Source organism: Cricetulus griseus, chromosome 5, assembly GCF_003668045.3.
Source record: "Cricetulus griseus strain 17A/GY chromosome 5, alternate assembly CriGri-PICRH-1.0, whole genome shotgun sequence".
Classification (NCBI taxonomy): Eukaryota; Metazoa; Chordata; class Mammalia; order Rodentia; family Cricetidae; genus Cricetulus; species Cricetulus griseus.
Genome location: NC_048598.1, coordinates 1,881,851 through 1,952,516, shown reverse-complemented (window position 1 = coordinate 1,952,516; position 70,666 = coordinate 1,881,851). Strand labels below are relative to the sequence as shown.

Sequence of the window (70,666 nt, the reverse complement as noted above, 5' to 3'; positions counted from 1 at the left end):
GTAGTCAATGATCAGTCAAGAGCAGTAGGCAAGAGTAGCTACAGCACAGAGGGGGTTTTGGAAATTCCAGGAAGCGAGGTAGAAGTCATGGGCAGTAACCAAATAAAGAACAAGTCATGGACAGAGTTACCTGTGTGTGTCGTGTGTCATACACAGGAAATGTGGGTGTCGTGTTTTATCCTAGAAACACCGTCTCCTTGGCTTCTGTGCTGCACATCCTCCCAGCTCTTCTCCAAGCCAGCAGCTTGCGATTCCTTTCCATCCATTGATGGTATCATTGTCCCAAATTTTCAAGACTCGGCCTGGATCCTCTCTTGATGATTTATTTATTTGTTTTTATTTTATGTGTATGGTTATTTTGTCTGCATTTGTTCCTGTGTACCACCATGTATGTACAGTGTCCACAGAGGCCAGAAGGAGTCAGCCCCCTGGAACTTGAGTCACAGATGAGCTGCCAAGTGATACTGGGAACCCAACCTGGGTTCTCTGTAAGAGCGGTGAGTGCTCCTAACGACTGAGACATCTCTCAAAATCCTTACATGACACAACCAGTTTCAGGAAAAGGAAGTCACCCGGAAGGATCAGATTTGTCAGCTGTGTCCCTAGGTGACACATGTCCTTTCTGAAGAAGAGAATCAAAGGTCAAAAAGGGTCCCAAGTGACATGGCTTCTTCCCTCTGACTCTGGAGATGGAGAGGTGGTGTGGTCTCAGATAGCAGCAAATTGGTTGTCTGTCTGTAGCCACATGAGCACAACAGAAGACGATTCGTCCCAGAGGAGACTGGGCACAGTACCTGGTATCATCTCTGCGAGACCTGGGATGCTGTGGCCAGACTTCTGTCCCCAGGAGTGGGAGCCTGAAACTGCTGAATCTGTGGCCATTTGCTGTGTGTGAGCATCTAGCTTTGGGATGCTGTGTGTGAGCATTTGGTTTTGGGATGCTCTGTGAATTCTCAGGGTCACTGTTTCTGGGACAGTAAAAGATAGAGACTCTTGGACAGCAGAGGAAGTTACCAGTTACAAAATTAAACTATCTGGAGACACAATTTTGCAGCAAACTCCCTATTCCTCTGACACCTACCATTTTTCTGCCCCTTCTTCCACCATGGTCCCCAAGCCTTAGCCGGAGGGAAATGTGTGTGTGTGTGTGTGTGTGTGTGTGTGTGTGTGTGTGTTTTAGTAATGGGAGTTCTCAGTGGGACATGGTGGGTATGCAAATTCATGCAGTAAAGTAAATATTATTATTTTCACTTAAGAATCTGTAGTAATTTTGTTTGTTTGAACAGAATCCAAGCAGCAAGATGGAGGAAAAATCAATTCAAAGCCTGAGGAGGACTGATGAGGAAAATGATCCGATGGGAGAACCTGGTTGAGACCAGTCCACCTTCACTGTAAACACTCCTTCACTTGCCGTAGATCCGCCCTGGGGATGTAGACACAGCTGGAATTCCATACACAATCTGTGCAAACTTGTACCTGAGCAGTTCATACCCACCTACCCCCAACCAGGTTGCCTACGTGTTAAATTTAAAATTTTTCTTTTAAGATGTGTCTCTTGTAGTTCAGACTGGTCTTGAACTCTATACACAGCTGAGGATGGTGATAAACTCCATCCTTTGGCTTCCACCTCCTAAATGCTGGGATTATGCCTTATATTATAGTGTATGTATGTGTGTTGCTTTAGGTTCTCTTGTCCCGCCAGGCCCCACTGCCCTTCTCAGCCCCAAATAAACACACTGTTGGCTGATGGGTGGGACCTCTTATTGGCTAGCTCTCTTTAAATTGTTAACTCATACCTGCTAGTCTATGAATCGTCACGAGGCTGTGGCTTACCGGTAATCTAGCATGTTACTCCTTCGGCAGCATGGCAGCTCTACTGTCTCTCTCCGACTACCTTTCCCAGAATTCTCCTCGTCTCCTAGTCCCACCTGTCTTCCTGCCTGGCCAATCGATGTTTTATTCATCAACCAATAAGAGAAACATATACACAGAAGGACGTCCCCATCATGTGTGTGGAATTAAAAAAATGTGTAGGGAGAGACCTAAAACATCCTAATTTTTTGAAAAAGATACAAGCTACTATCTGTTTAAAAATGATGAAAAGAAAATTTCAAGTGGGATGTTGGTCTCTCTCTCTCTCTCTCTCTCTCTCTCTCTCTCTCTCTCTCTCTGTACCTAAATAAAATACATATTTTGTTGCTGGCCCAGAGAATCCAGCCCCAAGGCTTGCCCCTCCCATCCCTATCTTCCTGAGAACCCTACCTGTCTTATGATACCATTTTTTTTGTTTGTTTTTTTTTTTTTTGTTGTTTTTTTAATTCCCCCAGTGTGTCATAGTATTGAAACCTGCAATGGTTAGATTTAGTTTCCAGTTTACTATCCATTATTTGCATTCTTCAGAATAAATTCTCATTTATTTTGTTGGATGCCGGGTTCTCTCTGTCTAGGTAATGCCTGGGTCAGTGTAAGGGCTGAAGAAGTATTACTAGGAGAGTAAGTGATGAATGCAGGCTCTTGCCAAATGGTGGTAGCAAGCAGATTTACCTCTAGGCTCATTGGCCAGTTTGGATCATATGGCTGCTCTTCACTGTCAACTTGGCTGGCCTTGGTGCTGGGGGGCCGGCATTTCTGGGTGTGTCTGTAAGGATATGGCCAGAGAAGATTAACTAAAGAGGCAAGAACCACCTTGAATAAAGGCATTGTCCTCCTGTGAGCTGGGGAATAAGGCAGTGTGAGCTGGGGAATAAGGCAGTGTGAGCTGGGGAATAAGGCAGTGTGAGCTGGGGAATAAGGCAGTGTGAGCTGGGGAATAAGGCAGTGTCCTCCTGTGAGCTGGGGAATAAGGCAGTGTGATCTGGAGAATAAGACAGTGTCCTCCTGTGAGCTGGGGAATAAGGCAGTGTCCTCCTGTGAGCTGGGGAATAAGGCAGTGTGATCTGGGGAATAAGGCAGTGTCCTCCTGTGAGCTGGGGAATAAGGCAGTGTCCTCCTGTGAGCTGGGTCCCCACACTGAATAAAGAGGAGAAAGTGAGCTGAGCACCAGCGTTCATTTCCCCTTTCCTGCTCTCCCCAGACACATCCTTGCCATCATTGACTCTATCCCCTGAACTAGGAGCCAAGACAAACCCCCTTCAAGAAATTCCTTTTGTCAGGGAATTTTTGCCAATGGTGCTAAGAAAAGTAACTCCCAAGAGATTACTCTGCAAGAGGCTGTCCCCTTGTGCTGGGAAGGAAGAAGGAAGTCCCCAGATGCCAAGAAGGAAGGTGGCAGGGAGCTAATATTGGATGTAGTCTGGGGGCCACAGAAGCTAATGTTCATCTTTGGGTTGCTGTGTGTGAGCATCTAGCTTTGGGAAGCTGTGTGAGCATCTAGCTTTGGGTTGCTGTGTGTGAGCATCTAGCATTGGGTTGCTGTGTGTGAGCATCTAGCTTTGGGATGCTGTGTGAGCATCTAGCTTTGGGATGCTGTGTGGGCATCTAGCTTTGGGATGCTGTGTGAGCATCTAGCTTTGGGTTTCTGTGTGTGAGCATCTAGCTTTGGGTTTCTGTGTGTGAGCATCTAGCTTTGGGTTTCTGTGTGTGAGCATCTAGCTTTGGGTTTCTGTGTGTGAGCATCTAGCTTTGGGTTTCTGTGTGTGAGCATCTAGCTTTGAGATGCTGTGTGAGCATCTAGCTTTGGGATGCTGGGTATGAGCATTTGGTTTTGGGATGCTCTGTGAATTCTCAGGGTCACTGTTTCTGGGACAGTAAAAGATAGAGGCTCTTGGACAGCAGAGGAAGTTAGTCACACCAGTTACAAAATTAAACTATCTGGAGACACAATTTTGCAGCAAACTCCCTATTCCTCTGACACCTACCATTTTTCTGCCCCTTCTTCCACCATGGTCCCCAAGCCTTAGTCTGAGGGAAATGTGATTTTTTTTTCTTCAGTAATGGGAGTTCTGAGTGGGACATGGTGGGTATGCAAATTCATGCAGTAAAGTAAAGTTTTATTATTTTCACTTAAGAATCTGTAGTAATTTTGTTTGTTTGAACACCTGCTAATGGAAACATTAAGCTGGCTACCTGGGGACACACTGACCTTGAAAGGAAGGTGTAACCTGTCACTCTTGAGGATGACTTAGGAAAACTAAAGGGTGAGTGACTGTAAGCATATGAATTTGAGATGTTTACAAAAAGACTTACACACAGGACATAACCGGCTTCTGAGCTAACTGTATAGGAAATTCCGCTGCAGAAGTGAGGAGAACTGACAGAAAATATCAGGAAAAGCCATCACAGATCCAGAAATCAGAGCTGAGTCTTGGGTTAGGATTTTTGTCAAGCTCAAAGGAGGTAGAGAGACGGTCGTGTAGGATGAATCCAGCCTAAATGTGGTCTCAGATGGCAGGGTCAGAGGGCTTGTGTGAAGAGCTTATGTGGTGATGTATTATTTGTGATTTATTAAAGCTTGCCTGAGGATTCAGAAAGCAAAGCCAGCCTTAAGCCACAGAGATCAGGCTGTGGTGGTACGTACACGCCTTTAATCCCAGGACTCAGGATTAAGAGACAGACAGATCTATGAGTCCAAGACCACCCTGGGCTACAGGAGAATGAATCAGAGCTCATGCCTTTAATCCCAGGATTTGAGAGACGTAACAGGTAGAGGCATCCAGTCTGAGAGTGAGTCTCTAGCCACACTGAGGAGAGCATAGCAGTCTGAGTGAATCTGAAGAGCAGTGAAGTCGGGAGCAGTCTGAGGATCACCCCTTTGGTCTGAGCTGAGGAAGAAGAAAGAGCTAGTGGCTGGCTGTTTTGCTTCTCTGATCTTCAGCTTGAAGTTTGAACCCCAATGTCAGTCTCTGGGTCTTTTATTTATCATGCTACAAAGGGCTGTGTGGTGTAGGCACTGACAGGTGACTTTCAGATGGATCTGGAGTAACTGGCTGGGAACTTTGTGGACTTGAACCTGGAGATGATGGAGTGTATTCAGGACAAAGTCTAACCTCAAATCCAACTCACTAATGGAGTGCTAGCCAAAACCAACAAGATGCAACAGGGATGAGACAAAGGTCTGTGTTTGCGCATGCATCTGTGCTCACATGGTGTAAAGAACAGCATACACTCAAGATGGTAAACCTGCCTTGATGGCGTGTGACTTGAAACAGACAGAGTTGTTCATGTGTCTGTAAGTGCACCATCAGTGCTATGACTGCAGTGAGAGGAACCTCTTGTAGCTGCAACACTAGGCTGGGCTCTAGGACAAAGCCAGGTCATCAACTCTCTTCTGCCACCAATCCACAAGAGGACGGCTTTACTCAGCAAGGCCCCCTTCATCCAGGAGCCTGAGCCCCTTCCCCCCCCCTCTCTCTCTGTATGTGTGTGTGTGAGTGTGAGTGTGGTTATTCCTTGGGCTATTTGTGGACTATTTCTTTTCTTTTTCCTTCCTTCCTTCCTTCCTTCCTTCCTTCCTTCCTTCCTTCTTATCCTCCATCCCTCCCACCTTCCCTCCCTTTATTTCTTTGGACATAGTCTTACTCTGTAGCTTAGTAGCCTCAAAAATCACTCTGTAGCTGGCCTCAAACTCATCGCTCCTGCCACCTGCCACCTTCTAAATGCTGACATGACAGGCATTTGCCGCCACACCCTACTTCCCATGGGCTGTTTCCATCTAGACTATTCTTGGACTCAGGCTTAGTCTCCTCCTACAGCCAGTGCATATCTTCATGGAGAGTTTACTGAACAAACCATCTAAGGTGAAATTTCAGCTGTCCGAGGGAAGAGTTTCCATGTACACTAGAGTCGTGAGCTTCCCCCAAACTGAGGGCTTTCTGGGCTATGGGACGTTCAAAATGGCCCTCACACTAGAAGCAGCAGAATCCTGAAAATTCTCCCTTCACCAGGGTTTTCCTCTGGAGAGATCTCATGGGTGATTCCCTCTGACTATAGTTCGCTGGGGTCTCATTGTCCGTGTTGCTTGGGTCTCCTGATGGGTAAATGTAATGTAGGTCCAGAGAATTGAGCCCAGTCCCCACAGCCACTTCTCTTCCCTGCTTCTCTGAGCTATTGCCATCTACAACTTATCCTTTGTGACATTTTCTTTTAGGTGGTGCTATCCCTGGGCATGTGGTCCTGGGCTATAGGAGAAGGCCGGCTGAGCAAGCTGTGAAGAGCAAGCCAGTAAGCAGCACTGTTACTGGATTTTCTTTTCCAGTCAGGTTCCACCACCCTTCTCAGCCCCAAAGAAACACGCAGACGCTATATTAATTATAAAGCTATTGGCTGATGACTAGGGATTCTTATTGGCTAACTCTGTCTTAATTATTAACCTATTTCTATCAATCTATGTATTGCCACGAGGCTGTGGCTTAACTGGTAATGGCCAGCATGTTGTTACTCCTTCAGCAGCATCGCGACTCTTTGTGGTGGGCTCACTCTGCCTACCTTTCCAAGAATTCTCCTCCCCTTAGTTCTGCCTATCTCTCTGCCTCATTGGCTGAAGAGTGTTTTATTCATCAACCAATAAGAGAAGCATATATACAGAAGGACATCCCCATCACAGCACTTCTCTTCCTGATTCAGCTCCTGCTTCAGCTCCTGCCTCCAGGTTCCTCCCTTAAACTCCTGTCCTGACTCCCCCCTAACCCTGAAGATGGACTGTGTTCTGAAAGTGTGAGATGGGCTAAGTCCTTCATCCTTCAGTTGCTTTTGGTGTTTACCGCAACACCAGAAACCATACTAGGACACCACCTGTCCTGGTTGGTGCAGCCACAAGACTGTGAAAGTCCCCAGGTAACCATATGGAGCAAAGGGCCCCTACCTACTACCATCTTGCCTGTTACTTTGTGTGAACTGCAAATACACAGTTTTTCAGGTTAAGATGCTGAGACCCTATGGGTAATTTAACTGCCTTAGAGTGTTTTAGTCTAGCTTCTTGACTTTGGGCAAGCTAAAAGAGGATGACAGTGGCTCCCTCAGGATCTAGCTTAGGGGAATGTGGCAATGACCACAGGAGGCGCTGGGCCTACAACAGCCTGATACATGGCTTGAACCCAGGACCTTCATTGCCACCAAGTCACACCCTCAGCCATGTTCTCTTTGGTTACCCCAGGGGGATTGTATGGCCAGTTCTTCTTGAAGTCTTTAATTGAAGGAATAGATAGAATTTATAATGCCAGGAAGCATACATGTGCACCCCAGAGGTTGGTAGGATGGGCTTCTCCCTACCTCTGGCTCAGCTCTTGGTCTTGCACCTGGCATGGCTCATGATAGAAGGGTCCAGCCCAGAGGATGCCACCATTATGTTGAGGTATTGGGTCCTCTGGTATTTGTAAGCATTCTACTTTGGCAGATGGGACACATTCCACAAGAAGGTGACCAGGTCAGGAATGGCCTGAAAGTTGGGACTGGGTGAAGGACTCTAATACATGTGAGGTTGCTGAATTCTGCAAATAAAAAGTCAGGAAGCTCAGAATTCCAGAGAAGCAGGGAACACTGTAGTATAAACATGTCACATATGGTGTTTGGAGCTTACTATATACGGCTAACACATTATTTAGTGGAGATCCAGACTTCTGGGTTTCCCATGTTTGTTGGCTGTGTGAGTTACAGAGGACCTGTGGTCTCTCACTGGAGACATCACCCACACAAAAGACAGCTGGGACACCATGGTCATGAACATAAATACACACAGACAACAGAGCAACACCCGCTGAAAGGGAAAAGGTTTTCTGAATAATCAGGTGGAAGGATTTCTGGAGAGAGTCAGCTTTGGGTGAAGGCAGTGCTTTTGGTTCCCTCAATTTCTTTCTTTCTTTCTGCAAACCCATCAGAAGGAGGGCTGGCTCCTATTGCAGTCTTCGTCTCCACAGCAGGTCCTATGACTCTTGTTTTCAGCATTCCCCTCCTCCTTGTTTCTTTACTGCTCACTCTCATTGGTTCCTGTGTTTACCCAGGAACTGTGTCAAGAGCTCCGCTGACATAATGAGTATTTCTCAGCCTCCAGAAACATGGGGAGCCCAGATCTTACAAAATTCACAACCTTCTGGAAAACCCACAGCACCGACTGTGAGCCTGGGGGGCTCAGTGGAAGGGGCCCATGTAAAGCAGCAAGTGAGGAGAGAAAGGGGCACAGCAGGGGGGAACTTGTGGTGCTGGACACAAACCACTCTCCTTCCATGGATCTGTTTTCTCCAGTGGTTGATAATGCCACTGAAGTAGGAGAACACAGAGAAACAGAGATGGAGTCTTAACGTTGATTTCTCGATTTTCTCTGAGTAGTTCTCCTTTGGCTTGAGTTGAGTTGGTTTTGTGTGCATTTGTCCCTGCCTCAGCAGTTAACGGGACCTCACAAGCAGTCCCTAAAGTTATTAAAACAAACAAACAAACAAACAAACAAACAACAAATAAACCTAGAGAATAAAATCAGGCAGGCAGGGCCTCAGCAGCCCTGGGAATATGGAAGCCCCGGGAAAAGAGGTCTCCTCTGCTGCCTCAGACATGCTGACAGGAGGGAGTTCACCTTCAGACCTCACTACACCAGCTTCCATTCAGTCTTTCTCTTTTGACTCTGTCTGTATGGTCCCTGGAAAACCACAAAGCCAAACGTCTGTCATGCTCACATTTGGTTCCTCTGCCTTCCCTGTTTGTAAATATTCTCACCCCTGGCTCTACCCTTTGCCTAGTCCCGTCCTGGAATGCCAGAAGCTAAGGCTCTCTCCTCAACCCTACTCTCAGGATGCCCTTCATAGTGGCCTCTCTGCGCTCTGGTTCAGGGAAGTCTGGACGGAATCTTGGGTCACGCAGAGCAATTCTGGGGTGAGGGGGAGCACACCACACACAAACTAAACAAAAAATTAATACAGCTAGCTTTCCCAGGACTTGACCAATACCCCAGTTTTCTCAGGGTCTCATAAAGATGCCAGTGCCCCCACACAACAGGAAGCAATCTAGAGAACACAATACCCACATTCCCCAGAGGCACGGTGGATGGTACTTGGTCATTTGGTGGGTTATGAATATCTGTCATCATTCAGGGGGATTGGTTACAAGTTATTGTTGGTCATGATCAGGGAAAAAAGCTGAGCAAAAGAAATTAGATTTAGGGATCTCTTTCTGAAAGAACAAAGAAGGAATATAGTATAGAAATGATTGGATAAAAGGGTGGATTGTTGAGTCTACTTTTGAACTAAAAAGGACTACTAGTCTCAAATAATTTACATTGGTATGGATTTTTATATATAGATAAAAATTAATTGTTGTTTTTGTTATACTATATATACATATACATACATACATACATATTTCTACTCTAGTTTAAGGTATTGTACCTATGCAGCTCATTTAACAATGTAATGTAAATTTCTAGTCCTTGAAAGCTATTATTATAAACTATTTAAGATAATTAAGAAAAGCAGGTTAGTAGTTAATAATCTATAACAAAAAAATCATGATAGATATGTTTTCAAGGTCAAACAGAGATATATTTTAAATACATAGATGGTTTTCAAACACTCCAAAGGCCTACAGGATATGGTATTTGAAATGTTTTAATAGCATAAAACTTTTCATGACAGTGAGACACATCTGCTTCTGGCAACACCAATTTACTTCAAAAAGGGATGGTGGGCATCAAAGAACTTCTTTATGGAGTTTGGTTTATATGCGGCAAAGTTAGTCATCTTGGGCAAGAAACTGCTCTTGGTTTAATTGCTAACATTATGTTGTCCAAATTGGACAAGGGGGATACAAAAGAAGGCAACTGCCAAACTTTGCCAAGACAAGGTAGGACAGACCTTCAAATTCCTGCTTCACAAAAAAGTCTGTCAGATATTCTAGGCCTGTAGATTGAAGATGGATGCCCCAACATTGCAGAGGAAACTTGTGTGACTGTCCAGGCAGCCAGGTGTCTCTGTCATTTCTATAGTTTTGAAAGTTGTTTGCTCTGCATTTCCTGTTCACTCAGATAATATTATATTTTTCTTGGGTCTTTGATGGGGTCAAAGACTAGATAGTTATAGTTACAGTTTTCCTTGTTAGCAGATTAAGAAAAGAAACTCACAAAAGAGGTGTAAAACATTGTTTGTTTAAGAAAAGGTTTTGAAGTCTAAAAAGATAGTTTTGGGTTGGTAATACAAGTTAGGATAAAAAATAAATTAGGCACAAAACTTTTGACTCACAAAGGTAAGCTAGATAATGGAATATTTACTCTGAATTTGCCAAATGCAGATAGACTGGACACCATAGATATAAATCTTCCCTGATAACTGTTATTGTTGTATATAGTTTTATTGTGATAGAGTTAAAATCTTCTGTTTTTATTTAGACAAAATGGGGGAAGTGTGGAATATTTGTACACTGTGTGAAGATGTATTGCTGTGATTGCTGTAATAAAAAGCTGAATGGTCAATAGATAGGCAGGAGAGATGGGTGGGACTTCAGGGCAAAGAGAGATTTCTGGGAAGAAAAAAGGCAAGGTCACTAGCCAAACTCGAAAGAAGCAGGATGAATAATAGTACAGAGTAAAAGCAACAAAGCTACATAAAAGAATGTAGATTAAAAGATAGGGGTTAGTTTAAGTTATAAGAACTAGTTAGGAACAAGCTTAAGCTATGGCCAACCTTTCACTATTTGTGAGCTGGTGGCCCAAAGAAAAATATGTCTACTCTGCCCTACAGTCTAGCTCCAAGCTTTCCCATGTTTGAGTAGCAGGGCAGGAGCGAGGTCAAGTCTACAGAGACCTGTGTGTGGTGCAGGCACTGCAGGAGATGCTGATTAAGTGCTAGGTGGTGCTGGTCCAGACAGGCCGGGCACACCCTGCCCCTTCCTCCCCAGACTCAGGGTGCTTATTTCTCCATACTCAACCCTCACTGCCAGGAGCTTAAGATGGTCTCTAGTAGACTTTTGCAGATCATACTTAGCCTTAAAGTCCTGTGGGCAGTCTTCTATAGCATGGGGAGTAGATCACCATGACCTATCATATGCCACACCAAACTGTCCAAGGGGCTATGGGCTGCCCTTTCAGAAAGGTACCCGGCTCTCCGTTGGTGGGGCCGGGCCAAGGACAGACACATCCAGCTCTATGTGCCGAGTCCATGACCAGAGTTCACGGAGAAGGACTTAATTCCCAAGGACCTAATTGCCAGAGGTCAACTGGGGGTGTGACAATGGGGGTCAGCTATCAGCTGCAGGACATTGGGGATATTGGAGCGGATGGACATGACAGGAGCATACAGCTAGCTAGGGACCAGCATGTGTTGCCTTGGACTGAACCTATCACAGTAGTGAGCCATTTGGGGAATACTTACACACACACACACACACACACACACACACACACACACACACACACACACACACACACACACACACACACACACACACACACACACAGTGTAACAAGGCTCAAGACTGGCCCAGGAGCCTGATATCAAGGCAACCATCCCCATCCTCTGCCCTTTGGGGTGGGGGTGGGTAGCCTGTCTGCATGCCCAGGTGGGCCTTGTCAGCTTGATGCCTGCCTAGTCACCTGGTTTGTCTTCATTTCCTTCTTTGCATGCTCCTGACCTCGTAAGTCCCAGCTGGTGCAGGGGACCACAAGGCAGGTATGTGCTGGTCCTCCCGGAAGAGCTTCTGAGGATGGTACTGGTGAGAAGCTAACAGGCAGGAAACCTGATGGTGTCTGTTTTGATGTGTCCACAGCAGCATCACTCAGGGGCCACAACCAACATGAGTGTTCCAAGGTTGGAACATGGCAGAAAAGGAGGTGTGTGTGTGTGTGTGTGTGTGTGTGTGTGTGTGTGTGTGTGTGTGTGTTACAGAGGACAAACTTGGATGCCACTCTCTTTGTTGTTGTTGATGTTTTTTTTTTTTTGAGATATATTTCCCTGTGTAGCTCTGGCTGTCCTGGAACTCACTCTGTAGACCAGGCTGGCCTCAAACTCACAAAGATCCACCTACCTTTGCCTCTAGAGTGCTGGGATTAAAGGTGTGCACCATCATCCATCCATCAAACATCCTTGGTGTTTGAGATAGGATCTTTCACTGAACCTGGAACTCTCTGATTCAGCTGGCCTGGCCAAAGCCCCAAGGTTTCACCACTCCATCTTTTCAGAGATGGGATTACCAGTGCGTGCTACTGTACCTTGCTCTTTTTTTTTTTTAACTTTAAGCATGGGTTCTTGGAATCCACCCCAGGCCTCCATCTTTGCATAGCAAGCACTTTTCTGACTGAGCCATCTCCAAAGAGCTTCAGTAGGTGTGTAATGGGTTAATGCATGGAAAGGGCTTATAAAGCCCCTGCCCCCAGCCCTGCCCCAAGGCCTATAGGAAGTTTAACTAGAGTTATTTTAGACTGACATCCTGATTTCTCCAACACCTCAGGACCTAGCTCTGAGGTGCATGCATGGCTCTCCTCCAGGCAAACAGACAGCACGGGTGCATGAGGCTGCAGGAGGAGGAAGGCTGTGGAGCAGCCCTCAGTGACAGACAGCCTCAGAGTCTAGTCCTGTTACCATTGGCCCCTACCTGAGACTGCCTCTCATCTGTGCTTCAGCCACTTACCAGAACCTCCCTCCCCTCCCTGGATAACTGGTGTGCAGTGCCACGTCAGGTTTTGTCACACTGTAAAGTCTCAGAGCCAGTGCTGGAGCCCATCCTGCCTCACAGACAAAGATTCAGTCATGACTCATCATATGCCAGGGGTGCCCAGACTTAGTCACCAGGTACCCGGTGCTCAGATGCACAATCATACCCTTTAGACCTCTTCTAATCTTTCCGTCCTTTTCTTCCTTCCCTCGAGATTGCTCGTGGAGCAGGTCCTAGATGGTTCTCCCTGGCTACCTGCATGGTTTGTGCCCAATAGATGCATAATGGGAATAGTAACTTCCAGTGTCTACTCATCAGAATCATTGCCAACGGGGGCCTCTTGAGCATGCAAATGAGATGACACCCTTATCAACAGAGTGTCATTTTGGCAATCTGGAGTAGATGTTTCAAAAGAGAGCCCCCAGTGTCACATGCAATGCAGAACACTCATGGTGAGTGGCCCATTCTGGTGACCATGAGCCTGGAACAGTGGCCTCTGAGGGTGCAGTGATGAAAAACAGACCTTGGAGACTCAGGAAATTGGATGAGTTATTTTCATGTCAACAGGAATATGCTCTATCAGCATCAAGCTCCTTCCTGCAAGGTTCCAGGCGCTTGGGGAAAAAAAATGAACAAACTGGACAGGAACTTGTGTCTCCTCAGATGTGATGCCCTAGTGGTGGACACAAAACAAATACGACCAATAAGGAAATTTGGGGGCTGAAGCTGTAGCTTAGTTGGCAGAATGCTTGCCTAACATGCGTGAAAACCCGAACTTGATCCCAGTGCCATGTAAACCAGGAGTGTTCCTACATGTCTGTCATCCCAGCACACAGGAGGTAGAGCAGGATGATCAGAAGGTAAAGGTCACCCTCAGCTACAAATCAAGTTCAGGGCCATCTTAGGCTACATGAGGGAGGCCTTGAGGAAATTAGGTAGTTGATCAGAAGGTGGTGTTGACAAAGTAAAAAAAAAAAATGTTTTAAAAAGAATAGCTAAAAAACCCTCCTAACAGCACAGGGCAGGTGAGGTTGGGAGCAGACAGATAGGGAGGATTGTTGGAATTTTAAATATGGTGGTCAGAGAAAGCCTTGGTCAGGATCTGGGATTGAAAAGGGGCTTGAAATGATGAGAGACGGTTTTGCAGATGTCCAAGGCACAGCCACCCAAACTGATGGAGCATCTGGGGCAAAGGTTGCAAGTCAAAAGCAGACCCGGCAGTGTGGAGGCCTAGCCAGGACGCTGTACCACTGATGTGAGGACAAGGAGGGGAGGGATCAGGAATGGAGAGTCAATTAGGGTAGCTCTAATCACAGAGGGCCTCACAGACTGCCTGTGCTTTGGCTTTGGCCTTGAGAGGTAGAGAGCCTGGCAAGACTCAGCTCAGATTGCAGACCTCCTGTGCTTGGCTTTGACTGTGGATCGGGCTGGAGACTGGTTTAGTGTGGGGAAGATTGGCTCAGCCAGGAGGGCAGTGGGGCCAGGGGGTGTTCTGGTTACTTTGGACACTGAACCAGGAGAATTTGGGATTGTTAGTTGCTGATGTGGACACAAACAAAACAAAACAAACCAGCCCGGGATAACCTCACTAGCTTGAGCAAAAGTTCTGACAGCCAAGGCTCTGGGGCAGACAGTTGCTCTGAAGAGGGGGCTGACTGGTGGGTCAGAGTAAATCGGGCACAGAGGGGAGCTGAGGTGCTCAGGCCATGCCCCAGCTGCCTTGTAAGGAGCTGTGGGCCCTGTTTTACACTATTAATCTTTGGATACTTTGGGCTCCAATGTTCTAAAGCCTGTGCAGGTAACCTGGACTTCTGGGGGGCACTTTGCAATGATTGATGTCCTTGAAGAGTTGGGCAGCTCTTAGAGGGCTGCATAGATGTCTTCTAGAACATTCCTGAGTGGGAGGCTTCTGCAGAGCAGCCGATGCTTGCCTCCTGTGAAGCCAAACCTAGGACCTGCCCTAGCTTGCAAAGCTGAGACACCAAAAACTTATTTACCTGGGCTTCTGGGCTCAGAAAGGGGGGGGTAATTTAAAGGGTCCACTCACAGTGAGGCCCACCCCACTTCCCCTCCTCTGGGATTGGGGCTCCCACACCTAATCTTTGCATCAGGCTGAGCTAATTATTAATGAGCTCTTTGTCACATCCTCTGGTGAGGAGGAATTTCCGGAAGTCTGGACTACAGGCGTGGAAACAGACCTAGTGGTAGAAGTGGGCTCTCGAAACTCAAGATGTTATCCGACGTGATCCTTCTCTGCCCAAACTGATGGGGGTCGCTCTGCACCCCCCCAGGGACTGATGAAAGGGGGGCTATATGTACTGAATCTACTTGCAGAGTTAAACCAGACACCATCAGCATGCTGCTTGTCCACTTGACAACTGCAGTTTGAGCTTGAGCATAAAAACCCCTGTACTGGGGAGGTGGAGGCAGGAGGATCAGAAAATCAAGGTCATCATTGACTTTCCAATGGCTTGGAGGCCAGCTTAGGGTTGGTCTTAAAAACAAAAAATAAAGTCTCCTTCAAATTTTGACTTTAAGGAAAAAGTGTTCGAAAACAATGTCAGTGTCTTCAGGGCCAGGGCAGGGACTGTGACCTTCCAGGTATACTGAGATGCCATCTGACTCAACCTGGAAGGCGAAGTGTCCTTAACCAGCCTTTCCCCCTGGTCCTGTTTTGGCACTTATGTTGGCTGGAGCCAATGAGACCCCACAAAGGGGTGTGTTCCCAGACCTGGCACCCAACATGGGAAGTCTGCATTGCTTTTACCAGCCCAGGTATGCTTTAGCCTCTCCCACCTGTGGTCAGGTCTGTTTTCTGGCCCTGCAGGCTGGCATTCCTGCCCAGGAGGGTGGGGCTCAGGAGCAGCTGGGATGGTGACTCACAGGCAGTTACCTGTCCCGGGGCTCTTTGCCAGCCCTGTCAACGGAGCTTGAGGCTTTGGAAGCAGGGTGCTCTGTTCAACTTCCATGGGAGAATTGAGCCTTGACCACTTCCTGAGCCTTTTAAGCAACCCCCCCCCCCAAGTTCCCCCAAGAATTTGGGATTTTCCACATTTCTCCTTTGGGATGGGCCTGGTGCTTTCCAGGGTTCTGAATATTTCGGTCTTACACTGTCCAACCCAGTGACATGCCCAAACCCTGACACAGTCCTCACAGTCTGCTGTGTGTCCCCAGCCTGGTTGGTCTGTCCAGGGTGGGACTTGAGACGAAGCTGACACGTACCAGACTTGGGAAGGTGCCAGATCCAGTACCTGGGCCCTTCCCCTGCCTCAGGGGCAACCCCCTCCCCATCTCTAAAGACTTTGCTTCTGCCTGTTTCTAGAACCTTCCAACCCTCCAAACACCCAAGGGCAGGCAGTCTTCAAGACCAACCCACTTGCCTAGTCCTGTCCTGAGGTTGGGGGGGCAGTGACGTCAGATGGGCGTGGCGGCTACCAGATTCCTGAGGCCGCCCTGTACCGAGGCTACACCCAGCCAGGGAGTCTCCAGAGGTGAGGCTGTTGTTTAAAACCTTGGAGCCAAGAGAGGGGACCACACATTCCCGGGGAGCTCTCCGAGAGGGATCTGGAGAAAGGCAGGGGAGCATAGGACCTGGGGTGAGGTAGGTTATCTGCCTTACCTGTCTGGCAGGGAGGTGGGGGGAGAACGGAGAAGGGCTGTGCCTCCATGCTCTGAGGCCTGGGTGCAGGGCCCATGCAGCACGCTTCATGGGAGCACACCTGAGTACACTTGGGTAAATGTCTGTGGCTGTTTGGATTGCTTTTCATGTCTGATAAGCACCTGGCAACTTAGAAGACAGCAGCTAAAAATCCAGGCTTAGCACAAAGGCAAGGTGGGAGGAACAGCCAGGCTCAACTCAGCCCCTCTCTTGGTGGGTTTTCAGCTGAGACAGGAGGGCAGAGATGCTTTCTATCTTTGGCCGTCAGTGGCCCTGAGACCTGTGGCCACATGCCCCAGCTTGGGCTCCTAGCTGCCCTGGAGGAAGTTGATAGGAAGGACTTGGCAGCATTGGGATGTAAAGATGGCAGAAAGGCTGCTTGGTTCCCCTCTGCCTGCCCACAATCCCATCTTTCCTCAGTTCTTTGGGCAGACCTTGTGTGCTATTGCGGGTGGAGCTAGGGTGGTGCATGCCACTGAGACAGGCCTGTGCCCTGTGCTGTTTCCAAGTGCCTTCAGCATCCTTGCCCATAACTGGAGATATTTTGAGCTGCTTTTGGTGCAGATAAAGTCTTCTCTTACCCCCCCTCTCTTTCTCTCTCTCTCTCTCTCTCTCTCTCTCTCTCTCTCTCTCTCTCTCTCTCCTTCTTTCTTTCTTTGTTTTTTCAAGACAGGGCTTCTATGTGTAACATTGCTGGCTGTTGGCTGTCCTGGAACTTGTTGTGTAGACCAGGCTGGCCTAGAACTCCCAGAGATCTGCCTGCCACTGCCTCCTGAGTGCTGGGGAGTGCTGGGATTAAAGGCATGTGCCACCACTGCCTGGCTTCTCTCACTTTTCTTAAAACTGTCAGGCCTGCCTCTCCCCAGAGTACCCCACTTCTCCCTACAGCACCCCACCTATCTTCTTACGTTGCCGCATCTTAGCCGGGCAGTGGTGGCACACGCCTTTAACCCCAGCACTCTGGAGACAGAGGCAGGTGGATCTCTGGGAGTTCTAGGCCAGCCTGGTCTACAGAGTGAGTACCAGGACAGGCTCTGAAGCTATACAGAGAGACCCTTTCTTGGAAAACAAAAACAAACAAACAAACAAACGAACAGACCCATAGTGTTCCTGCAATCCGGTTAGCCTAGAGTTGTGGTCACCACAGCTTCAACCTCACTGTGGCCCTGTAATACTGGAGACCCCCCTCAATTCAGGAAAAGACCTGCCCCTTGGCCCTCAGCACCTTTGGCCTGTGTGCCTTGGTTTATATGTTGGCTTGGGTTGAAGCCCTGAGTGAGCCGAGACCTCTCCCTTGAGGCAGAAACAAAGTGTTGGACCTCCCTTTAGCAATCCGCACAGTCCCCACGTTCCCACCCATTTCAAAGGAGGAAGTTAAAGCCTGGGATTTCCCCCAGGACTCCCTGTATATTACCACTATTGAGACAGGAGTCCCAGGTCCTTGCCATTGGCTACAAATGTGCCCACTGCTCAGAAGCATCTTTGTGAAGATACAAAATGAGGATTTGGTGAGGACAGTAGTCTAGCACAAAGCAGGGAAGGGGAGGGTGGGGACTTGACCATCCAGGATGTTTTGTTTTGTTCTAGGTGTCCTCTCTGGGAACCTGCACTGGCCCACAATGACAGCACTTTTACTCCTGTGGCTTGGTAAGCATCCCTTCCCCCTTCCAGGCCACCAACAGAAGAGAGCTGGCCAAAGGTGTGAGCTCCACCTGTTACCTTAGGCTCTGGGTTTGGAGCCCTTGCTGATGGGACAACTGTGAGGGCTCCCACCTCACTGTGCTTCAGGGAGAAGGGGCTTCTCTGCCTCTCTCAGAAGGCTCTCCCTGTCTTCTTGTCCTCACCCAGTCGTGACACGTGACTTCCTGAGTGTCTTTTCTGCCACTATTTCCCCATCGTCTCCACTCTCAGGCTGGCTGCAGAGCCACTGTGTCTTGAGTTCTCTGTTTTCTGGGGAGGTAATGGCTAGGTTGGTCACCTGTGCAGACAGAGTAGAAGTAACAGGTACTTTGTCATCATTCCACCAATGGCTTAGCCACCAGCCACCTCTGGGCTCTGGACTGAGGACACTAGACAGGCACCAACAGTTGTCACTGTGTCTCTATGGCCCCGTGTGTTGTCTCCAGATTGGTTCTAAAGCCACACATAAGTGGCATGGGCCATGTGTTAGGATCGCTGCTGGTTATCGGTGGCTGAAATTTCCCCTCCTCTTTCTTTTCTTTAACTAAAAATGTAGTTTGACAATTTCATATATGTATATGGTCTCATGTAACCCAGTCTGGTTTGAATTCCTTATGTTTCTGAGGATAACCCTGAACTCTTGATCCTGTTGGCTCCTGAATTCTGGGATTATAGGTGTGCACCATCACACCTGGTTTATGCGGTGCTGGGGACTGAACCCAGGACTTCATACATGCAGGACAAACACTCTATTGACTGTATTACTATCCACAGCCCTCCTCTCCTTTCCAAGCTTGGGTTATATGATATGAGATCAGCCCCTTCAACTCCCCAAATCAGGACTGTTGTCATCACACTGGCACTGGTGATGAGAGGGCCTAGTTTAGCTGATTTTAACTCCACAGAGGGACTACTGGGGTAACCAGCTGGGATTGTATCCTTTGGGCCCACATCAACATTACCCTGTGATTTCAGCCTTGCCTGGCCTCCTGCATGCCCAACAAGACTGCTCCCGAGGGGCCTGTTATCCACCTGTTGGGGACTTGCTCATTGGAAGGACTCAGCTTCTTCGAGCCTCATCGACCTGTGGAATGACCAAGCCAGAGACCTACTGTACCCAGTATGGAGAGGTAGGTCTTCCTTCCAATGCCTCCAAGACAGGAGGAAGGTGGGGCAGGATGGGGTCACTTGATAAAGTACTGGGGGAAAAGGTCAAGGGTCATGCTGCAGGAAAGGGCAGCCGGTGTAAGTCCAGATACCTCCTTCCAAGGAGTTTAGAAGGAGGGAGAATTAACAGGACTTCTCTTAATACATAAGGCGTGCACTAAAGGGTGGCAGCATTAGGAAGATTGAGAGCCAATGACGTAAGAGCAGAAGTAGCTAGTACTAAGCAAGCCAGCAGGCAGCATAGGCATTTTCATTCCTTTCTGCTCTTGGCTATGGGTGTCGTGTGATTAGCTGCATGAGTTTCTGCCTTGACTTCCCTGAAATGATGGATGGGAACCTGCAATTGAAAGCCAAATAAGCCCTTTCCTCTCTCCAATGCTGTTCACTAGGAGTTTCTTTTAAATCACAGCAACACAAATGAAAACAGGACATAGGAATACACTTTGCTCGCATTCCCTCTCAGTGCAATCTTTCTTTTGTGACATTTCATACAGGTATACTCTGCACCTTGAGTGTATTCCCGTCCCCTATTTGTCCCCTACACAATTTCACTTCTGCTTTCATTTAATTTACATTCATATGGTTATATAAAATCTAGGAACCAAAAACTGAAAGAAAACATTTGATACTGACCTTTCCAAGGTTAGCTTAATTCACTTAATATATTATCTTCAGTTGCATCCATTTTCCCTCATACAGTGTAGTTTTATTCTTATTATGGCTAAAAAAAACCTCAACAAAACCTGTCACATTTTGTCTTATGCATCCCTCTGTTGCTGGACACCCAGGATGGATCCACAACTTAGCCGTTGTGAATAGCACTGCAGCAAACATGTGGGCAGGTGTCCCAAGGATGGGCCGATTTAGTGTCCTTTGGGCAAATACCCAGGAGTAACATGGCTGGATCATATGGAATATCTACTGCCAGGTTTTTGAGAAACCTCCACACTGATGTCTGTAGAGCTAGAGACTAGTTTGCATTCCAGCAGTATGCCGAGGGTTCTGTATTGTCCATGTCCTCACCAGCATTGTTGTCGAAATTAATTTTTTTTTTTTAGAATTTCATACAATATATTTTGGTCATATTCTTTACCCTCAGATCCCACCTCCTTCCCTAACTGCCAAACTTCATATTCTTTTTAAAATTTTTGATTTCACTTTACATTCCAACCACAGTTCTCCCTCCTGCTCCTCTTCCCACCCCCTTCATGTCCCCCCAGCCCACCCCCAGTGGGCTTCTCACAGATAAGGACTCCCAAGAGGAGTCAGCATAGTCTAGCACAATAGGTTGGAGCAGGGCCAGCGCCCTCTCTCATGCATTAAGACCAAGCATGACATCCTACCATGGGGAACGGGCTCCAACAAGCATGCTCTTTATCTCCTTAGAAAAACCTAAAACTTAAACAAAAAAAGAACAACAAAAAGAACACACACACACAAACGTGGACTTAGATTTAGGTTGGCCAGTTACTCCTGAGCTTAAGGTCTGCCCTGCAGTTTGGTTGATATGCCTAGTGTCGGGCTGTCGAAGAAAACTGATTTTTCCTCTTCCAGCAGCTACCAATTACGAATAACTTCCTGGTTGGGGTGGGGATTGTGTACTTTCCCAGCTCCACTCTGGGATTTCCTCTAGCTTGAACTTGTGCAGGCTGTGTGCATGCTGTCATATTCTCTGCAAATTCATATATGCCTGTTGTATCTAGAAACTGCCATTTCCTTGAAGCTCTTCACAACCTCTGGTTCTTACAATCTCTCTGCCTCCTCTTCTGCATCGGTTCCTGAGCCTGGAGGGCCATGGTCTCACTCTGCAACTCTGGCTGTCCTGGAACTCACTATATAGACCAGGATGGCCTCAAACCCACTGAGATCACCTGCTTCTGCCTCCCAAGTGCTGGGATTAAAGGTGTGCACTACCACCTAGCTTTACTTTTACTCTTTATATCAAGGCTGAGTCTTCCTAAGTTGCCCAGACTGGCCTTGAACGTGCAATGCTCTGGTCTCAGCCTCCTGAGAAGCTGAGGTTGTTTGCCGCTTTGCTTCCTTCAAAATGGGCATGTACAAGAGAATGTCAGGGAAAGGCTTGCCAGGAGTGTCTGCAGCCTTTATGGGAAAAGAGAAACAGGGAGGGAAATGGACAATTGCCTTTGACCCCGATGAAGGAGCAAGGGTTTTTGTGGCTATACCCTCCCAGGCTGCTCTGACCTCAGGACCTGAAGGAGGGTATTTGAAATGCTCTTGCCTCATTGTCCTCTCAGCTCTGGCATTCTTGTGGCTATTTTTAATCATAGAAAGTAATGAGTAGGGACTTTGGCGATGCTGAGTGAAGATGGATGTGCCATTTGCATGTCACCCACTTGGATATAGGAAGCTTGCTTGACCAGGTTGGGTAACAGGCTACTCCCTGTAGGTCAGGCAACAGGGTTGGGGTAAGCTTTCTAGGCAGTAAGGAGACTTCAGATGCCCACCCACAGACTCCCCAAATCATGTGCCACTAAAGCCCAGGACTGATTTTCAGGAAGACTTTTGCCGTCTTCTTGGGACTGACTTGCTTTAGAAGGTGGAGCACGGAGAGATCAGGACCCCATGGTGGAAGATATCGTCCCACCCAGACTGTGAGAAGAGCCTCTCTTCCACTTGGCCTGGACATTTGGCTTCTCCCTGGCCTGCCCTCTCCCTCTTTCAGCTGCCCCCACCCCCAGGAACTGGCCTTCTTTTTTGCTCATAAGCAGCCTCCCTAGAGCAAAGTGGGGGTGCTTGCAAAAGAGAAGTCTAGACTGTTGCAATCCTGGGAATGGATAAATACTAGCTATTTTCTGCTGTGAAAGCTAAGAAGCATTGGCTCATTTCCCTTTTTCTAAAGGAGAAATAAATGCAGGAAGCTTTTTGGAGAGTAGATTATGGGACACCTTGTGGGTGGTGTAGAGTCCATTTCTCCTGCTGACTGCAGTATGACCTTGGGCAAGCACGCTGTCTCACTCTCTCTTCCATGGGCCAGTGTGGGGCACAGTTGTCTGCTGGGTCCCTCCTTGCTTCTATGCCTTGGGAATGAGCTGGATGACAACGATGTCATCTCTCCTGTGCTTCCTACACTCTGCCTTGTTTCTCTTTTCTCCTCCTCCCTTCTCTTCCTTCTTAAAACTCGTGGTTTTCAATGATTAAGCCACACACAGGTAGTCACACACACACACACACACACACACACACACACACACACACACACACACATGCACACACACAGACACACACATGCAGGCACACATACATGCACACGCACACACATACACATGTATGCACACTCACACACACGCACACATACATGCACACATACATATGCAGGCACACATGCACGTACATTCACGTACATTCACGCACACGTGCACACATGAACACACACACTGAGTGTTCAGAGTCCTCTTTTCAGCCCCATGTTGGGTGCAACCAAGCTGCCCCCCCCAAGGAATGCATGGACGGCATCACACTAGGAATCTTATATAAATATGTCAAGCAATTGTCACAGCACCTTATAAAACAGCTCTAATTGTTCCCATGAGCTATGAGAAAGTTTGGAATTCAGATAGGAACAGGAAAATGTTGTGTTTCCTAAGTGGTTCTGCAGAGAGCTAACTAGGTAGTTAGCTTCTGGTCCGTCTTCTCTGCAGATCTCTGGAGTTGAGTCTTCTGTCTCTATGTGGGTGACAGTGGTGGCCTGCTGAAGTGGCATGAGGGCGAATGCAGAGGGACTTGTGACTTTGGGCATCTCAGTCTCCACCCCGTCCCCCTCTCCCTCCCGGCTGGACTGAGTGGATGGGAGGGAGTTGCAGGCATGTTGGGAATCTGTCCAGTTCTAAAAGTGTCCCTTCAGCTCCTGGCCTCCAGAAATGACTCCTCTGCAAGCCGGTCTTAGCTTGTCTTCACGTTCCTTCCTCTGCCACCCCCACCCCCACCTCTGTGGCTGGCTGAGTCCTGTGTGCCTCTGGTGTTGGCGTCTTTGGATTTCAGTTGCGTGTTGCAACCTTTTCAATGGACATTGAGCATTGCTTTCTTTGCCCAAAACATTGTTATCTTTGCCTGGTGGCACTTATCCCAACTTTGTCCTTCTGGGCCAGCCTGCCTTCCTGACCCATTAATGGTCTGGCCCTACGTGTGGGCTACACTCTACCAGAATTGCAGAACAGCCTGAACTGCAGTTTCTGGTTCTAGCCAGCCACCTCCATGTTTTCCTCCTTCCAGCTCTTGGTGTCTTCTGGGTAGGCTCATAGTACAGATATTCCTCAGTCTCAGGGCCTGGATGAAATCATGTGAGATGCTGTCCCACTCTGGTGCACCTCTGCGCTGTCTCTGAGCCCAGATGAGAGGGCGCAATGGTAGCATCTGGTTCAAGGGACTGTTGTGAGGACCGTGTGGCAGAACGTCCAAGATGAGCGTAGTGCCTGCAGAGGCCGTGCTCCTTCAGGTCTCATCCCCCTCCACCCCTCTCTCCCGTCCTCACTCTTGCCCTCTCTGCCTCCCCCCTTCCTACCCCATTTCCCTCCCTTCTTGTCTCCTGGGGGCCGTTTCTGCTCTAGATCTGAGTGTTTCATCCTTGTCAGACCACTCACCCCTGAGGAAGTCAAACCATCTTGGTTCCCTGCCTTCTCTGCTCCCTAAGGTCATTGCTGCCAGTCTGATCTGTGGGAAACTGCTAGAGAAGCCACAGTCAGCCAACCCTGACTGGGGGAGTGTGCTTCTGATTCTGACTCTCAGAACAGAGTTGTGGCTCTGGGAAAGCTATGACTCCTCTCTGGATCACCACTTCTCCACATAGGAAACTTCCTGCTTGCTCAGCCCTGGTATCTGCTGCTTCTCAGAGACCCCCCTGGGTACTGCATGGTGTACTCCCTGGGACCATGGCACAAGGGCTGTCCATGCACAAGGCTTTGCAAGGCAGAGAAATGGAGACCATTTTTTTTTTGTTTGTTTTGTTTTTGTTTTGGTCTGGATGTTGCCAGCCTTGACTTCTGCTCCCAACAATGTTGACAACATGTCTGCTCTGTTTTTCAAATGCTCTACTTACCCCCATTCCCTCTCTTTTGAGGGAAACATAATTGTCCCGTTGTCTTAATGACAGTCTTGCACAGCACATTCCCCCGGTTAATTACCTGTAGAAGCCTAACAGCTGCCATTTTAATCTCTTTCGAAGAAGGGCGCTGCAGCCAGGTGGAGGTCTCAGCAATAAGCCTACGAGCACCCACATGCCCACCTGTGCCCACACCAGCCTCTGCCCTTCTTTGCCTGGAAATGGTCTATTTTGTGACCTTCTAAAAGGCTAGTGTGTAGACAGACATTGTGTGTGCGTGCGTGCGTGCGTGCGTGCGTGCGTGCGTGTGTGTGTGTGTGTGTGTGTGTGTGTGTGTGTGTGTGTGTGTGGTGTATGCACTTACTGTATTAGCTGTTTTTATGTTACTGTGAGGAAATAATATGACCAAAAGTAAATTAAGGGGCAATCCACTGAACCTCAGATTGCATCTCAGACTGCACTGCTCTCCATCAAGCCTAGACTGCTCTCTGAGACTGCACTGAGCTCCTCATATACTCCCTAGTGCTGGGATTAAAGGTGCGAGCTCTGTTTCTCTTTTAGATTGATTCACTCTCATGTAGCCCTGGCTGGCTTTTAACTCACAGAGATCCATCTGCCTCTGTCTCCTGAGTCCTGGGATTAAAGGTGTGTGCCACCACTGCCCAGATTCTATGGCTGTGGCTAGCTTTGCATTCTGATCTTCAGCAGCCTTATTAGATCATAAACACCATATCACCACATACATCAGTGGGTACAGCTGATGGGCTGATTACAGCAAGGAGGGCTGATCTCTGAGGCAAGTTTCAGATGATGTCTGATGACAATCTCAGCTTTGGGTTGGTGGAAGCTCATTGTCTGCTAAGATTATACATTCAATAAGATTTCCCCTATGGACAAAGGATGTTGGTACAATGCACAGGTAGATGAGGATGACTGATGATAGCCCAAGACCATTCTGTCTCTAAATCTATTACTCTCTCCCCACAGTCATGAAGCTCTAATCATCTTTAGATTCTTCCACATGGGTCTGGGATTTCTAGAAAATTCACCCCCCACCATGGAAGCCTCCAGCAATGCCTGGAAGGCCCATCTTTGCCAGCTAAGTCCTCTGTCTGTGGTCGTGGCGTGGACTTAGAGAGCCATTGTCATGGGTAGAATTGCTTCCCCACACCCAGGACTAGGGGCATCTTTGCTTCTAGAGCAGTCGCTCTCAACCCTCCTTATATTTTGACCCTTTAACAAGTTCCTTATGCTGTGGTGACCCCCAACCATAAAATGATTTTCGTTGCTATTTCATAACCGTGATTTTGTACTGTTATGAATTGTAATGTAAATATCTGATATTCAGAATAGTATCTGATATGCGGCCTTGCCCCACAGTTTGATAACTGTTTTGGGGGTGAAAGGTAGAGGAGAGCAATGTCTTGAAAGTCTATTTAGTCTCAGCCGTGTGTAGTGCTGGCCATGTGAACTCTGTTTGCCTTTAGTCAGAACGGCACAGGCCAGTATGGAGTCAGATGCCTGGTACACAAATCCTTGCTTCATCCCCACAGCATTCCTGACCAGTAGGCTGGGGATACCCACCGGGTCAAATGCCCAAAGCTGCCTCAGAGGTTTGGAAGGGCGTGCCTGTGGTACTCAGGAGAGCAACTGCAATGCAATGCAATTTGGGGGTGTGTGGTGAACCTGGGCTCTATAATCAGCCCTGGACAACTGCCTTTCTCAATTTAGTGTAGACAGAGATAGAGCTGTCTAAACAGTTTGAGCTAAAGAGGAGGGGAGACGAGGTTGAAAATGGCTGCACTCTGGGGCCTCTTCCCACCTGGCGCCTGCTTCAGGCTGACCTTGACCTTTTACTGACTATACAGAGACTACCTCTGGGAGCTGACAAACCCCCTGTTGAGAAAGGGCTGCAGAGTGCCCTCTCTGGTCTCCCACAAGTCTTTCTCTTCCAGGAGCTGGGTTTCCCAGCATGCCTCTGGTCAGTGTCTTCTTCCTCTCTTGGTTCTTCTGTCCTGCTAGACACCGATGTTTCTGTGTTCTGGGATGATAATCCCATGTTATAACAGAGCCAGCTTGTTATCACATCGGCCCTGTGCTTTCCCAAGGAGGAAGTTGACATGGAGACTTATCTTTTTTTTTTTTTTTTTTTTTTTGGTAGAAATTGCTTTTCTTGAAGACAGCAGGACTTTTTTGTTTTATTTTGTTCCTGGTTTCCTTCTTTGGGCCCTGACTAGTGCCTATTACCCTGGACGTAGCTTAGATGGATACAGGCAGCTCCCTGGATCAACCCCGAAGGCTAACCAGAGCTTGCTTTCCTTCACATTCTTCCTTTGCTTGCTCCTTTCTTCTCCACTGACGCAGGCCCCATAGGCTCCTATTCATCCCTCTGCCCTACTTAAACTCTCTGGGAGGGGTTGTCTTTCAGCCAGATTTCTGAGATTCAAGAAGGCTCAGGGTGAAAGCCCAGACTCTCCAGCTGGAGAGCAAACAGGAGCCAAACTGGCTGGAAGCCTGGCAGGCTGGACTGATAAGAATGCTTCATGTCTTGGTAAAACTCAGGGAGCACGGTAACTATATGACCCCAGGGAGGGAGGCAGCAGCTGCTGAGAGCAGCCATTGCTGTAGAGAAGGAGGCACCCGTACAAAGAGCCTCACATGCACTCACACTCACATGCACACACACTCACACACCCACACACTCACTCACATGCACACACATTCACAACCCACACACTCACACATGCACACCCACACCCACACACTCACTCACATGCACACACATTCACACACCCACACACTCATACACTCACACACACACTCATGTGCACACACTCTCACACTCACACACACACTCACATGCACACACATGCGCACACACACAACATACTCACACTCTCACACACATATGCACACTCTTGCACTCTCACACACATGCACACACTCTTACATGCTCACTCACTCACATGCACACACTGATACACTCATACACACACACACACACTCACATACACATTCACACTCTCACACTTACATGCACACTCTTGCACACACTCTCACACACATGCACACACTCTCTTACACACTCACATACAGACACATGCACACACACTGACACACACACTCACATGCACACACTCACACACACACACTAACACCTCCCCACACACTCCCCCCCCACTACACAGATAAAGAAACCGAAGCCCAGAGGGAAAGCTCACAGCTTATCTTCAGTTGAGCTTCTATTGTAGCTGTTCTATTTCAGGTCCATCGTCCTGCTGCTGAGTTGACAGCAGAGCTACTTAAAATACCTGTCTGAAGCCAAGGCTTAGCCTCCCTTTGAGGGCAAAGCCAATTCCCTCCTCAGCTGTGTTCCCAGACATGAAGCACAAAGCACGTAGTGTGTCTGAGCCCATGAGGCTTTTGGACCCTTCGTCAGTGCCTGTGCACGTGGAAGGACAGTGGAGATGGCTTCAGGCCCCCATGGTGTCTGTGTGACAGAGGGAGGCTCAGAGCAGTGACACACACTGACACTGGACATCTCTAGTGTATTTTGTTTTATAATCCTATCTATATTCCTACATTTAAAAGTCAAGTAACATTCAATATATAAAAGTTTAAACATATCAAAAGTCACCTGAAACCCTAGTGAAGAGATATTAAGTTGAGCTATGGATGTAGCTAACATGCTTATAGGTCAAAATTGGTGAATGCCAGGAATTTCATTTGTTTTTCCTACTATTTTGGCATATTTCTTTCCCAACATACTCTGTTCCTATATATATCATATTGTATATTCAAGTTTAAGACTAACTTTTGTCCATAAAACATTATGCTGTAATTTCTTCCTCGTGCAATGAAAAAGTTTCTCAAAACTCCTTTTAATGGTTACATAATATCCTGTCATTTGGCAGTACCAAGGCCATTTCTATCAATGTTCTCAGCTAAGAAAGAAAGAGTCTTGTGTTTGGTGCTGCCCTGGCCAGTCAAGGCCTGGGCTCAGCTCCCAGCAGAGCCTGGGATAGGTAGCTCTGGTGACAGCATCTGCCAGAAGGCAGCTGGCCTAGTCTGTCCTGACATGTGCTGAGTGCAGACAGAATGGGGGTAGAAAATTTGCCCACGAGGCTGGGCAGAACGTGGGGAATGGAACATTCTTGCCAAGGACCAAAATAGGGTCCAGAGAGGCATCCTGCTCTAGCCTTCTCTTGCCCAGAAAAGATGACACTAGGTGCCCAGGCATTTCAGCTAGTGGCACATCTCAGGTCTCCATAGCAGCTGAGCCGAGTGAGCTGGAGAAGCCGAGTCCTTCCCAAAGTGCTCTCTGTGCTGCAGTCCCCCTGAAGGTCAGCTTCAGGGTCAGTACAGGCCCTGCTTACTGCTCTGTGGACAAGAAGAGATGGTAAACTTTAGCAAGCTCCAGGTGGGGTCTGTCACTCAGCAGCTTTCATGGGGGAAATGGGAGAGAAATACTTCTCACCTTAAAGAGCTGCTGGTATTGAACTCACTGTAATGGATGACTTTGAACTTCTGGCCCTCCTTCCTCCAGCTCCTCAGGACTGGGATTACAGGCATCTACTAGCATGCCAAATTTTATGCCATGCTAGGGATGATGACCCAGAGCTTTGTGTATAGTAGTCAAGTGTTCTACCACCCAGTCCACATCCCCAACCCCTTAAAGAGGTTTTTACATTAAATTATCTAATACAATTCTTGGTACCTGGCCAGAACTCCATCACTTAATTTTATTTTCTTAAGAAAGAGGTAGGTCTCATTATGTGGCCCAGTCTGACGAGTCTGAGCTATCTATCCTCTTGCCTCAGCCTCCCAAGGAGCTGGCGGCAGGGGCACACTCCTTTGTGTTAGTACTTAATTTCTCATCCCTCCACACTCCTTTCAGACATGCTGGATTCAGGAGAGAAATAGGTATTGGTCGTGTGGTTGACAATAGCTGGCACATGTTGAGCCTTGCCGTTCATTGCTCGTTCGTCGATTCAGTGAGTACTTAGCTAGAGCCAGTGGCGTGCTGGGTACTGTCTCCACACTGAGAGGCAGCAGGGAAGGAAGGGGATCCTTTGCCCTCACAGAGAAGGCACTGTAGAAGGGGACAGTAGACAGTGATGAAAATCAACAGGAAGTATACCGAGTGAAACGGAGATGTGTGGTTCGAGAAATCCAGCAGGGGAGGGTGGGTATGACCAGGATGGAGACTGGCTAGTGAGCGATGGGCACAGTCTAGTTGGGGCTCAGCTACAAGTACTTCTAAAGCATCTTTGGTTGTATTAAGGAAGGGTGGCAATGCTGTTCCTTTGCTGACTAGGGTTAGGAACTGGGAAGTGAGGAGGAGAGCGGAGACCCTAGAGCAGAACACTCAGCTCTCCTCCTTTCCTGGGCCAGTGCTGTGTGCACACAGTGGGAAAATGGTGTTGGGGAAGGAGTGTCCACAGCCCATGAGCAGGTCCAGCATGGTCACAGAGTCTCTATACCTGAGTAGTGTCCCCAGGCCTGTAACACTGATCAGGCAACTTATGACCTTCCCTGCACACGGCTGAGACTGAACAGCTGCAAGGGATGTGGAGAACCAGCAGGGCCCAGTGGTCTCATCTGAGCCTTGCTTTTAACTTGTGAGTGAACCTTCCGCTCTCTGGGCTGTGCTCTTGGGTTTGGGCAGGGCTTGGGGATATGGCTACTCAGAGAGAGCAGACATTTGTGTGTGGACCCCGAGGAAGCTGGGTCAAGGCCATGCTGTACGTGTGGGGAGTGCTGTGTAGTGCACATATGCTCATGGGCACAGACTCAGAGACAAATCACCTCTCAGATCTGCTTCTTTCCTCTATTGTCTCCACCTTGACCTGGAGCCCATCCATGCAGCTCTGAGGTTAAGTCCCTGTCCCACTCAGAAATGTACAGGCCATGGAAGAGGTGGGTATTGTTTGCCAGGCCTGTCTTGGGAAAGTAGTTGTGATGGTCAGTGTTGTCAGCTCGATGGGCTCCAGAGCAAGTCCATCATTTTGGGCCGGCCTATGGGGTATTACCATTATGTTAACTGTGGGTATGGCTGTGTCCTGGCCTTCGTAAGTGTGCCGAATTATGCATACGCATATGAATTCATATATGGCAACATGCACTCATCCTGTTCTGCTCTTTGACTGTGGATGTGACATGACCAGCTGCCTCAAGCGCTTGCAGCTTTGACTTTCCCGGTATGGTGGGCTGCTTCCCTCTATTGGCTAAGGACTCACTGAGGTTGGGAAGACAGTTTGGAGGAGGATCGCCTTTATCTCCCTCTGCTTAGTCTCTGTGGTGCCTGGAGGGACTTGGACATTAGGAACCAGCTTTTGTGACAGGTTGAAACCCTCTGAGGTAGCAGAGGCAGCTCTGATGGCTGGAGGAAATCTGACAGGGACAGAGTGTATCTTGAAAAAAAAAATAAAAACCCTTTCTCCCTTAAGCTGCTTTTGTCTGAGATTTTATTGGAGCAACAGGAAAAGAAACTAAGATATCTGGCTTCTCTCCTGTGGACAGGGTATCCTGGAGCTGGGAAATGGTAACCAAATACGGGCTTTCTTAGAGTGGGATCTTACCTGTGGATCCTAGTGTCATGCCTGGCACATAAGACATGCTCAACAAATGTGCATGGGGTGACTATAACTCAACCCTCATTTAGTTTATTTAGAAAAAAATAAATGGCCTGGGCAGTGGAATAAAGGAGCTAGCGCCAGAACCACAAATTTCCTTGTTCTGTTCTAGTGTTCCCTGACACAGTAGGTGCTAAGTCAGTGTGAGTTTCACCTTCTTTCTTCTTTCTGCCCATTTCTACCACTGTGCATTCCTTCTCCAACCCCAACATTGATCCACGTGGCTGTAAGTAGGAAGGCTGCAGAATTAAGCTGTGAACAGTAGTCCTGTGTTAAGAAATTCATCTTTTGCCGGGTGGTGGTGGGCACACCCCTTTAATCCCAGCCCTTGGGAGGCAGAGGCAGGCAGAGCTCTGTGAGTTCAAGACCAGCCTGGTCTACAAGAGCTAGTTTCAGGACAGCTTCCAAGACCACAGAGAAACCCGGCCTTGAAAAACGAAAACCAAACCAAAACAAAACAAAAACAAAAAACAAGAAATTCATTTTTCTTAGTGTGTGTTGGTGACACTGGCAAGGTCCCTTGAGGGTACATTGCAATGAAGACATGTACCAGGATCCCAGGATATGAGGGAGAGCCCCGAGGGGACCCACTCTGAGCTCTGCCATCTCTCTCCCTCACAGTGGCAGATGAAATGCTGTAAGTGTGACTCCAGGCTGCCTCACAATTACAACAGTCACCGAGTGGAGAATGTCGCACCATCTTCAGGCCCCATGCGCTGGTGGCAGTCACAGAATGGTGAGGACCTGCCACCCTTAGGGACCCATGATTACGATAGCTCCACAGGCTGGGGCATGTGGAGGCATTCCAAGACAATTTGGGTTTCTGTGGTGAAAGGTGTGGGAGGTGGGGCAGGCAGAACCTTCTAGCTTTGTTTTGGAGTCTATTGGATGCTGCTGTAGGCTAAAGGGCTTCCTTAGGTTGAGGAGAAGGCATCCTGGGAGGGGACCACATCTGTCTCACTTTGCCTTGTCTCTGTGGATGGGTGCATGTAGGACTTGGGCCTTGGGAACAAACCTGTTTGTGACAGACAGGCTGGGACCTTCTGTGGTATCAGAGGTGTCGGTGACAATGGGACATCATCGTGTGACAAGGACACGTTTGAATAGTTTACACAAGTAGGACCCATACAGGTCCACTCCTTTCTCAGAGGTGGCTCAGAGTCAAATCTGGAGATGTTCCCACTGCCCAGAGCTGGTGTTACCAAGGCCTTCTTTGGGGGTATGGGGGACAGCATTTTGTCTAACATTTCTGCTTCTTGTCCTTCCAGATGTGAACCCTGTCTCTCTGCAGCTGGACCTGGACAAGAGAATGCAGCTTCAGGACATCATGATGGACTTTAAGGTTTGCTCTCGGGGACCTCAGGGGACAGGAGAATGACTGGACTGAGAGGAGAACAATATTTTGTCTCCCTAGGCTGGGATGATGGCACCATATGCCAGGGGTCCTATTTCAGAGTAGGGGTGCCCACTATGATTTTACATCATGATGACAACAGATGGCTGGCTGCCAGGAGAAGAGGGCTCCTTCCCAAGCTCCCTGCCCTGGCCATGATGTAGCTAAAGATCCTGGACTTCTCTTTTGCCAACATCTTTAACCTGTCTAATAGACTTTACTCTGGCACATACAAGTTCTACTGGACTTGGTTGCTTTTTATGCTTTTGATATGACATGTCCCAGAAATAGGTCCGAGGCTTGGTCCCCAGTGAATGGATCTAGTTATCAAGAGGTAATTGGATCATGATGTCTCTGATGTAACCAGTGGATCAATCCACTGATGGACTGATGATCTGAGGAGTTATTTCAAAATGTTGGAAAATTTCAGGTGGAGCCTGGTTTGAAGAAGTAGGTCACTGGAGGCAATACTCTTTGGGGTCCTATCCATCCTGGGCATTGCCTTTCTGTTTCTCTCCCTCTCCCCACTCCTGGTCTTTCTGTCCATCCTTAGCAATGTGTTCTACTCCACTCCACGGTGTGTAGCCTGTAATCTCTGCACTTGGGGGAGGAGAGCAGGGTCAGATGGATCCCTGGGGCCAATTGGCCAGCAATTATAGTTGAATCAGTGAGCTTCAGTTTCAACAATAATGCTTGTCTCAAAAAATAAGGTGAAGAATTATTGAGGAAGACATTGACCTCTAGCGTCCATTTGCTCACCTGTGTGAACACATAAACATGTACAGATAAACACACAAAAGTAAGTAGAACATACCAGGCCCATAGCTCTTCGTGGTAAACAACCGTGTTAGTCAGGCTTTGTTGCTGTGACAAAAACCTCTGAGAAACCTGTTTGAGGAGGAAGGATTTACTTTGGTTCAGGGACTCAGAGTACATAGTGTCTGCTCCATTGACTGAACCGAGGATGAACATCGTGGCAGAGAGTGCAAAGTGGTGTGGAGTGGAGTGGATCACTAATGACGGGGACCTGAACTCAGGTCCCCAGCTTACACAGCAAGCATGGCTGTGCCATCTTCCCAGTCCCTGGTGTGCTCTACTTTAACAACTTTGAAGATCAAGTTTAACCAGTGGCAAAGAACTTGCTTACCCACGGGAAGAACTTGCCGTGGCACACCTCGCTGGGTGAACAGCCCATCCCATCAGCACCACGGCCACTCAGATCCTCCCTCCTGTCCTAGGCTCTCCTCCTGAGATATTCCTTTTAGAGGCAATGGTTTCAGTCAGTTGTGACAAGGTCATTGTGCCTTTTCTCCCCCACCCCGCAAGGAGGATTTAATTACATTATTTCTACAGAAATCGTTAAGCATGAAAAGATAAAGTTAGGTTAATGAGATGACCAGGAAAATCTATAAGACTTAAAGAGTTGAGAGGGGTGTGGAGTGAAACACAGCAGGACCCAGTTTCTTTTCTGACAGACGAGATAGTTGGCTCGGAGAGCCCTGCCCTACAAAAGGTCAAAGTATTTTGAGAAATGCCAGCAGTGTTTGAACAGATGCCCAGTCCCTCAAGGTGACAGTTTTGAAAGGCAGTGTTAACTCAGATACTATTAAATGCTTCCACTGCTCTGCTGTCTCCCGCCCATGTGTCAGGGTTGGCCACACACACACACCAAACACTGGCAGTATAGTAGAGTTGGCTTCTGTTGTTAGGGAGAGAAAGACGTGTAAAATGAAGTCACAACGAAGCTGCTCTCATTAAGTACATCAGAGAAGACTGACTGAGTGCAGATACAGTGGTGTTAGAGTTGATGAGCCTGGGAGGGGCGTCTAGCTTGGCTAGCCCTGGGGGTGGGATTGTCAGAGAATCCACTGTAGAGCCCTGTGTGAAGGGTGATGTTCATTCTGGGCAAAGGCTCTTTCAAAGCTTCAAAGCTAAAGCCGGAGTGAGGAACAAGGAAGCCTATAGCAGGCCAGGGGACAAGAGAATTCAGAGGGGTCTAATCCGAGGGTGAATGTCTATGGTTGTAAGAAAGCTCTAAGTTACTGTAGCACAAATTCTAGTTGGACTTAATAATGAAAACTCAGAGTCAGATATGGAGGTTAATGCTGAAGACCAGAGAAGCAAAGTGGCCAGCCACTAGAGAGTTCTCAGTACCAGTGCTCAGACCAAAGGGTGATCCTGTCCTCAGAATGGATGTCCAGACCACACTGCTCCTCAGACTGCATCTGTCTCCTCCAAACCTCAGACTGCCCTCAGCTCCTGTCTCCTCCTGCCTTATATTCCTCTCTAGTGCTGGGATTAAAGGTGTGAGATACAAAATGTTGAGATCACCTTTTTGTGAGCTCTGGTTCTCTTTTAGACTGGATCAATTTCGTTTTACTCGTTGTTGACAGAAGTTTCTGTCCTGCCCGGTTCTCCAGCCGTTTAGTCCCAAATAAACACACAGAGGCTTATGTTAGCTATAAACTGTTTGGCCGATGGCTAAGACTTCTTGCTGGCTAGCTCTCTCTTAATTATTAAACCATAACTATTAATCTGTGTATCTCCACATGTCCTTATCTTACTGGAGAATGCCCGGGCATCCTATCTTCCTGGTAGCTACACGGCACCCCCCTGACTCCACCTACTACCTTTCTCTATCCCTGTTTGGATTTCCCACCTGGCTAAATCCTGCCTATCCATTGGCTGAAACATCCTTATTCATCAACCAATAAGAGAAACATTCACAACATACAGAAGGACATTCCCCATCACAGGGTGGCCTTGAACTAACAGAGATCTGTCTGCCTCTGTCTCTTGAATGCTGGGATTAAAGGTGTGTGCCACCACTGCTTAGCCTCTATGATAATAGGTGTGGCTAGATTTGCACTCTAATCTTCAAGCGAGTTTTATTTGTTAGATAATAAACAAAATATCACCACAAGTTACCACCCACTCAACAGTGTGTACTTAGCATCTACTGTGCACTAGATGCTAGGGGGAACCGGGAACCAAGCAGGCAAGGGAAAGGGAGGTGTTCAGGGTATTGTTCCTCAACCTAGCTCTGCTCTCCCCTTTTCTAGGGACATATGGCAATTTCTGGGGATATTTTGGTTGTCACAGCCATGGGTATGACAATGACATCAGGTAGGCTGAGGTCAAGGATGCTGGCAAGTGTCCTGAAATTCACAGGGTGGCCTGATGGTTCCTTTGTCCAACCCGAAATAGGAACTGCGGTGAAGCTGAGAAACCCTGCCTAGAAAGCAGGGAACTGACTAGTAAATAATTAGAACGGTGATGCTATTTCTAAGGGAAGCCAGATGGTAGACTAGAAGACAGTGCCATGACTGGGTGGGAGAATGCAAGTTAGATAGGTCTAAAAAAAATCTCCATGCAGAAGTGATATTTAGGCTTCCAACAAAAGATGAGAAGGAACCACAGGGAAGGTATGTTCCAAGCAGGAGACAGGTAGGAAGGCTGAGGCGGGGGTGGGCTCACTGAGATGGGGGATGCTGAGGACCAAGCAAGGAGAGCAGACCCTCACACAAGGTCAGGCTAGGTTAGATTTTAATAAGGGTGGGTGTGTAGGTCAGTGTTCTGTCACTGTGACAAGATGCCCATGATGAAGAACTTGATAGCAAAAAGGAGATGCTTGGCTCACAGGCTCAGAGGGTTCAAACCATGCCCACTTGGTCTTATTGCTCTGGGGTCCATGGAGAAGCTAAGCACCATGACTGGGAATGTGGTGTAGCATGGTTTCTTACCTCATGGTGGCTGCGGTGAGGGTAGAGTGCTGACTACTGTCTTGGAAGACAGGACTCATCCCTGTCACTTCCACAGTCTTTGCTCTTGCTGGTCCATCTCTCCCTCCTCTCTGCAGGAACCTCCTTTTGCAATTGTGTCCCCTGCTAAATACTACCCGTGACTCTTTCCCTCAGTCTCCCAGCCGTACTCCACATCCTTGCCCCGTGTCTCCCCAGAGTCCTATGCCAGCCGGCATGTTGATCGAGCGCTCTTCTGACTTTGGCAAGACCTGGAGGGTGTACCAGTACCTAGCTACAGACTGTGCCAGCACCTTTCCCCAGGTCCACCAGGGCCAGCCCAAGAACTGGCAGGATGTCCGGTGCCAGCCCCTGCCCCAGAAGCCTAATGGACGTCTAACTGGGGGGAAGGTAGGTATAGGGAACCCGAACCAGCAGGCAGAGGGAGCAAGCCCGTGTCTGCTAGTCGAAGTATGATTACAGGCCAGGCCAGATCATTTTGCTGGGTCCTCCCAGACACATCTTGAGGTTTCTCCTGCACCATCCGCCCTGACTTCCCCCAGCTCCCTCTGTAGGGCTCATGGCTGCAAACCTCTTTGGACTTTGCCACGAGGACTTCTGGATGTCTACTTACACATCAGTGAGCAAAGAACACATGTAATTTCACTTTCATAGGATTTACCACAAAAATGATTTTTTGGGGGGCGGGGTCTAATCTATCAGTCTTCCAGACCTAGTCCATGAAGAGAGATTCAAGAGTAACCCAGAGCTCCAAGGGCATCTGCAATGAAAATGACAACCTGCTTTTAGAAACACCCAGAATTTTCTCTTGGGATCTTTCCTGTGTGTTCCCTCTCTTCCCCAAAGCATATCCCACTCCATATGGAGGAGGCTGGAGTTCCCCTTCCCTTGGAGAAACAGCTCTGGGGACAGGCAGGCTGACTGGTGCCCCCATGTGGCCACAGATGTCCTTGCGTCCTCCCACCAGCTATTTGGTTAAATCTTTCCCCTGCCTGGGTGTTCAGGTGTTCCTAGTCCTGAGCAGAGCCCAAAGCTTCGTGCTTGTTTGTAAGGGGTTGGAATGAAAACTCGGTGGGACATGCCGGGAAGTCACATGTGGTGAGAGGTTTGTGGAGTAAATAAAAGCCTACTTAGAACTGATGGTGATCAGGGTGGCCAGCATTGCGCCTTTACTTAAGCCACGTTCATCCAGGCACCACGTCTTACCGTCTCCTGTGTGTGAAAAAGCCAGGCAAAACCCATCATCGTGTATGCTAAAGTAAAAGTAAATCGCGGCAGAGCTGGTGAGATGGCTCAGCGAGTAAAGTGCTGGCCGTGTAAGCCTGATGACACGGGTTTGACCCCAGAACCAATGTAGCACGAGAAGGAGAAAACCAATGTCCCAATGCTGTCCTCTGACCTCCACACACACGGCACACACATGCCACGCACATGCCACACACATGCCATGCACATCATATGTTCCCACACTCACCATATTCACACACTAATACTAAAGAAAAAATTAAAAAAGTGAGTATCATCAAAGCCCTCTTGTAATAGATGACATAGCAGGTAGACCTGTATTTTCCAACACACACACACACACACACACACACACACACACACACACACACACTCACACACACACACTCACACACACTCTCACACACACACACTCACACATGCACACACACACTCTCACACACACACACTCTCACACACACACACTCTCACAACACTCACACACACACTCACACACACTCACACACACACTCACACACTCACACACACTCTCACACACACTCACTCTCTCTCACACACACACTCACACATGCACACAAACACACTCACATACACTCTCACACACACACTCACTCTCACACTCTCACACACACACTCACACACACACACACACTCTCTCACACACATGCACACTCACACACACTCTCACACACACACTCACACACACACTCTTACACACTTACACACATACTCACACACTCTTACACACTTACACACACACTCACACACACTCACACACACACTCTCTCTCACACACACACACATACACACACACTCTCACACACACACACTCATACATGCACACACACACTCACACACACTCATACATGCACACACACTCACACACTCACACACACACACTCACACACACACTCACACACACTCACACACACTCTCACACACACTCACACACACGCACTCTCTCTCTCTCTCTCTCTCTCACACACACACACACACACACTCACACACACGCATGCAAGCAGCCCACCACATACACATCTGTGCATGCTCCTTTAGGGTCCAGTGGTTATCTACTATTCCAGCACAGACTCCAGGCCTCATGGCCATGGTCTGTCTCAGGTTCCTGGTGAGAAGGGGTATAAGGAGAATGAGGACAGAAGGGAAGGGGGGTGTCTGAACTTGGTGTGCGTTTCTGTCCTCTGCAGTTCTGAGCTTTCTTCTCTCCAAGCAGATCCAGCTTAATCTTATGGATTTGGCGTCAGGTATTCCTGCATCCCAAAGTAGAAAGATTCAAGGTTGGTTTGACTCTTCTTCCTCTTTCCCATGGGGATGTTAGTGGGGGCGTGAAGCAGCTTGGGACCCCGGTCACGGAAATTTCCAGTTCCTTCCTACATCTTCAGTATGGTTGGGAAGTAGTGCTTGCTCCTCTCACCCTCCAGGAATATGTGTAACATGGTGTGGGGAGGCTGAGGGCCAGAATGTCTGTGGTATGATGGGAAGGTAGCCAAGAGGGAGACGCCTGTGGCTTTTAACTTCCTGTTTTGTTTTCCCTCCCCTCCTTGCTGGTGCCACTCTCAGAATTAGGAGACATCACAAACCTAAGAGTCAACTTCACCAAGCTGGCCCCTGTGCCTCGGAGGGGTGCCTATCCACCCAGCGCCTACTTTGCAGTGTCACAGCTACGTCTACATGGAAGTTGCTTCTGTCATGGACATGCCAACCGCTGTGCCCCCAGTCCTGGAGGCCCTACAGGCCGCACCACGGCTGTGCAGGTTACAGCCCAGGGTGGGAATGGCGGGGTGGAAGGGGTGGGTGGAAGGGGTGGGTGGAAGGGGTGGGACCAGAGCAGACCTTCCCACGAAGCAGGACAGCTGCTCAGCTTAAGTTGGATATACCAGGTGACATAGCTCAATGGTTGAGCACTTGCCTAGCAAGTAAAAGGCCAAAGCAGGGTAGGGAGATAGGTTGGAGGGTAGGGGCCGGGCACGGTGGTGCATACCTTGTAAGCCCAGCAGAGTTAAAAGGCAGACACTGGAGGACTAGGAGTTCAAGGTCATTTCCAGCTACATAGTGAGTTTGAGACTAGCTGGGCTGCACCCCAATCTGCTTAAAAAAAAAAGAACCCTCAAACAAGCAAACAATACAAAGAAAAACAAAACACAAAGACATAGTCATTTATTAAGTCTTCAAGAACAAAGGCAAAGCTACTGTTTCAGAAAGTCAAATTGTATACTTCAGGTCTGTATTATAGCTGGGGATGGTTTCAGCTTATGTGTGGGTCCAAGGGAAGCTGAGGCAGAGTCTCTCAACCTGGGTCTCACAGCATTATTACACTGTGGAAATTGCCATGTACCTATGAAAATATCATCATGAATTGTAAGAAATGAGAGCCAAAATAGCCTGTCTGAACCTCTGCTCTCAGATATTCTGATTTCATTACTGATGTTTGAAGCTTCGGGCTGTGGCTATGTCCTGAGGAATTGAGAGCCACTGGTCTTGGGGTTTAGTCATCCGGCAGGAAGGTGTGGGGCTGGGTAAGAGGTCACTGCTTAGCATGTACACAAAGTCCACTCTGGACACCGGCCAGTAGTGATGCAGCAGGGATGGGCAGAGGTCTCCAGTTTAGCATGATCTCGGGGTTCACTGTGAGCCCAAACAGGAGGACCCTGGGAAGAAGAGAGAGAGGCTGCAGTGAAGGGGCACTGGGGCATTCCGTTTGCCTTTCCCAAGATATTAGCTTGTCTGCCAACCTAAGGGTGTGTGGTGCTCAGCCTGGTGGCAGAGGCAGGAGGAATCACAGCCAGCAACTAAGGAGGGAGGTTAGTGGAGACAGCAGCTTAGTCTCCACTCTGCCCACTTGTGGGACAATTCCTGCTGGAGACTGCAAAAGACCTCTTAAGGCATAGAAGATAGATTAGGGGAACCTAAGGCCTGGTGGGAGGAATGCAAGGGTGTGAGAAGGAACTCATGGGACTGCACCAATGCCTCAGCTTTGTCCCTGAGGTTCAAGGTTCAGCTGGAACTTGGTCAGAGCTCTAGTGTTTGTAAACCTCTGCCCAGGTGACTATGCATGCAGCCAGCATGGCAATTCATGGAGCTAAAGGGACCTGGGCAGGCCTAGGAAGGGGAAATAAATGTGCCCCACTTGGCTGGTGAATGCAGAAATTAATTATGGCAGGCAGGAAAACATCAGAATCGGCCAACGGGAAATGCCAGCTTGCACTGGGAGTGGCTAGAGGTTCAGCTGTGGCAGAAAGAGAAGAGGAGCTAAGAGCCAACAAGGTCCCTGAATGACAGGCTGTGGAGGTGGGGCTTAATTTGGGGAAGCAATTAGCATACAATAGTGATTCTATTTTTATATCTTAATGAGTCTAGTAACAGCTCACCACGCATATTCCACCAGCCAAACAGCTTAGTCACAGATTGCCAGAATGAAGCTGCAGAGAACCTGCCAGACTCTAGAGTCCCACAGTTCATTAGCACAATGTCCACTACCTTACACTGAGCTCTGGCCTGTACATCACAGGTGTCAAACCTGTGGAATACTTGGTATGCAAGACGCACGTACACACATAACTCACGCTGCCCTCCCATGGGCACACAGCATGATAAAGATCCAGGCCACCACAGTGTTGCAAGAACTGGGTGAAGGCTGAAGTGTTTAGGCGTGGTGTCCTGGTCCTGGAAGGGCTTGTGTCTAGGCAAAGTCTTATGGGGCAGGTGGGTTGGCCTGCAGGGAGTGGGCAGATCCAGCCCTCAAGATTTCCTGTATAAACCCTTTTCTGGTAATCACTGGCTCCTCCCCCCCAGGTCCAGAATGTCTGCATCTGCCAGCACAACACGGCTGGCCCCAACTGTGAGCGCTGTGCCCCCTTCTACAACAATCGGCCATGGGGACCTGCAGAGGGCCAGGATGCCCATGAGTGCCAAAGTAGGAGCCTGGGATCATACTCTGACCATAGCAACCGGGAAGGGACCTTACTGCTCTGCTTCTTACCAGGAACACCAGGAATCTGGTTTGGTTGCTTATAACTGAACTGAGTCCTGCATTCAGAGCTCTGGTTTGCAGCAGCACTGGGATCCCCTCACTGTCTCTCTCTCCCTATTCTGTCAGCCCTGAAGGGCCAGGCTTTGGTTCACACGGAAGCATATGCTCCCAGAGCCGCTGTGGCCCCTCCAGGCTCCTCACTCTGTGTCAGACACATCTGGCTTCCAGTGAGTGCATCCCTATATCCAGTGGTCCTTCATCTGTGTGGATCGCAAAGTGACAGGGGCCCATCTGTGACTGTGTTGATTGCTAGAGGGCATATCAGGACCTCCCTTTTTCTGGAGTTATCCCACACAGGGAGTTGGGGGCCTGAGTGCCTGTCCACTTAGCACTCTTCCTGATCACGCAGGCCTTCCCCAGTCTCCTTTGAAACTGGGTCCCACGTCCCTGCTCTGCATGTCGTGGGCCGGATGGGGGTGCCAAACGCTACTTGGGGCCTGCCATGGTGGTTTGTTCTTGCCCCATGGAGTCAATCTTGGATCTCCCCATCTAGGGTGTGACTGCAACGGGCACTCAGAGACCTGCCACTTTGACCCAGCTGTGTTCGCTGCCAGCCAGGGGACACATGGAGGTGTGTGTGACAACTGCCGAGACCACACCGAGGGCAAGAACTGTGAGCGCTGTCAGCTACACTATTTCCGGAATAGACGACCCGGCGCTCCCATTCAGGAGACCTGTATCCGTGAGTAGGGGCTTTGGGGACAGGTGCCATTCACTCATTCTCCCCAGTTTATCCCTGGGGACATGGAGACCATCAAGAAGCAAGGAAGCACTGGTCCCAAGGAAGGACTTGTGGGATTGTTTCACCTGTGCTCTACCTTTTCCCTGTCTGTAGCAATCAAACGATGAGCTTGCTGGTCAGTGTACAGCTTCTTTTCAGAAGGCACAGAGAGATGAAAACACACAGCACAGCTCCTGCCTTTGGAGTACACACGCATTGTGAAACCGAGGGGTGCAAGCTCTGTGTCTGTGACACTACTGTGGGTGTCACGTGCACCACAGTTTTCCTGTTTCTCCAGTGCTGAGAACTCTTCCTTCCTCCATCATGAAATTATCTCTCTCTTCTCTTATATTATTATTATTATTATTTGGTTTTGGGTTTTTGATTTTGAGACAGGGTTTCTCTTTGTAGCCTTGGCTGTCCTGGAACTAGCTCTGTAGACCAGGCTGGCCTTGAACTCACAGAGATCCGCCTGCCTCGGCCTCCTGAGTGCTGGGATTAAAGGCGTGCGCCACCAACGCCTGGCTATGAGATTATGTCTTAGTCCTCTGGCCCCCGCACAGTGACAAGCAAATCACTATGGTTGAGTGTTTGTTGACTGAATAAATGGGCAGAATGGCTTAATATGCCCACCAGACCACTGGATTAATTTAGGACAGTGGTTCTCAACCTTCCTAATGCTGTGTGTGACCCTTTAATATAGTTGTTCACGTTGTGGTGACCCCCCCAACCATAAAATTATTTTCATTGCTGCTTCATAACTGTAATTTTGCTACTGCCATGAATCACAATGTAAATATCTGATATGCAGAATGTCTGACATGCGACCCCTGTGAAAGGGTCATTCAACCCCCAAAGGGTTGAGAACCACTGACCCAAGAGAAGAAACACAGGCTAGAACAAGTGCTTGAGGCCAGTTTGATCAGGAAAAACCTTCTGGACAAAGGAACCTTGAGTTTTAGAAGACGAGAAGGAGCCAAGGAATGGGTGGCAGCTGGGCAGCTTGCTGGTGTTTATGCCTGGAGAGTGCGGTAGAGTGACTGCTTTCCCAGTGCAATCTCCAGTTTGTTAACATCTGCAAGCACTTGCGTGTACGGCAGCCCCCACCCACCCGTTGAGGTTGTCCTGAGGACTGGGCAGGACAGCACGTGAGGGGGCCCGCTCAGTGTTTGGAACACGGTAGTCACAGAAGCAAGAGCGTGGCACTCATCAGGAGCCAAACAAGCACTTGTCCCACCCGCTCCGTGTTCTTCACTCACCACTCAGAAGGAGTTTCTTTTTCTCATGTGGCAGATGGGAAAACAGGCACAAAGTGTTCCAAGCTCATCTGGGGTCTCGAGCCTGGAAGCCCACGGTAGAATGGGGGGCGGTTTGGAGCAGGCCATCTTGGCACCTCTTCCTTTGTTTCTGATCTTCCTTTGTTTCTGATTCTCAGCCTGCGAGTGTGATCCAGATGGAGCAGTGCCAGGAGCTCCCTGTGACCCGTTGACCGGCCAGTGTGTGTGCAAGGAATATGTGCAAGGAGAGCGCTGTGACCTTTGCAAACCTGGCTTCACCGGACTAACCTTTGCCAACCCACAGGGCTGCCACCGTGAGTAGAGGGCCTGGGGAGGTGTGGTGTGGCATGAGGCAGGCTGTATGGGTCCTTGGAGTGTTCTGTTGTCAGAGGAAGACCACTCAGGGCACCGTGTGCTGTGCCACTGTCCTTCAGCAGGTGGCAGCACAGGCCTGGGTTGGAAGGTGGGTTTCATTCAGTCTGTGCCAGGGTGGGCAGGCCAGCTGCCAAACTGCCAGGTGGGTGGGAAGGCACAGTGGCCTTATGAGTCAGCCATGCTATGCTCAAGGACATAGGTCCTGTGACTTCAGGCTGGTCTCATAGCAGAGCTCAATTTTGGGGGGATGTGTCAGCTCTGCATAGCATGTGCCTGGGGTTCTGCCTACCGAGTGAGAGTCTGGGATACAGTCCCCAGAAGCAGGACTAGTCAGAGCTTGGTAGGAAGGGTCCCTGAGCGTACATTCTCCAGTAAGCTACAGGACAGTTGTTTTTCTAGGGCTGGGGTCCTCTCTGGTGCATGTTTTCTGGCACCAGCCTCTTTGTGGAAGCCTGTCCACACTGACTAGCCTTTCCTTCCACAGGCTGTGACTGCAGCATCCTAGGCGCCCGACGAGATATGCCTTGTGAGGAGGAAAGTGGGCGCTGCTTGTGTCTTCCCAACGTGGTGGGCCCCAAATGTGACCAGTGTGCCCCTTCCTACTGGAAGCTGGCCAGTGGCAGAGGCTGCGAGCCCTGTGCGTGTGACCCACGCAACTCCCTCAGCCCCCAGTGCAACCAGGTATGGGTCACATTGGCCCTGGGGCTTCTCAGTCATGGAGGCATCCTGCCTACTAGTGTCTCTATCTCTCCTTCACTGATCTCTGGCCTTCCTACAGTCAGGCAAGGTTACATCTGTCCCCTTTCCCCTTGGGGGAGGCCACCAGATGTCCCTCCCTCTGTGGTTCTCAGCCTTGGGTCAGACTTGTCCCCTACACCGTCTGCAGCTCAGCACTGGGACTTGACTTTGGGCTTGTCTTCCAGTTGAAGCCCTAGTTTTATGGAGCACCAGATCTGTAGAGTGAGGGTCTTGGGCACAGTAGCCAGTAGGAAGGCCAGGAAAAGACTGGAAGGGTCCCCCACACCATGGAATTCTCTTTTTTCAGTTTACAGGGCAGTGTCCTTGTCGAGAAGGGTTTGGTGGCCTGACATGCAGTTCTGCAGCCATCCGCCAGTGTCCTGACAAGACCCATGGAGATGTAGCCTCTGGGTGCCGTGGTATGTACTTATTACATGGCCAGGCAGCAGGCATGTAGAGGGGTGGGATAAGGGGTGCTTGTTGGAGGGCATTGACATGGTTGGACCTCCTGTACTGATGACCTGGACAGCTCTGTGAGCATCTACCCTTAAAGACTGCCTGGCCTCCCTGTGCCTGGATCAGGTTAACTAAGGTGGTTCTCACAGTGCAGAATGGGGGCTAGGGTGGTGGGGATGTCTTCTGTATATATGTTTCTCTTATTGGTTGATGAATAAACCACTGTGGCCAATGAGGCAAGATGATAGGTGGGTCTAGGGGATGAGGAGGATTCTGGGAGGTATAGACAGAAGGCAATTGGGATGTAGCATGCAGAGGAGTAACAGGTCTGCACCCATCTCCGGTAAGATAAGACCATGTGGAAATACTTAGAGTAATATAAATGGGATAGTAATTGAGACAGAGCTAGCCAATCAGAAGTCCAAGCCAATGGCCAACAGTTTCATAATTAATATAGCAATGTGTGTTTATTTGGGGGCAAGGCAGCTGCAGAACCAGGTGGGAAATTCCTTAACACCAGGGGACCTTGCTCCCACTCCCAGAGAGCAGTAGCCAGCAACAGTGGAGAACATGGGTCCTGAGGAAGACTGGAGTGTTTTCCTGCAGGGTTTGTATATCATCAATGGCATGGGACTAGAGTCCGAAGACCATCTGGTCTCATCCTTGCCATGCAGGGCCTAAGCAAGCTGCTCCCCTTTTACACTTCTTCTTCTTAAGGGGGAGACACCATGTACTGAGCCCTTCTCCTCCTAAAGCAGGAAATCAGTGTGAACGCACAGTGGTGTGCCGGTCAGATGGGCTCACATACATGTGAATGTGTAACTAAGAACATACCTGGACTGCCATGGGTGCTGATGACAAGCTTTCTATGAGTTGCTGCCACGGCTTTTGTGCTAGCTGCTGTGATCTGATGCTGTATGTCGTCACTTAAGCAGACCCAGATCCTCACCGTGCTCCTTCCTCTTCCTGACCCAAGCCTCTGAGTGTCATTTCTCCCGACTCTAGCATGTGACTGCAACTTCGGAGGAACCAAGGGTCCTGGCTGTGACAAAGCCTCAGGCCGCTGCCTCTGCCGCCCTGGCGTGACGGGGCCCCGCTGTGACCAGTGCCAGAGAGGCTACTGCGACCGCTACCCAGTATGTGTGGCTTGCCACTCTTGCTTCCAGACCTATGACATGGATCTTCAGGAGCAGTCTCAGCGTCTCGGTGGTCTCCGTAATACCACAGAAGGCCTGTGGACGGGGACAGGTCTGGAAGACCGTGGCCTAGCCTCTCGATTGCTAGATGCCAAGAGCAAGATCGAACAGATCAGACAGATCCTGGGGGGCAGCTCTGTCACAGAGCAGGACGTGGCTCAGGTGGCAAATGGCATCTTGTCTATCAGGTAGGTCCTTTTCCCACCAAGCTGTTGGAGGAATCATGCCCAGTGGGTTTGGGCAAGGGCCACACTGGCCCAGTCTAGTCCATGGGGCATTTTTATGCATAGCCTCTCTTAGCTACCAAGGCAGGTCTGTGAAGGTGGAGTGTTGGTATTGATTCCATTCTGTGGAGACAGGCACAGATATGATGAGCTATGCAGACAGACCCAGAGCCCGAGCCCAGCGTTTTTCCTGAGCCTGTACTGCCAGTGGGACAGTCAGCCCCGGATTAGTCACCTTGGCAGAGGGCACCCAAGAGGCAGGGCACTAAAAATATCTCTGAATTTGCCTTTAGAATGGAAATGGTCCCACCCACACCCCCTTCTACCAGCAGAGGCGCCTTCTTTGGGAGCTCGGGTTCTGGAAGCTTCTATAATTAGCTTGTGTTCCTGAGCATTGGTAGATGGATGATGCCAAACCCCAAAAGAATAAGAGGCTCTGTTAACCATAGGAATGTTAAGACATTCTTGGCAGTGTGAGGGTTGGGGGACCCTATGGATGAACTACACCTTGTTGGAACTTGTTCATTCATTCATTCCACATTTGGGTGTGGGTGTGTGGGGGTGCACATGAGTACAAAGGTGCGGTATAAGTACACAGAGGCCAGAGCAGGATGTTGTGTGTCTCCTAGCTGTCCCTGTAGGACTTACAGCCTTGAGACAGAGTCTCCCACAGACTCACAGCTTTTGTTATGGTCTAGCTTTTAATGTGTGTGCTGGAGATCTGCACTCAGGTCTTTATACTTGCAGCACAAGCTTTCTTATTCACTGAGCCATCTCCCCCAGCCCTTCCAAATGGGCTTCTGAGTACCCAAATAGCATCCAAGTGATTGTGCAAGGTACCAGGGTCATTAAAATGTTACGACATGGGCTTCACGTGCCAAGGGCTAAGGTGTCTGTCCTGTAAACAACAATGTGCTACATGGGATGTGTTAAGAGTGCTAAGATTCTCACAGGGGAGGCCATGGTGGCCTTCACAGCCTTCACAGGGAAGGGCTATATGACCTGAGTCTCAGAATTAGATAAGTCCTCAGGTGGTCAACATAGGCATGTGCTGTGTTTTGGTAGGTCCCAAAAGGGCATGTTATGCCTGGGCAAGGCTGTGTGATAGAGCTGTGTAGAAGGGGGCAGGGCATAGTGGTGGAGCTGAGGGCATGAGGCACAAAGACAGAGAACCACTGGCTTTCAAGCTCAGGACTCAGAGCTTGGAGTGACACCCCAAGCCTCTGTCAGGTGGAAATGACCAGTGAGCACACAATGGGGTTGGAGCTCCATGGGGGGGGGTGCAGTTATGAAGGAGAGACTGGGCCAGCGGGGTGGCTCCCGTCAGGGAAACCAGAAAGAGCCAGGAGATGGAGATGGATCCCAGATGTTAGGCTGATAGAAATCAAGGAGAGAAAGAGCATTCAGAGTCACCTGCAGAGAGGTGGTGATGGGGGAGGTCCTTCTGTGTATGTGACTGTCTTATTGGCTGATAAATAAAGTACTGTTGGCCAATAGGAAAACAAGATAGGTGGGGCTAGGAGTCAAGGAGGATTCTGGGAAAGGTAGGAGAAAGCACAGTCACCATGTGAGCCCAGGAAGACAGGACTTCCGCTGGCATCTGATAAGATAAATCTTATAAAATATATAGATTTATGATAATTAAGACTGAGCTAGCAGATGAGAAATCCTAGTCATTGGCCAAGCAGCATTTGTACCTAATATAAGTCTCTGTGTGTTACTTGGGACCATAACGTGGTGGCGGGCAGAACTTGGGCGGCCTGGCAGAAAGCGCCCACATGGCAGCGGGGCTCGGGAGGCTTGGTGGAAAGACTTATTGTTACAGAATAGTGTCAGTGAGTGGGATCACCCCACACCCTGAGGTTCCCAGAGGAAACAGGGAACCTGCCACCGCAGCCCGCCCTGTCAAGCTGCTGCATGGCATTGGTGTAGCTTCATGCACTCATGCTGTCCTGCGCTCTTGGGTGTTGGACTTGGCACTCCCGAGACGGCCTGCAGTCCTCAAGAGTTCTAGGGTTAGGTTATTGTTACAAGGTGGGGTAGGCTGTGCCTGGACCCCAGCTTGTCTGAGCCACTGCCAAGCAGAATTCTTAGTAGCCTGTGGATTGTCCCCTCTCCTGCCCTTGTGGAAGGTCCTTCCCCGTGCAGTCTGCTTCTCCTGACTCAGGTACAGCATTTCGCTATGTCTCAGCAAATATCCTTCTGACTCAGGCGGACTCTTCAGGGCCTGCAGTTGGACCTACCCTTAGAGGAGGAGATGGAGTCCTTCTCTGGAGACCTGGGGAATCTGGACAGAAGCTTCAATCGCCTCCTCCTTATATACCAGAGCAAGAAGGAGCAATTTGAGAAGCTAAGCAGTGCAGACCCTTCAGGTGAGGACCTAGGCACAGACTACTCTCCCGAGGGAGAAAGGCCCCTACCCACGGCTTCCAATCCCTCTCCGTCTCCCTCAGGAGCCTTCCGCATGCTGACCACTGCTTATGAGCAGTCCTCCCGGGCTGCGCAGCAGGTGTCTGACAGTTCCAGCCTGCTGAGCCAGCTGAGGGTCAATCGAAGGGAGATAGAAGGGCTGGAGAGTCAGGCTGGGGGAAGAGGAGCCGGAGGAGCCCAGCTCATGGCCCTGCACCTGGAGATGGCGTCTCTGCCTGACTTGACACCCACCATCAACAAGGTGACTGGGAATGAGAGCCCAGTATCCTAAGCCCTCACATCTGTAATCTGTCCCATTCAGAACCTACCCCTTTCCTCCTGACCCCATGTCTGTGCTGTGCACTGAGGGGTTGCCAAGGAAACATGGTTCTGGTTGCCATGGAGATGTGTGGCTGTTTAGTGTGGGATGGGAGTGGTTGTGGAGGGGCCTCTTTGACACCCTCATCTTTCCACAGCTTTGTGGCAGCTCTAGACAGGCAGCCTGCACCCCAGGAGCATGCCCTGGAGAGCTGTGTCCCCACGACAATGGCACAGCCTGTGGCTCTCACTGCATGGGAACCCTGCCCAGAGCCAGAGGGGCCTTCCACATGGCAGGGCAAGTGGCTGATCAACTACGGGGCTTCAACTCCCAGCTCCAGCAGACCAGGCAGATGGTAGGTACCACAAAGTATGGGGGCAAGAGGCGGAGAGCGCAGAGTCCCTGAATCAGAGTTCACATTTTACAGCCAGGAAAATAAAGCCCAGAGGTTTCAGGTGGTTTGTCTAATGCCTCATAGCAAGTGTAAAGGAGAATTTGGAGTTGATATCTTGAGCTTTCTCTTAAAGTCCTACATAAATATCATTTGCAAACTGAGTTGGAGAGGATGCCCCACAGAGGCTCCTTGGAGGCATTGTCCTTTTCTGACTGATGTTGTGTTTCAACAGATTAGGGCAGCTGAGGAGGCCGCATCAAAGGTCCAGTCAGATGCCCAGCGCCTCGAGACCCAGGTGAGCACCAGCCGCTTGCAGATGGAAGAAGATGTCCAGCGCACACGGCTTCTCATCCAGCAGGTCCGGGGCTTCCTCACAGGTGAGCTGACCCTTGCCTCTGTGCGTGTCCTGGCTGCCATCTGCCCCTCATGCCCACATCTGCTTCATTAGCCTACCACCTCCTTCCTGCCTTGCCTGCTGCCCACTGGCTTGGCCATATCTCTTGCCTTGGTCTTTGGCTATTGATTTTGTTGCCCTCCTACTCTCCCTCCAACTTCCCCACCTTGTTCTTGGATGAACATGGGCTCCTTTCTTGACCTCTGTCCATCTCTTCTCTGTGACTTTATGCTTCTCTTTCCTTTGCTCACTAGGCATCACTTTGAACTTGTCAGGCCCTTGCCCACTGCAGAATCTTTCACTGATCCTTGCTGGCCTGGGATGAATAGTTCCAAGGCTAAAGCTTTAAAAGACACCTCCCTGGAGAGACCTTTTATAGTCTCCCTGTCTGTGTATCCCTCCTCCATGCAGAAATGGTTGTACCACCCATTGTGCGCTAGGACAGCAAGGTTGGATGTCTGTTTTATTCATGGCTGTATCTCAGGCACTTATATAAGACTGGCAGAATGAATGAATGGACACATAAAGAAATAAATGGATGGGCCAGATCCTCTTTGGCAGCCTAGGGGATAGGACTCAGGGGACTTGGCTTGGGGCAGGTTGTTTCTCTTGACCTTATCTCTCCCTTGAAAACAGAGTTGGTAGTATTCTACAGGTTTATCCCAAGAACTGAGTAACTGCTGTGAAATGTGCTTTGACGAATTAAAGGCACCTCTGGAGTGTGAGTTGATATTATTAGCTCTCGGGCCCCTGCCAGAACTTTGCTTGGCTGGAAGCCTGGTTGATATGAGCTGCGGGCTGGGCACACAGCAATGGCTCATGCTACTACTGCAGTGTTTTTAACCCCAAACAAGCCAAAGCTGTCTCCAGTGTGCAGACAGTAGGCCATGCATGGAGCCGTGGGTGGTGTAAGCACGACTCAAGCCCAGGAAGGGTCTACAGAGGCCCTGTGACTTAAGTAGGAGGAGCCACTGGGAAACATGTTACAGGAGTGCAGGGCAAAGGTGCCTGACACATGAGAACAAAAGGACAACCAAGGTTTGGGGCTTGAGGCTGAATCGCCATCTTGTGTTAACCTGAGCAGGCCTAGGTCAGGCAGGGAGGGACTGACTTCTGTGTGTAGCTTGGGCTCTGTTCCTGGGAGCAGGTGGGAGCTTAGAGGCCCCTCCTCCCTCTCAACCATGTTGCGCCTCTGGTTAAGCAGACACTACTTTCCAGAGTGGTCTTTGTAGAAGCAGCTGAGAGGTGAGACGGTAACACCTCTGTCCTTGTCCTCTGGATCTCTCCCTGAGACACTTTGTAAAAACTCTTGATAACTGATGGTGACATGCCACAGCCCAGGATGGGGAGCAGGGAGGTTCACTCAAGGCATTTCACAGGTCAGGAAACTGAACCTGAACCTGAGTGGCCTGAGAGGTCAAGAGCGAGTGCCCTTTCTGTCTTTGATTTACCCCTCAAATTCAAAGGACCTCCAGACGCCTCGCCTGAGCTGGGATCTGGGGACTCAAATGGGGCAAAGCCTAGTCTCTGTTCTCAGGTTTTCACACTGCAGCAGGAGAGAAGAGAGCTGAGCCAGTAAGAGGAGTGTTTTTACGGGGGTGGGGAGACAAGCCACGTGCTTGGGAGAAACGTGAGGTGAGGGGGGACATGCCACATTCTCAGGAGCATGATGAGGTGAGGGGGATAGGAATGCTGATTCTAGGTTCCATTGCTAGGACTGGCCTATCTGAGATGGTGATATTTCAGGTTAAAAAATGGCAGTCCTTTTCTGCCTTTGCAAAAATGAGCACTTAGGTCTGAAGAGGGGTGCAGGGAAGGGGTCCTGTTGCCAAGGAAGCAGCTCCAATTCCTGGCCGCTTCCTCCCAATTTGGAGCTGATTGTGTATGTGCTGCTGACATTGTTCAGTACCAGCTGCCTGGCACCGCCCCCCTCTAAGCCCACAGCTTCCTGTGGCACCAGACACTTAGCTGCCACAGCTGTGCCCACATCCCTCCTCCCCTCCCCTCAGCAGAACACAGGACAAGAGTCCTATAGCTTCCCCTAAACACCCTACCACACACACACTGCCACCACCTCCACCAGAGAAAGGTGCCTGGGTTTGTCCAGGAGCAGGGCTCTTGGGGAAACAAACAGAGGGGCTACAGCAGACATCCTCCAGCAATGCTACCCAGCCTGGAGAGTCTGTGGATCCTAGGGGAGCTGAGTGGGGCCTCTAATCCGATGGCTCGGTTGGCTGTCTTCCAGACCCTGACACAGATGCAGCCACCATCCAAGAGGTCAGTGAAGCAGTGTTGGCGCTCTGGCTGCCCACTGACTCAGCCACAGTGCTGCGCAAGATGAAAGAGATCCAGGCCATTGCTGCCAGGCTCCCCAATGTGGACCTAGTGCTGTCCCGGACCAAGCAGGACATCGCACGGGCCCGCAGGCTCCAGGCAGAGGCTGAGGAGGCCAGGTATGGCCACTGGCCCCCCGTGCCTTCCTAATACAAATGAGTTCATGTTTGCTCCCCAACCTTGTGGCTGCCAGAGGGTTACAGGGGCTGTAGTATGGGAGGAGCTTACCATGCCAGGGAAGCAGGGTATCTACAGGGTCCGGGCTGCGTTTCATTCACATGACCTAGTCCTTCATGCAGGGAGCTTGTCTCCTGAGAGTGTCATGGGCACCACTCTCTCACTCACCTGCCTCTAGGTGGGTCCCGTGGGGGAGAGAGCTAATGTTTCCCTGAGTTTTATTGCCTAAGCACAATGTTCCCCAGGGATGGTGTGAGCTGAGCTCATATTTGTTCATTTGCTGCTCCCTCATTCTCCTTCCTCTTCCTCTACTCAGAAGCCGAGCCCAAGCTGTGGAAGGCCAGGTAGACGATGTGGTTGGGAACCTTCGGCAGGGCACCGTGGCTCTGCAGGAAGCTCAGGACACTATGCAGGGCACCGGCCGCTCCCTTCGACTCATCCAGGAAAGGGTTGCTGAGGTGAGGCCTTAGAGCTCCCTATGTTTGGGAATGAACCCGTTAGGTACAAGACAGAAGGTGCTAGAATGTGACCTGGTTAGATTCACTTGGCTCTGAGCTTCAGATTTGTGTCACCTGTCCAGGATGCAAAGGCCGTGATGGATTCTGAACTGCACTGGGAATAAAGTCAGTTGATCTAGAAAAGGGGAAGTCTGGGTACCGCTGGGCAGGTAGCTTGAGTCAAAGCATCATGGTCAGGAAGATTTTCCTCCCTGAAGAGACGAGCTAGGGAAACGAGGTCCCTTGATACCTGTGAGACCCAACACAAACCCTGATTCCTCTATCTGTCCCCAAAGGTCCAGCAGGTCCTGGTGCCAGCTGAAAGGCTGGTGAGAGGCATGAAGGAGCAGCTGAGTGGATTTTGGGCACGGATGGAGAGGCTCCGCCACCAGGCCCAGGAGGAGCAGGCACAGGCAATTCAGGCCCAGAAGCTTGCAGAGGGTGCCAACGAGCAGGCATTGAGTGCCCAAGAGGTACAAAGAGGACAGAGTCATCCCAGTGACATGGATCCAGGGTGGGACTCCCGAGCCAGGAAGATCTTACATAAGACCACACAGGATAGAACTGTGTAAATGGTTCAGAGTGGACCCAGACACAGTCTGTGTCTAAATCCCGCCCCTGCCCTTCTGGGTAGCTGGTGCAGGACACAGGAACTATCCTAGATACTGTCCCTTTACAAATGAGGTAGTGACTTGTTCCCAGGTCAAAATTCATTTACAAAATTGAAAACTACCTACCCTGGAGCTCATCTCCAGAGTCTCCAGCCTCATCAGACGTTCATGGCTCAAACAGACACACTGCGTTCCATCCTAGTCAGAATCAGGACAAAGAAATTCAAAGAGCCAGTTGGGTATCTTGGGTGTACCACTTGCTTTACTCAGGACAGGAACACAGACACATGCAATCCTGGTCTAGTGAACAAGTTGCCAACGTACCTTGACATTAACTTGTCATTTTGTGCCTGGCAAGTACGGTGGGTTGTGACACAACAGGGGGAAAGACAAAATTGTAAGACATTCCTTGGGGCTCATAAGTAGGGCATTATAGGCAAACCCAGTGCTTGTGAGGGTACTAGGAGTCTATGTGCTGATTTGGATGATGCCAGTTAGCCACTGGCATTTAGGACTTTAAATGATGCTGATGGTGATATTGAGAATGACCTACCTTTCTAGGGCTTTGAGAGACTCAAGCAAAAGTATAAAGAGTTGAAGGACCGGCTGGGTCAGAGTCCCATGCTGGGTGAGCAAGGCAGTCGAATCCTGAGCATCAAGACAGAGGCAGAGGAGCTGTTTGGGGAGACCATGGAAATGATGGACAAAATGAAAGGTGAGTACGATTCAGGACCATGGACTGTTGGGCATCTATGACTTCTTTAAATTTTTTTTTTTTTTTTTTTTTTTTTTTTTTTTGGTTTTTCAAGACAGGGTTTCTCTGTGTAGCTTTGGAGCCTATCCTGGCACTCGCTCTGGAGACCAGGCTGGCCTTGAACTCACAGAGATCTGCCTGCCTCTGCCTCCCAAGTGCTGGGATTAAAGGCATGCGCCACCAACGCCCGGCTCTTTAAAATATTTTTTAATTATTTTTTTTCTCTGTGTGTGTGTGTGTGTTTGTGTGTATGTGTTTGTGCACATGTGTGAGTACACATTGCCATAGCATGCCTGTGGAGGTCAAAGGTCAGCTTGCAGAAGATGGTTCTCTCCTTCCACCTTGTGGGCTCTGGAGATCCAATTCAGGTGATCAGGCTTGGTGGCAGGTAGGTGCCTTTACCCAGTGAGCCATCTCACTAGCCCATCCCTTCTGGGGCTCCTAAAACTCATTCTTATTGGCACCAAGCCAGCAGTGCTAAGGGAATGAGAACAGCCAAGACTTAATTGAGCAGCTAGTATGTGTGATGAGACTACAGGAATGCAGAGATGTGCAGGTCCCATGGCCTGTCCCGGGGACGCTCACAGTCCAGCTGGAGCCTTTTCTCCTGCTGCCCTCACAACGCATGCTTTGCTATATAGTGACACTTGTGTCAGCGATAAAGACACAGATCTCTAGCGGCTCAGAGGGCAGTCAATGCCAGAGAGAAATGTTCAGAGGGGTAAGATCTGAGGGAGGAGGCACAGGCCTGGGGGAGGCTGGAGCATGATGAAGGGCCTCAGGAGGATGGTGGCGAGAAGGGAGGGGGTGTTCTCAAGATGTGACAGGCCTCACACCCTGAAGGAGAGGAATGCAGTGAGGAGTCTGGGGGGACAGCAGCATGCTGCCCTGATGGTGAGGACAGACTTGTGGACACAGCTGCGAACCATCTGAGGGTGTGAAACATTGAAACATAACAATAGCCTCCGGAAGGAGGCATTCCTAAAGAACCTGACAACCCATAGATGTGATGGTGGGACCGATGAACTGACGGGCGTGTATTTTGCCAGGAGTAGGGAGGGAGTGTGTACTCCCTACCAGGGCAATAGTTCAGACTATTCATCTGCATTTCAATAAAAAATGGTTGGCAAAAGTCTCATTTATAGACAGGGGCACCATGCAGAAGAGATTAGGTTGGTGTGTTTATGGCGAGTTGCTGAGAAATGTGAACATGTACCCCAGACGAGAGCTGGAGGCTGGGTCAGCACTTGTCCTGGCCTTGTCCAGCAATACTGTGTCTACAGATGACAATTTATCACATCTGAGGATGGCAGATAACACACCAGGAAACAGGATCACTGCAAAAGTCTAAAATGGGGGGCTAGAACCAGCTGGGTGAAATTATGGAAGAGGGAAAGTTACCGCTACCGCTGTTTGGGCCTCTATCACTAAACCATAGCTTGGGTGAAGCTTCTCTGTTCATGGTGGCTTATGCCACCAGAAGCACTTTGTAACTGGTAAATGGTGGCAAGCACAAGCCATTACTCACCTGAAAGAGACTCGAGAGTTCTGAGTCACCACGAGTTGTTCTAAGTCAGCAATGTGTTGCTCACTGCCAGAAGACGTAACAAACAGGAGGCATCTGGGCGAACAGGAGGCGCCAGCTCAAGGGTGAAATGACTTAACACCCGGCGTGGCCTGGTCCCAGCAAACGGAAAAGTCTCGGCACATGGCGTGGGAGCAGGAGTTTATCCGCTTGTGAGGATTTGTCTGTCTGGGATCCTCTGGGACTGGGGGCCAAGGAAACGAAGAGTGGCTGTTTAACATTACGGATGCTTCCAGTGTCTATCAACCTGAAATTCCATGTAGAGAGGCCCACTGGCTGCACATCAGCCCAGGGCCAATGCTGCTGCACTCTGCTGGAGATGGTGAGGGCTACCTCATCTTCAGAGAGAACACTGGCAGACCTGCATCCATAGGAGGAGAGGAACCAGGGTAGGCAGGGGAAGGGACGCTATAGCAACTGAGGAATTGAGTTGCTTGTCTTGGACATACTGTCCCATGGGAGCACAATAGACAGACTCCTATCCCCCAGGAGGTAAGCGTGGGGCAGCTGTGTGGATGGAAGCAAGAAGTGGTCAGATTTGGCCTTTTGAGAAGATGACTTCTGACATAGCTAGGGCTGCCCTATGCTGCCCCAGTAGGGAGTCCACACTCCCTCCCTACTCCTGGCAAAATACAGGCTATCACAGTACGGGAGCAGGGACTCCTGCATGAGGCCAGGCTGCCTGGGTTGTTCTAGAGAACTTCAGACCTCTTGTCTTATCTGTGGATGGTATGAGAATGCACTGGGGTGGGGAGACCTACATTTTCCTGGAGTGATATTTTACGGAGGACAAAGTGAAAGATCAAGTCACCTGGCCAGCTTTTCCCAGCATCCATTGAAGGTCATTGGTAGGATTCAGGGGTCTGCGTGCCCAACTTGGGTTGCACACTCCTTCTTCACCCTGGGATAACTGGGAGCCTGGAGTGGAGGAGAGGGACAGGCAAAGGGAAAACCAAGAGGAGGTCTGGGCCCAGGCCTGCCAGGTTTGGAGCGGGATGGGGCCAGAGTGGTGGGTGGTAGGTGATAACTGTCTGCTTCAGTGGTTGACTGCGCTCAGGGGAGACACTTGTCCCTGCTGTCTCCAGGTTGGGGAAGGGGAAGGGGAAGGGGAAGGGGAAGGGGAAGGGGAAGGGGAAGGGGAAGGGGAAAGACAGGCTGGGAGTCATCTCACCTTCTGATTCTTCCCCATGGCTGTTTCCATCCACCTCAGACATGGAGTCAGAGCTGCTTCGTGGGAGTCAGGCCATCATGCTGCGCTCAGCAGACCTGTCAGGGCTGGAGAAGCACGTGGAGCAGATCCGTGGTTACATCAATGGGCGTGTGCTCTACTATGCCACCTGCAAGTGACCTTAAGCCCCAACCTCATGCACATTCCCCTCTGCCTTGGAAGGGCACACTGGCAGGGGTGGGGGTAGGGGGGGAGTGCCCTAGGACACTCCGATACCATTGGCAGCGCCATCTGGTCACTCTGGGTGTGCCGCTGCTAGGTATCTGACTGCCACTGAGCCTGTTTTTGCATGACCACATTGAAGGGAATGATGTGTGTGGGGGGATGGGCTATCACAGCTGGAGGTCCCCCAGCTCAGGAAGCTGGGCTGCACAGTATCTGCCCCCCCAACACCTTCTTTTGCCCTCCACTGCGATGGAGTCTGGGATCAACACAAAAACTAGACGGAGTGATGTACAAACACAAAGCCCAATTAAAAAACAAAACCTTTGCGCAGGAGCCTGGAAGCTCTAGAAGAAAACGACCTGACTCTGCACTAAGTACCCTTCATCACCTTTTCTGCCTCCCGTTGAGGCTCCCGTGAGCTCCGTCTTATCGCTTGCCCCGATTATTCAGTCTAGCTCAGTTGGCTTCTGCGTTCAGGCAGCTTGAACTCTGTCTTGGGACTGAAAGTCCACCTGTTTCCACTTCTCAGTGTCCTCTGTTCTATCTAGACAGTGGAGGAGAGGAGAGACTCTAGATGGCAGTCTCCGGCCTGTGGTTGCCCAAGGTCAGGGCTGCTCAGAAGACCCCAGTGTTCTCAGCTTCCAGCCATGAGAGTCAGGCTTTTGAAGTTAGAGCCATGTAGACGCCGATGCCCAAGCTGGTGGTGTGTTCCCTCTTTGTTTTCATCACTAGCAGCCAGGGCACTGGGCCCCTCATACACTCCTTAGCTTTCATTGTACCCTGTGCCCCTCAAGGCTTGGCAGCTCCCCGAAACTCTTTAGCCACCAGGCCCCACAGTTCCTTATCTTTGGCTGTTGGAAAACTCAAGTCTTTTCTCAGCTTTGGCTTCCTGTTTGCCTTCAATTCACTGTTTCGCCCACTTTTGCTGCCTCTGCCCCGTTCCCGGCTGCCGCCTCCCTCCGGGCTGCCATCTTCCTGTTGGTGCTTCTGGTGTCTCTTCCTCATGTTGCCACCTCACACTGCTCTGTGGCCACAGGAGGCTGTCTCCCTGTTAACTTGAAAAGTGGGCTGAGCAGTCTGTACAGCTGGGAAGAGCATGGGAGGGTGTGGTGTTTGCATGAAGGACCGTGTCTTGGTCAGTGTTCTATTGCTGTGAAGAGATGCCCTGATCAAGACAACTCTTATAAAAAAAACATTTAATTGGGGCTGGCTTACAGTTTCAGAGGTTTAGTCCATTAATATCATGGCGGATAGCACGGTGGCACGCAGACAGATATGGTAGCTGAGAGGATCCGAAGGTAGCAGAGAGAGAGGGAGAGAGAGAGAGAGAGAGAGAGAGAGAGAGAGAGAGAGAGAGAGAGGGAGGGAGGGAGGGAGGGAGGGAGGGAGAGAGAGAGAAAGAAAGAAAGAAAGAAAGAAAGAAAGAAAGAAAGAAAGAAAGAAAGAAAGAAGAGACTGGGCCTGGGTTGAGCTTTTGAAACCTCAAAGCTCACCCTCAGTGACACACTTCCTTCAGCAAGGCTACACCCACCCCAACAAGACCACACCTAATCCTTTCAAAAAGTGCCTCTCTCTAAGCATTCAAATATGTCAGCCTACTGGGGGCCATTCTTATTCAAAACACCACAGACTGTGTTTGTACTAATTTCAGGCCCTTCTGCTGGGCCAAGTGCTCTTTCTCTGGCCCAGGTGAAAAGAGTTATAGAGTTTACCGAGGTTTGTGATGGCTTAGCAGAGTAGTACCCGGAATATTGCCCTCTGAAGCAGAGCTAACAAGCAGCTGTGATGTAATGTAATGCTTCCTTAAGGCATCCCTGTGGGGTTGAAGCAGCCAGGATGCAATGATGTCATCTACACAGCCGTTAGGGAGTAGCTGCTTGCCTGGAACTCCTCTGTTCAAGGCAACTGGACACCAAGAAAGGGGTCCAATGACTGTCAACTAAGGAAACAAATCCATACCCCATTATCCTCCCCTCTCAACATTTATTATTTAAAAGAAATAAGCATTAAAAGGGCTGCTTATAATAATGGCTTGTTCTTAACATTAACATTGAGTTAAGAGAACTTAGTATTCTGCACTTAGCCAAACATCCCTGGGGGAGAATTGGGTCACTCTTACTTGTCCCAGAGGTAGGGCGAATGCTAGAAACTGTTTATAAAATGACTGTGTGTTGATATGAAACATCACAAGCATTTGTGTGCTAGCCATGGTCCAGGCACTATGCTGGCACTTTCTCGTCCTCCCTCCCTCCTCCCCTTGCCTCCCTCCCTCTCTCCCTCCCTCCCTCCCTCCCTCCCTCCCTCCCTCCCTCCCTCCCTCCTCCCTCCCCTCCCTCCCTCCCTCCCTCCCCCTCCCTCCCTTCCCTCCCTCCCTCCCTCCCTCTCTCCCTCCCTCCTTCCCTCTCTCCCTCCCTCCCCTCCCTCCCTCCCTCTTTCCCTTCCTCTCTTCCTTTCCTTCTCATCTCATTGCTTCTTTCCTTCCCTCTTCTCTGTTCCTCCCCTTTCTTTGAGACAGGGTCTCACTATGTATGTAGCAAAGGCTGGCCCTGAGCTCACACTCCTCCTGCCTCGGTCTCCTGAGTGCTAAAATTATACGTGCATGCTATCAGGCCTGGCTTAAATTAGCTTCTTGATCATTATTGACATTTGGGTTGTTTTGAGCAGTGTGTTTGGCATGCTACACACACCATCCATGATGTAATTGACACTCCATCAGACAAGTGATGGAAACAAGGCACAGTCACCTGAGGTCTCAGTGTGCAGTCACCCAAGGACTCAATGTGCACAGTCACCCATAGTCTCAGTGTGCACAGCCACCTGAAGTCTCAGTATGCACAGTCACCCAAGGTCTCAGTGTGCAAATCACCCATGGTCTCATTGTGCACAGTCACCCGAGGTCTCAATGTGCACAGTCACTCATAGTCTCAGTGTGCACAGTCACCCATGGTCTCATTATGCACAGTCACCCATGGTCTCAGTGTTCACAGTCACCCGAGGTCTCGGTGTGCACAATCACCTCAGTTGTGTGATTCCTGTGTCCAGGCAACTGGCTCCCAATTTACGTTGGCTGCACTAACCTCTAGCTGTCCAGCTATCCATGAGCTGCTTCTGACTTGGACAAAATGAATGAAGCCTCATAGAGAAAAATATGTCCATTTTATTTGAGCACAACACAGAGCATGAAGCTTGGGGGTGTGACATCACAAACACACACAGACAGAACAATGCACCTGACTTTCAGGGGAAAAGAGGAAGCCAGAGGCAGGAGATCTGGCTGACATGAAAACAGTTCCCCGAATTCTTAATTAGTGGTGTGTGAGGTGTGTGGCTGGGAGAGGAGTGCTCACAGTCCATGGTCTTGGCTTTCTCTACTCCACCATGGAAGATGGGCACTGCTGTGCTTCAAAGGCAGGAGAGCTTTGAAGTGTCCTGGGCCTCAGTGCAGTGGGAAGCGAATCCTGGAGGGAAGGACTAGAGTTGTGAGTGCCCCAGGCCTCTGGGGAACAGCCTGGCATTCATGCGAACAGGCAGGGACTATGAAGTTGAACCCAGTCTGGCTGTGAGGCCAGAGAGGCCGGAGTGAGTATGCAGAGCAGGGAGTCCCAGTCAGACTCCATATGGCTTTGCTTGGAGAATGTGGCACAGCCTGGCCAGCCCATAAAGCTTTTCACAACGAACAACACAGACCCAGATGAGCACTATCTATGGACACTGCACAGAACCACTGCACATAGGATGGGGGAGGGCATGGAATGGGCAGGTTGGGAGACCTGGAGGCTGGGATGCCATGTGTCCTGCCCATGGCCTCGGGCAATGTCCAGGCCTTGATGCTCCTCTGCCCCAGGCAGACACTGGCTACTGCTTCAAGCCAGATGCTGCTCCTGCCAGCTCTGCTCCACTGCTCTCCGTCCTCCTACGCAGGGCAGATGCCAGCTTAGAAAGGTAGAGAAGAGTCAGCCCTGTCTCCTGAAAAGGGACACACTCTGGATGAGGGTGGAGCTTTCACCCAGCCCCTCCTTATCCCCAGGAGTGGGTTTTCCCTTCCCAGGTGTGGGTGACCCCCCAGCCTTGCGTGCCAGCTTCAGACCTTACCTGAAAACTTCACAGGCTCCTGGGATCACATAATGAGACACACCCCCGTTTGCCCAGCCCGACAGTGGGAGCTGCCACTGGCTTTCACTGGTACCATGACCTCCGACTTGAAGTTCCTGGAAAGGAGACAGAGTAGAGTCAGTCCTTGAATTATTTAGGGAAGAAGGAAGACAGCTGGTGTTCTTCACACCCACAGCATCTGCCTTGTCATGCCTTTCTGAAGTTCTGATGGCACAGGCCCTGCTGTGAAGACCCCCAGGGTCTTCCCTTCTTTCCTGCCCCAAATAGGGATGTACGGTTGAGTCGGAGAATGAATCTAGCACCAGTACTTCCCATTCACACATCTGCCTTGTCCTTTGTTCAGTCCTTAGGGCTGAGTGTACTGTGCATGTGAGACAAGGGCAGAGGCCCAGCCTGTCTGTCTGCTAGGTCTTTGCAGTGCCTCTGTGATGCATTTTATAGATGAGCAAACTTCAAGCCAGAGGCAAGACCTAGCTGCTTTCTCTGGCTGGTGGCAGGAGCTTCTCTTGCCTGAGCCCAGAGTTCCTTCCACCCTGTAACTGCCTATCAGTGAGCCTGACTTCTGTGTTCATGTTTTTTCAGCAAAGTGTTCCTGCCCCTTCTGAAGTGGATGGGCAGGTCGAGGCTGAGCGCCCGAGACTACGTACTGTTTTTTGTTGGCCTTTCTGAAGAGGGTGGGCTCCGAGCAGTAGGAGGACTTTCCCTTGTTCCCGATATTTAGACAGCTGGAGCAGCAGCCACAGGGCCCAGTGGCCAGGGGGCCCTGTTGCATGGGCACTAGGCTACTGCTGATGCGCAGAGAGCCATTGACCAGGCAGTTGAGAGAGCGGCCTCCGGGAGCTGAAGGCCGGGAGCTGAGCGGGCAGGGCAGTCGGGTCAGTGCAGGAAGGGGTGTGCTTGGGTCTAGGACGGGGGCTTCTGTGATGGTACTGTCGTGGGAGCTTGGTCTGGAGACATCAGGAGCTGGGGACACAGGTGGCCTGTTCTCCACCTCTGGGCGGACACTGGGGCTGTGCAGGTTCATATGCAGTTTCCTCATGTGGTGCACCACTGCGGCCGCGTTGAAGGCTTGCTGAGGAGGCAGGGAGTGTCTGGTTCTGCTCTTGCAGAGCCTGCTGGGTTCCAGCTTCTCCCCGGGGCCTCTGGAAACCAACCTGCCCACACCTCAGCTCACAGAGAGCACAGGACACTGCTGTTGCCTGGGAGAGGGATGCCCTGGGAAACCTGTCCACCAGCCTCAGACAGTTCAGCCTCCCCAGGGGCCCAGAACAGGACGCTCAGCCTCTGAGCACAGCTCACCCTCCACTTGCTCTTGGCGAAGTTCTTCTGAATCTGGAGGCTGACAGATGGGTAGATGTCCCGGTGCAGGGCCGTGTTCCCATCAATCCTGGCACGTAGGAGGGGATTTGGCTACCAGGTGTCCCTGACACTCAAGTCAGAAGTTGGACAGGGCTCTGAGCATGCAGGGCCAGGTTCAATGGATAGGATATCCCAGGAGAAGGGTGGTTCCAACAGGAGGGGACTCCTGTATCTCCCTGGACAGGTCATGGGGGGCTTTTGAGAACGATGTTGGCAAACTGTGGTCTTGGGGACTGTTCTGCTCATCGCCTGCTGTTTGCAAGGAAGGGCTCACTGGGTGCAGCTATGAGCACCAACAGGTATTGTCCATGGCTATTTATGTGTTACTCAGGAGCACTGAGTAAGTGCTGTAGGTAGCAAAGCCTCAACTCTTCACCCCCTGTTCCTTTGCATCACAGGGCTCCCTGTCACTGCTCAGCTAAATCTTTATCCTTGCTCAGCAGCCAGTCCATGGGTCCTACAGGTGACATGGAAGTCAAGAGGAGGGAAATTTTCTGGGGCAACCATAGGTGTAGTAAAGAATAAGCCTGGGGTAAGGGTAGGGGGAAGGCAGGAAGAGTGATCTAGCTCCCAAGTCTGTCTGGACCAGAGATGGTTGGCTAGAATTGTGGGGACTGGTGAAAAAAGGCTGAATAAGATTAGGGGGATCCTGGAGAGGCAAAGGACTCTGTGCCTGCTATGGGAGGAGGTAGGAACACTGTAAGTTCTTGAGCAGAGGACCAGGGTAATATGAAAAGGCAGTGCCTCAGGATTCACCCATCTTATTAAGTCACATGTCACACACATACACACTCACACACACACACTCACATGCACACACACTTACACACCTACATACATGTGTGTGCACAAGCATGCACACACACTCATGAGTGCACACACATGCATACATGCATGCACACAGGCAACATACATACGCACACATGCACACACATACACTCATGAGTGCACACACACCCACACGCGCACACACGCACACGCGCACACGCACACACACACTATCTGCAGAACTAGGGATTGACCTAAAGCCTTCTGGATGTACTCTACCACTGAGCTACACCCCTAGCAACATGCCCCTTAGGACAGGTTGCCTCTTTGGTAACTAGCACTCAACATTTTACCAAGTAGGAGCTGATTCCTAGCCTGTAGACTGAACTCTGTGGAAGTGATTGGAGCAATTGGCTAGCCTCTGCAGGTCAGACTGGCCCAACCCAGGACTGTCTGCAGGCTACTGGGCCTGATGAACATGTGTGTTTCTTGGATGCCTCAGTACTAGCTTATGATGTCCAGGGGCTCATGGGAGTTAGCTTGGCCTTGGGAACCAGAATCAGGGGAGACAGAGCCCATCCCATCTGTTACTTACCAGGGGTGTCTTAAGGCCTTCTCGCAGGTGTACCGTTCATTTGGGTCCTTCTCCAGCAGATGGCAAATAAAGTCCTTGGCTAAGAGGAATATCAGAGGCTCAGCTAAGGAGCAGATTTCATGACTGATAGAAATTCACTTCCGGGCTGGTGGGCGGCAGTGAATGCATCTTTAGCTAATCTTGCAAAGAGGCAGCTTTAAATCTTAAAGCAAGGAGAGGGAAAAAATCCAAACCACCTAACAACCCACCACAAGCCACCAAGAGGAGAGCTCTAGGCAGCCTCACCCACACATACAGGGGAACCTTGCCAGTCACGTCACACCAATGTGCCTGCACACCGTGTGCACGCAATTGCTGGTAAACACATGGGCTAACACGTGAGTGCTGGCTTCTCCCATCTCTGACCACCACTTACCAGGACCTACAGGCATGCATGGCTCCTTTTTCACATAGGAAATGCATGCTGCCTTCTCTGTCAAGTAGCATGCATGCTCCTTCTTACACACGGCATGCACACCACCTTCTCTCCTGCCCAGGTTGCATGTGGCCTTCTCCCATACCAGGGACTGTCATCTCCATTAAGATAGTTTCTCTTGCAGCCTCTGCTCTCATACTCACCTGACTCAGAAATGTCATCCCAGAAGGGAGACTCAAACTCGTAGTAGCCCTCTTTGATCTTCTCAAAAAGCTTTGACTCTGTTTCCTCATAGAAAGGGGGATACCCACACAGCCTGCAGGAAGACAGGAAGGAGGGAGTCTGCTAGACATTCCTTCCTCCCTGGACCAGCCTCTCCTCCAGCCTCCCACTGTACACATTCATAGTCAATGAGGGTCCCAGAGGAGCAGTGTGACCAGGAGGTCAACCCGTCCATCATTCAGAACAGGTCAGGTCCCACAGAGCAAGCACATGCAGGGCTGAGGCCTGAAGCGGAGTCTCTGGAAGGACCCTGTGCAGGCTGTCTGCCCACTGAGCCCTCACTTCCTCTGGTTGTCGAGTGTTCTCTATAAAGCACCCTTAAGAAGGACGGGGAACATCACAAGAGGTTAGGCTCTTTTGGTCATTTTTTGGGACAGGGTCTCGTGTAGCCCAAAGTTAACTTTGAACTTTCTATATAGCTAAGGATGACCTTGAACTTTTGCTTCTCCTGCCTCCATCCTGAGTACCAGGATTACATTTGTGGGCTACCATAACCAGGTTCTATTTTCTAAAAAGGATGCTGTTTTGCATTTATATGTTTATATGGGTCTGTGTGTCACCTGGGCACAGGTATGCAATAGAGGCCAGAAGAGGGCATCAGATCCCCCTGGAGCTACAGTTGCAGGCCTGATGTGGGTTTTCTGAAAAAGCAGCGAGTGCTCCTAACTGTGGAGGTCTCGCTAGCCCCCTCCTCAGCTTTGAACTGTACTATGACTGAACTCAGGACTCCATGCATGCTAGGCAGGCTCTCTCTCAACTGAGTTCCACCCCCAGGGCCCAGCCTAGGGGGCAGGCAACTCAGACATATTATTAGCTATGGTGGGGGAATGCATGGTTGTGTGTGTGTGTGTGTGTGTGTGTGTGTACATAAATGAGTTTGTGTGTGTGTATGTGTACGTATACATAAGTGAGCTTATGTGTATGTGTGTGTGTACATAAATGAGCTTGTGTGTGTGCGTACATAAGTGAGCTTGTGTGTGTGTATGTATATAAGTGAGCTTGTGTGTATGTGTATAAGTGAGCTTTTGTAGGTATGTTTGTGTATGTACATAAGTGAGCTCATGTGTGTGTGTGTGTACCTAAGTGAGCTTGTGTGTGCATGTATGTGTGTGTGTACATAAATGGGCTTGTGTGTGTGTGTACAATAAATGAGCTTTGTTTGTATGTACATAAGTGAGCTTGTGTGTGCATGTACCTAAGTGAGCTTGTGTGTGTGTGTGTGTGTGTATGTACATATGTGAGCTTGTGTGTATGTACATAAGTGAGCTTGTGTGTATGTGTGTGTGTACATAAGTGAGCTTGTGTGTGTATGTACATAAGTGAGCTTGTGTGTATGTACATAAGTGAGCTTGTGTGTATGTGTGTGTGTACATAAGTGGGCTTGTGTGTATGTGTGTGTTCATAAGTGAGCTTGTGAGTGTGTGATCACACATGCACACACAGATGCCTGAGGGGAGACGGGGTGAGCAGTCCCTGAGACCAACACCAAGGCCTGCTTTTACTCACAATATGTACGTGATGACACCGATGGACCAGCAGTCCACAGCCTTACTGTAGGGCTTCTGGGCCAGCACTTCTGGAGCTGTAGGAAATCAATGGTAGGTTCAGGGCTAGGGACAAGAGAGGAGGCCAGAGAGAGGAGCAGAGAATAGGAAAAGGATGGGAGTAGGGAATGGAAGGGTAGGATAGGGAACATCTATGAGACTGAAAACTCCCCAAAGGTGGGGGACTGTATCTCCCCAAGCAGGCAAACTCTTCCTGAGAGGAGAGACCTGCCCCTCCATCAATCTGGGAGTTTCCATAAGCTGCTTATGATTCCTCCATCAGACTAAGTACCCTCTGAGAGTTAACACCTGTCTGTGCTCACATGGGGGACCCTCAGGATAAGGGTCACATGGGGGGACCCCAGTCTCTGTCTTCAGAGCAGAGATCTGCAGGGTGGTACGGTCTCTTCCCCCACTGCTGCAGGAGCCCTGGATGGCAGAGTCTCCCTATCCTGTTCATCTCAGGAAGCAACCAGAAGGTGGCAGGAACTTGCTCATCTATCTCTGGGTACCTGCCTAGGGCAGGAGCTTGAGGGCTCAGTAAAACCATCAGCCATGCTTCCCTCAGATTGGGAGAGTCATTCAGAGAGAGAGCTGCCTTCTGAGGGTACCCCAATATTAGGTTTAGTATCCATAGAAGTCTACATCTTTAGGTAGAGGACTAAACTCCCTATGGAAGAGAGTAGGGTCTTTCTGGGAGTCTGGACTCCTACTTTCCCAAGTCCATCCTGTGGTAGCTGCCTAAATAGAGGTTATTCTCTTTCCTCTTCCTCCTCTCAAGTCCCAGGACTGCAACAACCAGGTGCCTTGTCACTGTCTCTCTTTTCAGGAGTCCTGGCATCTGAACTGGCACAATGCCCTGCTTCTGCTACTCCCCGCCCCCGTGTGCATCCTAGAATTACGTGAAATGCTCACACCCCTTGGGTCCAAACTCATCATCATGTGAATCCAGACTCCTGGCAGCTGGGGGTTCTAGTGTAGGGGAGGAAGGGGGAGTTGCTCCACCCCTTAGCTCTCTGCCAGTCTCAGGTTGTCACTGTGGCAAAGTGTGCCTAGAGTCTCTTTGGAAGGGCTCAGGGCAAGCTCTGTAAAGGGCAGGATTAGACAGGCAAATGGGCTGGCCAAGGGCTCTATTAGACAGTACCCAGGACGAACATGTCCACACATAGTCACTTTTTTCCTGTGAGTTTTATCAGTTGTGCTGGTCAACTTAACATAAGCTAGAGTTATCCAGGAAGAGGAAACTTCAGTTGAGGAGTGGCCTCCATCAGATTGGAGTGTGGGTGGGTTTGTGGGGGCATTATTGATTTGGGGTTGATGTGGGTTGAGGAGGAGCCCAGTGTGGTAGAATATTATTTTAAGGTGTGTGACTTTTGTCTATGCTGCATTTGTTTAACTCGGTGAAGCTGTGATTCTTTGTTTGTCTAAAACACCTGATGGTACTAATGAAGAGCTGAACAGCTGGCCAATAGCGAGGCAGGAGCAAGGCTAGGCGGGGCTGGCAGACAGAGTATTAATAGAAAAAGAACTGAGGAAGGAGAGAGCAAGAGAACAAGAAGAGGAGGACATCAGGGGCAGCCACTCAACTATCTAGTTACACAGCAATCCATGGGGTAAGAGGAAGATTTACAGAAGTAAGAGAACAGGAAAAGCCCGGAAGCAAAGGTAGATGGGATAATTTAAGTTAAGAAAAACTGGCAAGAAACAAGCCAAACTAAGTCTGGGCATTCATAATTAAGAATAAGCCTCCGTGTGTGATTCATTTGGGAGCTGGGTGGCGGGCCGTCCAAAAGCAAAAAGAGTAAAAAACAGGACAACAGCCCAGGACATTGTGGTTGGTGCCACCCCTTGGCAAGTTGTCCTGGGTGGGATAAGAAAGCAGTTTGAGCAAGCCAGTAAGCAGCACCCCTCCATGGCTGCTGCTTCAGTTCTTGCCTCCAGGTTCCTGCCTTGCACAGCTGTTCTGACTTCTTTGGATGGACTGTGTCAGGGCATACAAGCCAAATAAACCTTTTCCTGCCCTATGAGGCAGTGTTTTTGTCAGTGTTTTTTATCCCAGCTGCAGAAGGCAAACTAAGATAGAGTTTGGTACCAGATAAAGTGGGGATATTACTGTGTCAGATCTGTCCACATCAGTTTTGAAGGGAGATTGTGGAAGGTTGGGGGGGGGCAGAGGGCTAGAAAAGGCCGTCAAATGTCCAGAGATTAATGAGCTATTATGGGACCTTAGAAGATAGGACTTTCAAGTGGGGTGTAAATGATGGAGGCCTGGCTTGTGAAATTTCAGGGAAGTAAAGACTACCAGGGTTGTGCATGAGATATTTTGAATTAAGAATCCATGGCATATGGCCAACTGGAGTTTAAAAATTAGCTGAGATTAGCAAGAGACCAGCATTATTGAACTGAAGTTTTCTGGGAAGTGTTTCTCCAGGGTCAGCACACAGAAGCTGTAGTCTGAGGTGCACGGGACTGCACATCAAGCTGGCAGCAGAACTTGGCAAAAAAATGCAGAAGAGGGTGCCACACAGTACTGGTTTTGAAGGCACGAGTGGATCACGGATAGTAGCTCAGACTTGGCACTATGTGCCATTGTTAGAGTTTCCATTAAGTGAGGCCAGGAGAACTGAAGGTGCAGATTCATTGCAGTGGAGACCTCAGGATACTACAGAGCCAGGACTGTGAGATGACCACCAAGGATGGTAATAGGTATGCAGTTAGATGTCTTGAGTCTACGGGGCAAACTTTATGTTGTGTACAGCAGAGCCAGAGAAATGAGCTGCCCAAGCCCTTTGGAGCCAAGAAGACAGTGAATCCCAAATGTTGTCATTGATCTATTTGCTACATTAAATCAATGTTTTTGCTTTACTTCCACTGAAGCTTCACACTGGTTCTCTTTTGGAGTAAGAAAGTATTTAACTTGTTTTGTATTTCACAGGAACCCACAGTTAAGAGATGGATATTTTAAAAAGTTGTTAAACTTTGGAAAGTGTTGGAAATGTTAAAGACTGTGTTTAATATTGTGATGTTAGCATGATATGTTGGGAGCAAACAAGAAAAGAAAGGTTATGGTTTAATAGTTACCTGTTTGTGTGTCAAACTGACACACGGTATTGGTTGCGCTGTTTAGTTTATGTCAACTTGACACAAGCTAGAGCTATCTGGGAAGGAGGAACCCTGGTCAAGGAATTGCTGCCATCAGATTGGCCTGTGGGCAAGTCTGTGGGATGTTTTCATGCTTAATGACTGATGTGGGAGGACCCTGCCCACTGTGGGCAGTGTCATCTCTGAGCAAGCCATGGGAAGCAAGCAAGCAAGAGGCGTTCCTCCATGGCCTCCTCTTCAGTTCCTGTTTCCTTCTTGAGTTACCTTCGTGCTATAAGATATAAGATCAAATGAGCCCTTTCCTCTTTTGGTCATGGTGTTTATCACACACAGCAACCGAACGCTAACTCCTCAGACACTAGCGGTCAGCTTCTGCTGCTCCTGGACTCACCCACATAGCCTGGGGTCCCACAGGCCGTGGACATGACTCCATTCTGCTCCATCTTGGACAGACCGAAGTCAGTAATCATGATCTTGGAGTTCTCCTCAGGGGTGAGGTACAGCAGGTTCTCAGGCTGCAGAAGAAGATATGCAACATAGGAAGGAACCGCCTGAAGAGTGTGCCTGTCTTCTTGATTCAGGATTTCCTGGAACGCTAAGCCCTGGACTCCCAACTCGGAAGCCACAACTCCTTTCCCTGTTCCTCCCACCTTCCTCCTATCTGTGTCCTTGCTCTGCATCCTACAACTCTGTATCGTGCTTATGGTGGTGGCCTTGCTCACCTCTCCCCACTTGCAACTACCCTAAACTGCATTTGGGGGATAGAGCCCTAGGCTGATTGTCTCTTATCTCCCAAAGTCTACTGCAGAGCCTGTTACAGTTTAGACCCTTAGTGGGTGTTTGCTATGCTTGAATTGGACTGTGGCTGTGGGCTATTTTGTCATCTCAATGGGGAGAGTATTCTAAAGGCTCATAGAAAGGCTACGGCGTAGTTGAACAGCGATCATTTATGATCAGCATGAGGACTCAGAGTCCAGCCAGAACGACACTCTCGTTTGAGAGTTCTGCTTCTCAGGCCTCATGCAGCACCTTGATATTCACCCGGTGTTCCTGACATGCATTTCCCACCCAGAACTCCTGCCCTGTCACCTTTAGATCTCTGTGGACGATGCCATTCTCATGGAGGTATTTCACTGCCGACAAGACCTGCTGGATGACCAGGCTGGCGTCTTTCTCTGTGTAGACACCACGCTCCAGGATCCGGTCAAAAAGCTCACCCCCAGAAACACTGTGGGCACAAGAATCTGATTTCACATGGGGTGAAAGGCCAAGCACTTCTCTGCAGCCATGGGCTGTAAGCACAGGCAGGCACCCTGAAGAGGGATGGGAGGATACAGGGAAGCATTCTCCTGCCTCAGAATGCTCCTTTGGGGTGTCTGGGATGACCACTAGGGTCCATTTCTTGGGTTCAAGCATTGGTTGGCTGA

At 49.7% G+C, this 70,666-nt stretch overlaps 2 protein-coding genes across 2 annotated transcripts in view; one reads left to right on the top strand and one right to left on the bottom strand.

The window, feature by feature from the left end:
* Positions 1-16,033: 16,033 nt before the first annotated feature.
* Lamb3 (laminin subunit beta 3) lies at positions 16,034-57,584 on the top strand. Its single transcript, XM_027416562.2, has 23 exons — positions 16,034-16,165; positions 17,810-17,869; positions 18,878-19,032; positions 31,382-31,496; positions 32,029-32,102; positions 36,113-36,304; positions 38,391-38,454; positions 38,738-38,931; positions 40,970-41,090; positions 41,701-41,889; positions 43,364-43,519; positions 44,065-44,261; positions 44,626-44,737; positions 45,780-46,158; positions 48,406-48,566; positions 48,648-48,865; positions 49,080-49,277; positions 49,549-49,693; positions 51,956-52,163; positions 52,538-52,679; positions 53,015-53,191; positions 53,891-54,044; positions 56,879-57,584. The coding sequence occupies exons 2-23, from the start codon at positions 17,842-17,844 to the stop codon at positions 57,013-57,015; spliced, it is 3,516 nt and encodes a 1,171-aa protein (XP_027272363.1). The 5' UTR covers positions 16,034-16,165; positions 17,810-17,841; the 3' UTR covers positions 57,016-57,584.
* A 3,594-nt stretch (positions 57,585-61,178) lies between these two features.
* Positions 61,179-70,666, bottom strand: part of Camk1g (calcium/calmodulin dependent protein kinase IG) — a 16,759-nt gene continuing 7,271 nt past the window's right edge. Inside the window, exons 4-11 of the mRNA XM_035445710.1 lie at positions 70,329-70,467; positions 69,631-69,754; positions 66,100-66,175; positions 64,515-64,627; positions 63,897-63,975; positions 62,474-62,561; positions 61,822-62,246; positions 61,179-61,269 (exon numbers count right to left, since the gene is read on the bottom strand). Coding sequence (XP_035301601.1) covers positions 61,179-61,269; positions 61,822-62,246; positions 62,474-62,561; positions 63,897-63,975; positions 64,515-64,627; positions 66,100-66,175; positions 69,631-69,754; positions 70,329-70,467 — 1,135 coding nt within the window. The remainder of the gene's footprint in view (positions 61,270-61,821; positions 62,247-62,473; positions 62,562-63,896; positions 63,976-64,514; positions 64,628-66,099; positions 66,176-69,630; positions 69,755-70,328; positions 70,468-70,666) is intronic.

Coding starts and splice junctions, on each gene's coding strand:
- Lamb3 (XM_027416562.2), top strand. CDS start 17,842: ATGACAGCACTTTTACTCCTGTGGCTTG. Junction 17,870..18,877: donor ACTTTTACTCCTGTGGCTTG/GTAAGCATCCCT, acceptor CTGTGATTTCAG/CCTTGCCTGGCCTCCTGCAT. Junction 48,567..48,647: donor AAGCAGTGCAGACCCTTCAG/GTGAGGACCTAG, acceptor CGTCTCCCTCAG/GAGCCTTCCGCATGCTGACC.